This window comes from Rattus norvegicus, chromosome 12, assembly GCF_021556685.1.
Source record: "Rattus norvegicus strain SHRSP/BbbUtx chromosome 12, alternate assembly SHRSP_T2T, whole genome shotgun sequence".
In the NCBI taxonomy this organism is placed as follows: domain Eukaryota; kingdom Metazoa; phylum Chordata; class Mammalia; order Rodentia; family Muridae; genus Rattus; species Rattus norvegicus.
The window spans coordinates 45599267-45659379 of record NC_141545.1 but is presented as its reverse complement, the minus strand read 5'-3'; the positions used below and the strand labels follow the sequence as shown (position 1 = coordinate 45659379).

Here is a 60113-nt window from a genome sequence, read left to right as displayed (position 1 = left end):
TAGTTCCGGGGGCTGGAGAGATGGCTCAGCGGTTAAGAGCACCCGACTACTCTTCCAGAAGTCCTGAGTTCAATTCCCAGCAACCACATGGTGGCTCACAACCATCTGTAATGGGATCTGATGCCTTCTTCTGGTGTATCTGAGACAGCTACAGTGTACTTATATATAATAAATGAATAATTCTTTAAAAAAAATATTAGTTCCAGGCTGGAGAGATGGCTCAGTGGTTAAGAACACTGACTGCTCTTCCAGAGGTCCTGAGTTCAAGTTCCAGCAACTATGTGGTGGCTCACAACCATCTGTAATGAGATCTGATGCCCTCTTCTGGTGTGTCTGGAGACAGCTACAGTGTACTTATTTATAATAAATAAATAAATAAATAAATCTTAAAAAAAGTAGTTCCATTACACTTCACTATAGAATCAACCTAAGGAAGGAAAGGTTGGTTCGGCTTGTAGTTGGGGAGTACTGTCTATCATGGCAGCAGGAGGCAGCTGGTGACATTGGAACCAGAGAGTGGCTCTAAGCATGCTGCCTTGTTTTTATTCAGGAAGGGATCCTAGTCCACAGGATGGTGCTCCCCACATTTAGGGTGGGTCTTTATGTCTCAAAAAAACAAAACAAAAAACAAAACCATAATCTAGTTAAGCCCTCCCATATGTTTCCAGAGGTGTGTTTCCATGGTGACCTGAAACCCCATCAGATGGAGTACTGAGATTAACCCTTCACTCCTTCACTTCTAGAGTCGGTACCCATTATCCTTCCTGTCAGTCCCGGTCTCTTGGCCGTATGTTCTCTATGCATATATTAACCTGGCTTCTCTGCCTTTGTGTATTAGTTACCTCTTGCCACTGAAATGCTGAGTAACAAAATCTCCTCCTCAGCAGCCACACCATTGCAACAAGGGTTGGAGAGTGAGGCTCTGAACCCAGTGTGGTGCAAGACTAAACTCCAAACCAAACTGTCACCATTTCCAGGAGTTTAGGTGGACCTGCTCATGAAAGATGGTTCCAGCTGACCTTCCTTCATACAGGGAGGAGATGGGGAGGGTCATAACACCCTCACCTGAGTATCCGCCCAGCCTTCCAACCAGTTGTAGGCCATTCTGCCCTACTGGGAAACAGCCTGAGTCTGGGGAGGGGCTAGAGTATATAGGTAGAGAAGGAGTCGAGTCGGACGAGGGTGTCCATCTATTGCAGCCACTATGGATGGCTTCGTCGTCTCCGTTGGATGCCAGGTGCAAACACTGGTCCTGCATCTCCTCACCTATTGATCTGTGAGTCAGCCCCAAACACCCTGGGTCTCCAGTGGAGTCGGAAGTTTGGTTTGTCATTCCAACCCTGGGAAAGGAGGCAGAGGTTATTTAGTTCCCCACTCCCGGAGAGAAAATTTCTGACAGACAGGGCTGGGGGAGTTCTCTACGCGCTGGGAAAGTCAGGGAGCTCTTATCCCACCATCCCAGGAGGAGCGTGGCTTATCGGCACCCATTTTTCCGTCCCATAAGACTTACTAGGGGACTCTGGCTTCCAGAGCTGATAAGCGCTTTGCGGGAGATTTTTGTTTCTTTTTTTGTTTCTCTTTGAGATAAATTCTTTAAAGCGCAGCCCTGGACCAGGCTGGCCTTGGACCCAAAAAGATCCTCTTGCCTCTACCTCCTGGGGGCTGGGATTCAAGGTGTGCCCCACCCCCACCCCAAGACCTGATACATTGTTTTGTTTTAAGCCTGTTTGTTGACGTTGATTCCCTAAAGCCGCCTTAGAGAGCTAAAACAAATGTATCTCAGAGGGAGAGTAGAGTGCTTTGGCCAGTATGCATAAGGCCCTGGGTTCCACAGTTAGACCATAAAGAAAATGGAGGGGGTGGGGGGAAGGAAGAGAGAGGAGGAGGGAGAACTGGGTGAGTTTGTTGTTGTTTAAGTGTTTCCTTGCTTTCTCTGGCTTCTGGAAGCTTCGTAAATTCCTTGGCCCACAGCCAGCTTCACTCAAGCCAGCGTTTCTCAACCGGAGCTTTTCTCTGACCTTTTCCCTCCTGCCACTCCTCCTGGAGGACTGTGTGATGACACTGGCCCCGGGCCACTCAGCTTAATGTCTGTCTAAATCTTCCTGCCTTGCTCACACCTGAGAGGTCTCTTTCACCGTTACAAGAGCAGACTATTCATCAGTTGCCAGGGCTCATCCATGGTGTTTAGAACCATTGTCCTGATGTCACGGCTCAATCCTGACCCTCCAAGACTCTAGTTCTCCTCGGGTGCAATAACATAATCCAACTGGTCATTTGTGGGATTCTTATCCTCTCGGTCAGAATCTAGTGAGGAGACTCTGGCCAGCAAGGCTCATCTTTCAGGGGAAGGAAGGCAAAACCAATGGAGAAGACCTGCAGGGAGGTTAAATAGGATGGTGGGACGATGCCAACCATAAGGTGACTTCAGGGACACAAGAGGAAGGTGAGAGGGGTCAGACCAGTCAGGAAGGAAAAGTCGGGCTAGCTGGACCAGCCCTGTAGCTCTCTAGATCCAGAGAGGCCCTCGAAAACCTCAGCAGAACATTTGACCAACTTTTAAGAGGATTGTCATTTTAATTTTGTGTGTACTTGTGTCTCATACAGGGCTATTCTGGAAGCCAAGCTGCAGCCATCTTCAGGAGTTCAGCTGTACGGTATCACCAAGAATCCTGCCAGCTGGGGTTCGGGATTTAGCTCAGCAGTAGAGCGCTTGCCTAGCGAGCACAAGGCCCTGGGTTCGGTCCCCAGCTCTGGAAAAAAAAAAGAAAAGAAAAAAAGAAAAAAAAGAATCCTGCCAGCTGCCCTTGTTGACTGTTCCCTTGTATGAGGAGCGGGGAGGAGACAGGGAGGTCTGGGACCAGCACTTGCAGCCACACTTTCCAACCACGTGTATCCAATTCTGCCCTAAGTGTAGGTGGCCCAAGCCTGGAAGAATATACAAGGAAGGGAGACCTAGAAAGGGGTTTCATCATCCACGCTGGGCACACGCCCATCCAGTGTGGCTGCTTAACACTCACCTGTCTCACTTCATAAGAAAGGCCCATAAACCTGCCCCTTCCCCATCTGGTGCGATCGTGACTCAGTTTGCCCTCGGGCACTTAGGAGAAGGAATGCAAGGTGTTTATGTTTTCCCCAGGGAAAGGATTTGAAGTGTACTGCCCCCAGAGACCAGAAGAGAGCATCAGACCCCCCTCCCCTCCCCCCCCCCCCCCAGTACTGTGACCCATGTGCCGTGGAGGCTGGGAATCAAACTCCTTTGCCAGAGCAGGTGATGTTCTTAACCTCTGAGACGTCTCTCCAGGCTCTCAAGTGATTTTTTTTTTTTTTTTTTTTTTTGACGAAACACACAGCCATGTGCACCCTGGGCAAGCACACTCTAACACTGAGTCACACACCTAGCCTCTGATTTGCTGTTTGTTGGTTGTGGTGGTATTATGTGCAAGTAGTGTGTGTGTGTGTGTGTGTGTGTGTGTGTGTGTGTGTCACACACACAGTTCTCATTCCTCAGGGACTATGCACCTTATTTTTTAAGACATGGTTTTTTACTAACCTGGAGTACACCGATTCCTTTCCGCTGGCCTGAAAATCCCAGGGAACCGCCCCTGTCTGCCTCCACCTTCCTGGACTCCCAAACCCTCAACACCACATCTGACTTTTCTTTCCTTCTTTTTTTTTAATTTAAAAAATACTTTGTTTTTTATTTTTATTCATGTGTATGTCTATGCCACATGCTTGCAAATGCCAGAAGGAGTTGTCAGATCTCATGGGGCTGGAATCACAGGCAGCCCATAGCTACCTGGTGTGGATTCTGGGAACTGCTCTCCGGTGCTCTGGAAGAACAGAATATGCTCTTCACTGCTGAGCCATCTCCCCAGGCTCTCCTCTCATTTCTTTTTTTTTTTTTTTTTTTTTTTCAGAGCTGGGGACCGAACCCAGGGCCTTGTGCTTGCTAGGCAAGCACTCTACCACTGAGCTAAATCCCCAACCCCTCTCCTCTCATTTCTAACATGGATTCTGGGGATGGATTTGGGTCCTAATGCTTGTAAGCAGTTTATTTACTGAGCTATCTCCCCAGCCCCCTTAGCTTCCCCCCCCCTTTTTTTTAAATAGAATATCACTAGTTAGCCCAGGCTGGCTTCAAACTTGCAAACCTCCTTTCTCAGCCTCCAAACTTCTCAGCCTCCAAACTCCTGGGATTACAGGGGTGCCCACACCTGGCTTCAGTAGCTAGCTGAGCCTAGCTGGATGATAGCCCTGCTTTCCTTGGCTTCACTATCTCCTAGGAAGGGATATCAGCACCATGGAGCTAATAAGGACTGTAACAGGAATTTCTCCCCCTTGGGAAGCACTGACACCTCCTATGTAAGTATTCCCTTTCTTAGATAAGATCGCCAAACAGGGTATGTCCCAGCCCTTCAAAGCCTGGGGTCTGCCTGTGCAAGAGGGAGAGGTCAGCAGTCACAGTCCATTGTTCTGTCTGGTCCAGAGATTGGTCTGTGGCAGCCATGACTTGGGCTTTTATTTTATGTATTCAGGCCTTTTGTCTGCATGTAAACCTGCACACCTGAAGAAGTCATTGGAGCCCATAGGACTATAGGTATAGACAGCTGTGAGCCTAAATATGGGTGCTGGGAATTGAACCAGGTCCTCTGGAAGAGCAGCCAGTGCTCATGACTACTGAGCCATCTCTCCAGCAAAGATCGGTTGATTGGTTGGGTTGGTTGGTTGACTGATTGGTTGGTTGATTGGTTGGTTGATAAGTTGGTTGGTTGGTTGATTGGTTGGGTTGGTTGGTTGGTTGGTTGGTTTATTACTGTATGTATAAGGGCATTGATTTGGGTTTTGAATGAGTATGTTGATTGGTTAGACAGCAAGCCACAATAAAAAAAATAAAGCAAGAGTGTGAACAAAATATTATCAGATGAGGCACTCAAAACATCCACCCAATGTTAACTGAGGAAACTGAGGCTTCCAGCCAGAGCTCCTGTTGGAGCTGTGTGTGCATAGCTGAGCTTCCAGCTTGTCTCTCCACTGAAGGCATTTTCCTAGCCTGGGCTAATGGATGGTAACCTCAGTGCAAAATGCTTTGCTCCAAGGACACAGCACTCTTGCTCTTGGCCTCGTTTACTATTCTGTTCCCTCTGGATCACAGAGTTAGGGAGGGGGAGCCCATCCCTAAGGGGCCTCACAGGACACTGGGCAAAGCCACACTTGAAGCAGATCAGACCCTGCTTCCGGGGCCAGCTTCTCAGTGAGCTCATGATGCACGCTGTAGCTTATCAACCAACATAACATACATTACATGGCCACGTAGGTGTCTGAAGCAGGGGAAAGGCAGAGGCCTGTGGGTAGAAAGGCTCATTAGGTCTGAGATCATGGGACGTGTGTTCTTGCACTCTGAGCAGGTTCTGCAGGGAAGTGGAATTGTAGGCAAAGGTCCCGGGCAGGAAGAGGAGCTGGACCCAGCCAAAAGAAAAAGAAAGAGAAAACGTGTTTGCAGTTGCCTGTCAGTATGGAGGAAGGGGTGGCAGGGGAGGTTCCCTGAGACACCCCAAATCTATGGTTTCTCATGAAGCAGAGGAAACACCCGGATATGCCCCCAAGCTCTGTGTGCTGTGAAGTCACTTGCCTTTAGTTAGCTGTGGGGTCAGAGGTCACACAGCTGAGCTACATATCTTTAGCCTCCCCCACTGACTTCTCACCATAACAGCTCAGATAACAGTTGTTTCGTTGACTTTTCAAAGACGGGAAGGCTACTGTTCTCAAAACTTCGGACTCCTGTTTGGGGGCCAAGCTCTCAGAAATCACATATTCTCCCCATTTTGGCCAGTTATGAATCCCCCCGACTTTGACTGCCTGTCCCACTCTGCCAAAAGAGACTCTTCGGACCAAGGCCAGAGGCTGTACTAGTCTGTGACATAAACATAAATATTTAGAAGGCAGTTTTAACAACATGTCCGTTCGACAAAACATTCGTGGTAGATTCCCCCACTCCTAGGGCCTCCCCGGATATAGGGAGCTTTATGTGGCATCAGAAATGGATTCCCTCCCCATGGAGCAGGCTTCAAATGCAGCTGGGAACCGAGGCTTGGGAGGAGTGCACGGATACTGACTACTGAGTGTGATCCTGAGAACATGGCGACTGTGATGGCGGCAGCTGTGGGTAGAACCTAGGGCAGCGGTTCTGAACCTGTGGATCCTGACCATCAGCAAACCCATTATTTCCAGTGGTCTTAGGAAACAAGATACCACCACTTGCTCAGTAGCAGTTATGGAGTAATAACGGAAATAAATTTATGGTTAGGGGTGGGGTTTCCTAAAACCATTGAAAATAATGTGTTTTTTAAAGGTCACAACCCAAAAGTTGAAAACCGCTGATCACGCACACTAGGCAAGTGCTCTCTACCCACCGGGCCACATTTCAAACCCATCTGTGGTTGGTATTACTATTTTTAAATGAGTTCTAGCTATATAGCCAGACTAACCTCAGTGTCTCAGGCCCCCATGGGTTTCTGGGATTACTCACCCCCTCCACCCCCTGTTTTGCTGGTTGGTTGAATCCGCAGTGTAGAGCCCACCAAGGGCCGACTGCATCTATCCTGAGAATGAGGCGTTCTGGTGAATCCCAAGCCTCCCTCTGCCTGGATTGTGGAGATTGTGTGCAAGATAGGCACCCATTCAGTCCAATGACCCCTAAGGCAATGCTGGAGAACTGACGTGATCGATCCAAGGTTGATTAAAGGTTAGTCTCTACGTGCACGTCTGTGTCTGGATGTGTGTACGAGGGTAGAGGGTAATGGAGCTAGAGTTACAGGCCGCTGTGAACGGCCCACATATAGGCAAGAGGTGTCTATATCTGAGCAGTCTGGGTCAAGATGTGATCCAACCTGTCCCCACAAGGGGTCTGTTAGGCTCTCTGAACTGTGTGAAATCCCTTTCTGGGAGGGATTTGGTTCCTTCTATGGATGGATCCAGGGCTTCAGCCTGTTCCTTCCCCGGCAAGAGGGAGGTCACTTAAATTAACTGAGGCCTGTTTTTTCCAAGGCATACAAGTGGAGGGAATTCGACAAGTGTCCTTTTTTAGAACATCCCCTCTCCCACTGGGATGATTAAAGCTCAGGAAACAGTCATGGATCTGGGCAGTTTAGCTGGAGCACAAGTATGTGGCATTTATTGATTGGCTGATTGATGATTAATTAATCGGTTGATCGGTTGGGACAGGCACTTTCTATGTAGTCCTGACCTTGCAAGAGGTCAATATGTAGATGAAGCTGGCCTCAAACTCCAAGATCTTCCTGTCTCTTGCCTCCCTAGTTCTGGGCTTAAAGAGGTATGCCACTATGTCTGTATGAGAGACAGACAGGTAGACAGACAGACAAGGCATCACTTCTCTTTTTTTTTTTTAATCCCTGTTGTTGGGATGAAGCCAAGGACCTCTCATATGCTGAACAAGTACCCTACAATAGCTTCCCTTCTTCAAGCATTGCCCTGTGAAATGTGTCTACACATACAGTCTCTGTCCCTTTTGACACGTAAAGTTTGTGTGTGTGCTTTGTTCTTTTATCATGGGAAAGTAAGCCGACAATTCCATGTACCTTAAACACTGCCACTGCAGAACAGGAGCCTTAAAAACACACCCCAACCCCCGGCCTGAATTTCGTCACCGCAGTCAGAAAAATCAGCGTTCATTAAGAAGTAACCCATGGGTCAGGAGAGACGGCTCAGCAGCTAAGAGCACTGGCTGCTCTTCTGGAGGTCCTGAGTTCAAGTCCCCTTACCTACCTTAGAGCTTACAGTCACCTCAAACTCCAGTTCCAGGAGCACCAGACACACACATGGTGGTGGACAGACATACGTGCATACATGTAGACAGTCAAAACATCCACCTATATATATATAATATATATAATACAATTTTAATCTTTAACAAAACAGCTGGGGGGCATGGGCCTTTAATACCAGCACTCAAAAGGCAGAGGCTGGGGGTTGGGGATTTAGCTCAGTGGTAGAGCGCTTGCCTAGCAAGAGCAAGGCCCTGGGTTCGGTCCCCAGCTCTGAAAAAAAAAAAAAAAAGAAAAAGAAAAAAAAAAAGGCAGAGGCTGGTGGATCTCTGTGAGTTCAAGATCAGCCTTTTCTACACCCCCCACAAAAAAGTAACCCCTATGTTCCTCCTTCCCCTTGACCTTAATACCCTCAAACCTACATTCGGTCGGATTCCTGAAAGTTTCCTGCAAGGGAGGTCATGTTGAATTTGCCCTCTTGTGTCTGTTTTCTGGGGACATACCTCCCTCCGGGTTCACCCATGAGGTAGTAGCACCAGCAGTAGAATTCCCCTTTTTACTTGTGGTTAGGAGGCATTCTGTCCACCTTCTCTTCGAAGCCTAAACAAGTTTCTGGCCGGGCGGTGTCATTAGCCAGGAATGTTTTTCTTCGAGGCCTGGGAAACATCTCTTTGAAACCGTAAATACCGAAGGAGACAGCATCCCTGCCTCCCTGTTACCAGGGGGAGTTGAGCGGGGACTCTTTGTTCCTAACTGTAACCACCTGTGCGATAGAGATTTGAAAAGTTTCATTATCTCCTGAGGCGAAGGGCAGCTGGCCAGCTTGGGGGCTTCCCAGAAGACATGGCCAGATTAGGATGAAGGAGGATAGGTCTCAAGGAGGAAGGCCTGCCTTCTGCCCAAGGAGCCATGGGAATAGGACAAGGAAGCCCGTACTCTGTGAAGAGGAGGGACACGGGGATAGAGCTTCCTGTGTACACAGAGTGGGGTCTCGCCTGCCGTCAATCCACCTGCCACTCTTTGTCCGCAAAACCACTTTCTTCATTCATAAAGGGCGTTTTTGGGGCTGGAGAAATGGCTCAGCAGTTAAGAGCACCAGCTGCTCTTCAGAGATCCTGAGTTCAGATGCCAGCAACCACACGGTGGCTCACAACCATCTGTAATGGGATCTGATGCTCTCCTCTGGTGTGTCTGAAGACAGCTACGGTGTACTCACATACATAAATAAATAAATCTTAAAAAGGGGGGGAGGATCATTTTGGCTGACAAATTTTTTTCTTTCTCCCTGTCACCCCAATCATCGTCTCTGATAATCTCTTGTCTTCTGTGATCAGGCGGCAGGCTGCACGAGGAAAAGACCATCCCTCCTGATAAGAACATTGATCAGCTCCCTGGCTGCACGAAGAATGGCTAGAAATGGTTTCTCTGGATCTGAGCACCACCCATGGTGGTGGTGGTGGTGGTGGTGGTGATTAACCACAGTTTAGGATCAGGGCCAAAGCTAGAGGAGCAGTCCAGGGCCACAGAGAGGACCAGGCAGCAACTGAGGGCAGAGAGATGCCATCTTTGGAGGCCAGGCCTTGAGAGTCTGGGCTGAAACAGAGTCTCCCCAGATCTAAGTGCACTATGATTATAAAGATGGCTTCTCTTCCACCAGAGTGGGTCCTGAAGTGAGTCTCTCTGTCCTACCTCAAATACAGGCACCCACAGCCACAGTCCCTCTTGGCTTGATGCAGTACTGCACAAGCCACGTGAATCTATTCACCCAACACCCCTACTGCCCCAGGAGGAAGGTAGACATTCTGCCCATTTTACAGATGGGGAAAAAGTGAGCTGCTTCTAGCCCAACAGCTGGTTAGACCTGTAGAGGCTGTAACAGTCTCATGTCTGTAGCTTTGATAAAATACCGTGAGGAAAAGCAACTGAGGGGTGAAAGGGTTCTTTGGAGCTAACAGTTCCAGGTTACGCTCCACCACAGGGAAGTCAAAGCCGGGAGAAGCTAAGACAGTTCCAGCACATCCATCGTCAAGAGCAGAGAGAATGCCTATCTGCTTGTGTTCAGCCAGATTTCTCTCTCCACTCTTGCACAGTTCAGGACCCCCAAGCCTAGGGATAATGCTGCCCATAGTGGGCTGGGTCTTCTCATACCAGTTAACTAATTAAGCCAAACCCTCCCCCATCCAAGACATACCACAGGCCAACCTACCTTAGGCAAATCTTTATGGAGACTCTCCTCACTAATGAATCTGGGTTGTGATTACTTTGACAGTAAAAGCTATCACACAGTCCAGGGGTGATAATTACAAAGAATTTGCCACATGCAAGGTCCCTGACAAGGAAGTAAGAGACTTTTCTGGTCCTGAAGGGGCTTCAGACCAGAAGGGTAAGACACATGCTGAATGAATGGTGGTAAATCAAGCAAGGAGGGCTGGAGAGATGGTTCAGAGGTTAAGAGTACTGACTGCTGGGGTTGGGGATTTAGCTCAGTGGTAGAGCGCTTGCCTAGCAAGCACAAGGCCCTGGGTTCGGTCCCCAGCTCCGAAAAAAAAGAAAAAAGAAAAAAAAAGAGCACTGACTGCTCTTTCAGAGGTCCTGAGTTCAAACCCTACAGCCACACGGTGGCTCACAACCATCTGTAATGGGATCTGATGCCCTCTTCTGGTGTGCTTGAAGACAGCTACAGTGTACTTTTATATAATAAAGAAATAAATCCTTAAAAAATAAATAAATGAAGCAAGGGATTATAGCATTGAAAACACAGGGAAAGAGGAAAGGCAGCAATCAGAAGTCAGGCCAAGCCCTGGAAGAAGAGGGTCAACAAACAGAAACAGGAGGCTTGGCTGAATGTGGATCCTGGGCGATGGGATACACCCAGGAGGGTACAAGTGGGAGGAAGGAGACAGGGGCTATCTGAGACCCACTTGGGCTGGAGGAGGAGAGAATGGCCGAAGCCACGATGGGTGACGGCTGTCCCTTTGTAACAATGTTAAAGATTTCAGATTTATTTCCAAGGGCAATAGAGAGCCACAGATTGCTTGGCAGGGATCCACTAAGATGTTTCACCAGGTTCCGACTCAGAGCGTCTGAGTTGAGGGGAGCTCTTTACTGTGCCCTTTGTATACCAGCCGGTCTTTCTAACCCTAGTCAGAAATCACACGGTTGAGATTCAAGGACTACTCTGACTTTATGGGATCTCTGTTCCACGGCTTAGGACCTGATGAACTGAATTTGGGTTTGTTTGCTTGTCTTTCTTAGAGGGAGGATGAGGAGGGCGGAGCAGGCAAAGGTACTTGATCCCAAGTCTGGTGACCTGAGTTCCTTCCCTGGGCCCCATGTGATGGAAGCCGAGGACAGACTCCTGCAAGTTGCCCTCTGACGTCCGTATACACACACCACCCACGCACACATGAGCACGCATAATAAAATGTAAACAAAAGCATTACTAAAGATGAGACCCGAGGCCTCTCCTCTGGCTTTCACTCACATGCATGCACACACGCACATGTGCACACACATGCGTGCACACACACATGCATTAAGAAAGTAAAGCAGAGGCAAGCACTGAACATACACACTCCCATCTGCTTTAGGGGATCAAATCCAGATTTTTGTTCCCTGTGATTCAAACAGGGACTCGGTTTTCTTACCTATGGACTGGGTATGCATATAGTAATTATTATTCTGCCAGTGATGGCATCTATGTCCCCAAATGATGGATGGTTGAGTGGATGACGATTAAAAACAGACACCGTAGGAGTTGGGGATTTAGCTCAGTGGTAGAGCGCTTGCCTAGCAAGCACAAGGCCCTGGGTTCGGTCCCCAGCTCCGGAAAAAAAAGAAAAAAGAAAGAAAAAAAAAAAAAAAAACAGACACCGTGAACACCTCTAGGCAGAGTCAAAAGGATCAGTGGCTTGAAGGGACCCAGTCACATACAGGAGAGCACCTCACCATCCTTTGATTTGCCTAAAATCGGGACATAGATTCAGGGGTTGCTATTATTCCCTAATACCATCAAAGGGCTAGAAATAGGGGTCCCCCCAAAACAAATCGTATGCTTGACCCAGCACCCGCTGGAGAATGAGTTATTCTTAGAGAAGGCCAAATCACTTCCAGGAAGTGCTTGGCATAAGAGAGGAGACAGCCATTTTCAACAACTTAGTTTTGGGATAAGAGAGGAAAATTGCATGCCTAAACTACACAAAGTCCTGGGTTCTGCCCCCGCAGCACCACGTCGGAAGTACATCTTGTTACATCTTGATGGTGTGTATGTCTGTAATACAAGCTCTTGGGAGGTAGAGGAAGGGGGAACCAGAAATTCAAGGTCCAGCTCCAATTCGTAATTCAAGACCAGTGCTGACTAACTACATCAGACTCAAATTGCTTTTGAGATCGGATCTTAATATAGATAGCCCAACTTTTGCTCTGCATGCCTCAGGCTCCTGAGAGCTGGGATTACAAAGTAAGCCACGATGGTCAGCTTTAACTTTTTGTTATTGCATGTGTGGATTCATGTCACATCCATAAGGTGGAGGTCAAAAGGCAACTTGCTTGAGACTGGAACTCTCTGGTCACCAGGCTTCCCTGCTGAGACATCTCACCAGCTCCTCACTCCCACTTTATTTTAATTTTTTTCGAGACAGGGTTTCTCTGTGTATCCCTGGATGTCCTGGAACTCGCTCTGTAGCCGAGGTTGGCCTCGAACTCTTGAGATCTGCCTGCCTCCACTTCCCAAATGCTGGGTATAAGGCCCGCACCACCGTCTCCCTGAATTTGCGTGTCATCCTAGGCACGGCAGCCATACTGATCTCTGCACCGTTCCGGTTTTAGTTTCTGCGCTGCCGAAACAAGCACCCAGCTTTAATGTTTAAAATGACGCCGGGATAGTCAAGACCGAAAAGACCATCTCCGCCACGGCCAGGGCGCTCGCCCCTAGCTCTTCCCAAAGCTCCAGGACAAGTGGGCGGGACCTGGTGTGGGCGGGGGGGCGCTCCCGGGCCACGCCCCTTGAGGGCGTGGCGTGGCTTCTTAGGCTCCTATCGCGCGCGCGCTCGCGCAGCGGCCCCTCAGGTACGCGGACAAGATGGCGGCGGTAGCGGGGGACAGCGCTATGGAGGTGGTCCCGGCGCTGGCTGAAGAGGCCGCGGCCGAGGCGTCGGGCCCCAGCTGCCTGGTGCAACTGCCAGGCGAGGTGCTGGAGTACATCCTGTGCAGCGGCTCGCTCACGGCGCTCGACATCGGCCGCGTGTCCAGCACCTGCCGCCGCCTGCGCGAGGTGTGCCAGAGCAGCGGGCAGGTGTGGAAGGAGCAGTTCCGGGTGAGGTGAGCATTCCGCTCCGTTCCCGCAGCCCCTCAGCCGGGGCCTGGCGTGGGCCCCACCCCGCCACCCTCCCACCGGCGCGCGGCCGGCTTCCCGCGGCCGCAGACAAAGGCCTGGGCCGGGGCCTCCGGAGCTCCGATGGGGTCGGGTCAGCCGCCCGCGGCCAGGCCTCCCGCTCGGCCCCGGGGCTGCGGCCTCAAGCGCCTCCGGGCTGCGGGAGGACGCGCATCTTTTGTGGCCCACTCGGTGCAGGATGTTTACGTGCAGGCAGCGTTGCGTGCATTCCTGGTTCGTTAGGATGCCGGCATCGGACCTGCCATTCCAGCTCATGACCTTGGGGGTGGAGGGGGGTGATGTCCACCTCTCTTCTCCACAGCCTGGGTCTCCCGTTCCGTGAGAAGACCCCCTTTTTTTGCAGAGTGGGGAGTCCAATGAGATGCGGCCCTGGTGGCAGGGCCTGGCGCTGAGGAGGCGCGCCATCAATGCGAACCGTTAGCATCGCCGTGATTGTGGCCACCACAGAGATTGGAAGGGGGGGGGCGGCGGCGGTGGTAGAAACACTGCCTTCATGTCGCCACGCCAAGGTCACTGCATCTGAGTAGTGAGGGAATGCATGCATTACCTCTGGATTTTATAACTAGAGCCTCCGCCAGGTCCCGTCCCCCCTCCACCACCACCCCCCCGCACTCCCCACCCCGTGCTTGCCCGCAGACTCCTCCGTGATTTTTGCGGTCTCTGCGGAGCTGAGAAGGGTGTTCTCTCCTCCTTTTAGGTGGCCCTCTCTGATGAAGCACTACAGTCCCACTGACTACGTCAATTGGTTAGAGGAATATAAAGTTCGGCAGAAAGCTGGGTTAGAAGCCCGGAAGATTGTAGCCTCCTTCTCCAAACGGTTCTTTTCAGAGCACGTAAGCATCTGTTCTGTGGCTCAGGCTTGGTCATGCTCGTGTGTGTGTGTGTGTGTGTGTGTGTGTGTGTGTGTGTGTACTCGCGTGCAAGCAAGCAAGCTGGTTCTTGTGCGCCTGCCTTAGCATCTCAGCTCTTATTCCTAGTTCCTTTTCAATGCTCACACAATCCCTCAGTTATGAGAGTCATTGTGTCCTCTCCCCTCCAGAACAACAACACGGTGCCATTTGTCCCTGCTAGTCCTACTTTTCTAAAGCCAGAGGGCGTGGGGTGTTGAGCAGGGAGGGACAGAGGGCGGTGTCCACTAGGTCCTGATAAATCTTATTTCTCTTCAAGACTGCTATATGCTTCAGGCAGCCGATGTGTGATTTTGAGAGCCATCAGCGTTTGAACACTGTCAAGTTATTGAGCTGGTTTTCCCAGGAAGGCAGCAGAAGTAAATGGCTCAGCAGTGAACTATGTTATTTGTTAAGGAACCAAGGTTAAAAGCTGCCCGTAGGTCAGTTCCATCCCCCCAGCCCCCAAGAAAACTGCCTGGCAACCGTTGTTCCTGGCAGTTTGGCATTTTTGTTATCACTGTGGCTCTTTGTTCTGTGAGAAGACTTGCGCTGTGTATCCCAGGCTGGCCTTAAACTCCCGTCCAGCCTCCTCTGAGGGCTGTGGTTCCAAGTAGGCATCCTCAGGCCAGGCTCAAGTGGTGTGTCGCTTTTCTGTAATGGCTGAAAGGTGTGTTTCTTTTCTGGTTTGGAGTTAGTCGTTGTCGCTCCCTTGTCCAGAATGTCCTGTGGACATCGGTGTCTGTTCCACCCTCTACTTTTTTCTAGAGCTAGGAAATCTCCCCCTCTCGTATTTCCAGACCCTGCAGACCACGCGTCGACCAGTGTTACCTGTTTCATTCTTCTAGGTTATTTTCTGAAGGTTTTTGATTCTCCACTGCTGTTAGTGGAGTTGATAAGCAATGTTTTCAAGGTGTTTCCAGTCTTGAAAAGACAGATCTGAGCCTTGAATACATTTTAACTCAGTCCCCTATGGGAACTACAGATCGACATTATTCCCCATTTTGTTTATAGACGTGCGTATTGACGGCAGAAGGAACCAAGGTTTTGTTCAGTCCGGAACAGTGCCCTAGGCAGCCTGTAATCTTAGGTGTTCGGGCCTGGCTTAAATGCACACACACAGGTGTTTTGGTGCAGGGCATGCAGGACACAGTAGCCACAGGCCACGTTCACAGGCCCTTCTTACGATCCACCTGTGCTTGTGTGCACTTTTATCTAAATGACGGATCAGTGAACTTTCCCCTCTTTCCCCGTGTCACTACTTACTTAACGAGAATGCGTGGTGGACTTTGAACGCAGCAGGGGCATACTTAGGGGTGGCTTCATAGATGGGTGATCAGTTTGGCTCAGCATACTGGTGTTCTTGTTTTCCCCACGTGTACGCAAGTCAACCTGAAGCACTGGCTGCTTTCAAGAGGAAGACTGGGGACAGTCATCCCAGGACTTTAACCCGAGAGTCCCACTGCACCACCGCCTCTCAGCACATGTACCACCACATGTGTCTCCACCTAACAGCCATTCGCCGTTTACTTCAGCATACGTGTGCCTCCATCCCAACACACATGCACCACGGCTTCTGCATATACGTACCATCGCCTCTACGTGCAGAGCAGATACACATGCAGGAGCCTCAGAGGCACCTCTGCCTTAGGCTTATGCCTCTGGCCCCTCCTTGTTGTGTGTAGCAGACACCTTGGGAGATTGGGGTCCTGCAGCCCCCAGCCTGTGTCCACACATGAGGGATCAGAAACTCAGAGTGTGTGAGTGGGAAGCTGGAGCCGCGGGTGCCAAGGTCTGAATGTGCCATGGCTGCCATGTTGGTTTCTGCCCTGGAGGCCCTAGGAGGCAATGTGTAAGAGCTACCGCCACTCTCTCCATGTGTGGCCTCCCTCACTTGGGACTGCCAGGGTCAGCCATGCTAACTCATGATTGAGGCCTCCTGTGTGTGTCTTCCCCATAGGTTCCTTGTAACGGCTTCAGTGACATTGAGAACCTTGAGGGCCCAGAGATCTTTTTTGAGGATGAACTGGTGTGCATCCTAAACATGGAAGGAAGGTAAGCCACGGCTTTCTTGGGAGTGCCGCCATAATAACCGAAGAGGGACTTGCTGTAGTGTGTGTGGAAGAACCGTGGTGTCTACAGATACTTTATATTATATCACAGTTAGGTTTTGAAAAGCCCGTGTATGCGTGATCTCAGTGTGAACAGCTGACTCACTGTCAGCCCCTGTAGCCACGAGTTCCTCATCCGTGGGCTCAATCAACCTTGCCTCAGAAATACCCAGGAAGCCATGCACAGGTTCACACCTGAAATCCCAGCCATGCAGGGGTCACATCTGAAATCCCAGTACTCAGGAGGTCAGGCCGGGAGAAGCAGCAGCTTTGAAAGCTGCATAGGGAGTTTCAGAACACCCTGGGGTACAGAGTGAGACCTGGTCTCAATAAAGTCTTAAAAAAAAAAGTTGGGGGCTTTAGCTCAGTGATAGAGCGCTTGCCTAGCAAGCGCAAGGCCCTGGGTTCAGTCTTCAGCTCCGAAAAAAAGAAAAAAAAAAAAGTCAAGAGCAGGGGAGATGGTCAGTGAGGACCCAGATTCGAGCCCCCTCCCAAGCCCCCCAGTGTCATGCCTTGGCTGTCCTAGTGCTAGCCTTGGTGACCTCAAGCTTAAACACATGGAGAGCACCAAACTCCAGGGAGAGAGTGTCTCTAAAGCTAATGTGTATGACACCTGAGGAATGACACCTTCAATTGACCTCGAACCTCCGTGTGGTTTCACTGAGCACGCGCAGACCCCTTTTCTTGTCGCCGTCTAAATAGTAACTACCTACCTGCGTGTAGTGATGGGGGCCGCTTTAAGATGCAGGGCGGGCGAGCCTGCATTCTCCACAGACACACTCCCAATTAAGAAGAGCCCCTTTCAGACTAGAGGGACAGGTGGCTCAGTATGAACTGCTTTGCTTGTACGGAGGACCTGACTTCAGTTCCCAGCACCACATTGGGTGACTCCCAGTTACCTATAACGTCAGTGCCACAGGATCTGAACCCTCTTTTGACCTTCTCCGCAACTATAGACACACGACTTAAAATAAAAATGACCCCTTGTTCTTCCTGTTGTTAGAATGAATGTTTTATATTTTCTGCTGGGAAGCTTAATCCCCAGCGCACCGGTGACTTGCAGCCTATCCCTGCTGCCCTAAAAGTTTGAAAGAAAGATGTGTGGAGAAACGTCTGGACAGGGGACAGAGTTTCATGGGGGTTTGTGGGAAGAGGTGCCCCTGACCCCTGACCTGTCTGAGTGTAGGTTTTGTGTGTGCTGGAGTGTGCATTGACAGAATTGTGTGGCCTGGTGACAGTTGGTAGGCACAGCGTGTGTGCGGTGCGTCTTATTGGCTTTAGTGTGGGGGAGGTGAACTTCTTTCTTATGTGTACTCTTTGCCTGTCCTTCCTGCTCTTAGGTTGGAAGAGTTTTTGCTGACTCCAGCCCTGGGCCTTGCCTTTGCACTGTTGAATGTTATACCAGGGCCAAGTGATTATCTGCCCCTGAGCTCTCCACCTGGCCTGCATGGTTGGTTGTTTAATGTGCATTGGCATTTTGCCCGTGTGCATGTGTGTCAGATCCCCTGGAACTGGAGTTACAGAGTTTCCATGTGGTGCTGGGAATTGAATCCAGGTCCTCGGGAAGAGCAGCCAGTGCTCCTAACCGCTGAGCCATCTGTCCAGACATCTGTGTGGTTTTTGATGGTGACCTACTTTGGCTTGTTGTGTCCTAACTATGTGACAAGGTGGAGAGGGGTCGTTGTTTGACAAAATTAGGGCTGTGTGAGAGACAGACCCTTCTCTACTTTTCTCAGAGTTACCCAAGAGGTCTGTCCCAGCTGACTGCTAATGGAGGAGTTCCCTTAGGTAACAGCTAGCCCCTCTCCATCTTCCTGGGTCTCCCTAGCTGGTGGACGGTCACTTGCTGTGCTGCAGGCAGTGTCTACTGTCTAGGCTTCAGTTCTTGGCCATGTGCCTTCTTGGGAATAAGTTTCCTAGGTTGGAGTGCTGCAGTATGTTGAAAATGTGCAAAAACTTATCACAGAGATGTTAGTTTTCCTCAAATTAGTGCCCAATGCAGTGGTGCTGCAGAAGACAAATAGGCAAGTGAAGTCTGAGGGTGAGTTCTTTACTGTGTTTAGTTGTCTTTCCAACCAGATAATGCTGTCCTAAGTAAGTAAGTTCTTGTCTGCAGTAAGAGCCGGGAAAGGCTGTTTGGGAAGCGTGCACTGCAGTTAGTGGGGCAGACTGTGAGGGAGCTTGTGATCTCAGCAGAGCTCTGTGGAAACAGCCGTAGACAGAGGAGCCCAGGAAGGGAGGGAACAAACTGTGGAGTAGGGAGTACTGCCTGGAACTGGATACACAGCTGGAATCCAGCAAATCAGCCTGCCTTCCACTCCAAGCTACTGTGGAGAGCGAGCAGCTGACAATATAACATGACTGCAGGGCCAGGCTTGGAAGCCGGCAGTGTTCTTCAGAGGCTGCCATGACAGGAAAAGGGAGGCAGGCAGCACTTTTAAGGAGAGTGACCGCCTGGCCTATTGACCATCATGGGGAACATCTTAGAGTTCACTCTCCCGAGGAATGTTAAAATCTAGGGGAAAGGCTGTGTTCTCACACTAGTCAGGTCCTCAGAAAAACTGATGTTGGGTAGCCGAGAAAAGTATGCATTAGTAGTTGTGTTCAAAACAAGGTTGTAACAACATTGCCGTTGGTAGGATACAATTTAAAGGCAGGGAATGCCGTGCCTCTTAGAAGGTTTGCATGCCATTTCTGCCAGTCTGCACAGTGACCCTGTTTGCATCCATTCCTGCTGTGGAGAGCACTGCCGGGAGTGAGCAGTTTCTGTAGATCCTCAAGGGCCCTTCTCTGAGTTTGTGATGACTGCACCCATGCAGTTTTGTGAGGTCTGCAGAAAGCACAGTCTGCAGGAACAGTTTACCACAGTGCATTAAAGAATTTGTGTTACGCCCAAGAAAGTGGCTTGAGTGGCCAGTGCCCAGTGAGACTCTTGTAAGAACTTTTTAGATTTTAGATTTCTGGGTTTTAGAATCAGAAAGGGCCTTTGGGTATCCAGGCAAAATAGATGAAGTTACTTCTATGCAAAAGAATGACTATGTCCTCAGACTTCAACACCAGCACTTACTGCCAGAGGAAAAAGGTATTCCAAGATGTAAAGAAAATGCCAGCCAACGATTTTTATATCCAGCTGAATTGACTTCCAAGTCTAAAGGCTAAAGACAAACTTGTCAACTTGGAAGAAAGCAGGCTTTGGGCTCTTTCTGACACGTCTGCTAGAAATGGAGTTTGAAACTCAAAACCACAGAGACAGTGTGACTCAAGCCTACTGGGGAGCGAGCACTAGATGTGTTTAACGTGGTCTCCTGACTCCTGCAACCTGTCTAGGAGACAGACAGTGCTATGTGTGCGGTTAGGGCAGGAGCCCTGACTGGTCCCTGGCTGGAAGAGCACTGAGCTGGTTCAACACAAAGATGCTCGCTGCCCAGCCTGATGGCCTGGAATCCATCCCTGGGACCCACACAGGAGACCCTGCAAGTTGTCTTCTACCACACAGGCTTCATGGTGTGCATTCACCTGCACATGGACGGACACACACGCGTGCTCACACACTTGTTCACACAATGACAAACCTAAACTTTTTTTAATAAGAAAAGAAATTGAGCGGTGACCATGCAAAGATCACGTGCAGAATACCCAGCGGCTTTCATACTCAGGCCGGTGTGGAAGATGAAAATGCGTGGGAAAGCTGTGAATGGCCATCCTCTTATCTCTTATGTTACGAGGGTGGAATTGTTCAGGAGTACGGATACGCAGACAGCAGAAAGTCCAAGCTGTGTGCCTCTGAATCTGAATCAACAGTGTCAGTGTGACCTCATGACCAGCCAAGTAGACATGGCGTCCCCCAGTGCATGCCAGGGCCACAGAGAAATGATTGTTTCTCAGGCCTGTGTCAGAAATGTACAAGATGAGCCCAGAGCTTCTAGGCACCTGAGAGCCAAGTCAGCAAGAGTGCCACCAGCCCCTCATTTCAGGTTGGGGCAGCTAGGGCAGTAGCCTGACGGAGGCAGCAGCCTGGCAGAGGTGGGCAGGATCCAGCAGACAGTTTTCAAGACTTGGTCTTTGAAGGAGAATCAGGAATTGTCATTTGAAAAACTGAGTAAAAGGCATAGTCTGAGCTCTTACCTGTTTCTGTGGCATCTCATACCATCAGGAAACTAAAGAGTGGAGGAGCTCGCTCACAAACAGTCTCTCGAGTCAATTGGGAAGGGCTGGCTCAGTTAGATACTCCTCTAAGGAGTTAGACCTAGGCAGTGAGCAGCGGTTGCCACTGGTCTCACAAAAGGGCACAGCCAGGACTTGTCATCACCTCCATCCGACCTTTTATCTTTTTTCTTAAGGCAGTCTCCCGGTGTAGTCCAGGCTGGCCTTGCTTGCGGCCCCTCCCCGCCTCTCCTCCTGAGAGGATCATAGACACAGGTCCTTTTTGTCTTGTGGTACTGGGTTAGAAGGCTGGAGAAACATTCGTCTCCCACGGTTCAGAGTCCACAGGTGGCTTTTGATGGAAGACTGCACCTCCTTTATGGGTAGCAGCCATGTACCTGGCCTCTGAGTCTCATGGAGCCTGTCCAGCCAGTTCCTAGTGTATTTGTGTTACTGTTGTCTTGTTCGTCAGGGTGCGCTCGGGCACTCTGCGCGTGGTGGTCAAAGAACAGCTTGTAGCAATTGGCCTCCTTTTTACCAGTGTGGATTGTGGCAATCAAAACCCAGGCTCGCCAGTTTCTCTGTCCGCTTTCTAATAAGAAATTCAGAGCAAGTTAGAGCTCATGTGAACGTATTCAGATAATGGGAAGCAGAGAGAGGGACCCCTGTAGATGACAAGGCAGTGGTTCTCAACCTATGGGTGATGACCCCTTTGGGTGTCAAACGACCCTTTCATAGGGGTCCAATATCGGGTAACCTGCATATCAGATATTTACATTGTGATTCCTAACAGTGGCAAGATTATGGTTATGAAGTAAAAACGGAAATAGTTTTACGGCTGGGGTCACCACACCATGAGGAACTGCATTAAACAGTCGCAGCCTTGGGAAGGGTGAGAATCGCTGCTCCAGAGAGATGCAGGGAATGGCCACAGAGGCATGAAGTGTGACTGTGGAGTGACGTCCCAGAGTTGTGTGTCTTGATCTGAGCAGTAGATGTGGTATTTACATCTTTTGTTTGTTAAAGAAGACATTCTACAACAGAGGTTAAAGAGCAGGTTGAACAGACAACCGTGGACTGTCATTGACCCCCTCAGTAGATGGAGAGGATTTTACTGCTTCTTAGAGGCTAACACATGTTAATCCTGCCTCCCACTTAAGGAACTGTGTGTTTGGGATGCCTGACGTGCTTCGTGCATGGGTTTCTGCTTGTCCACAGTGCACCGGTGTTACTGTGGGCACTAGAGATACAACCGTGAACAGCCCCAAATCTCTGCCTTCACAAGCTCAGAGATAGCAATCAAAACAGCTGAGCTGTTTATGCTGGCAGGAAGTGGGCCACCCAAGGGGAAATGCTGTGTGAAGTACAGCATGAAGGTTGGGGGGCACCTTTAAGGTAGGATGGGGGAGGCCTGACTCAGCCTGTGTGAACAGGGAGCCCAGAGAAGGTACGAGAATGGACTTCAGGTACCCAGGCAAGAACATTCCACTGAGAAATAGAAGTACCAGGTGACACAGCCAGGCACAGGGCTAGAGCAAGAGCAGTTGAAACTGAGATTCAGAGGTGGGGAGGTGGATGGAGGAGGGACTTACGCTCTGACTAGAGGTGGGCTTTAGTGTGAGGAGGTAGCAGCAGTGGAGGACTGGAGCAGAGCCATGCCCTTGTGGATGATGCATTCCTGGGACCCTGGACGGCTGCCGCATCAGAGGGGAGAAAGAGAGCATGGAGGTAGGGTAGGGGAGGGGAGTGCGACTCAGGCTCACTCCACACAGGCTGGGCCAGCTTGTCAGGTTAGTGACGGATGCTCATGAGAGGGTGTTGGGAGAGGGGCCAGAGGCCTGACCCTTGTGGGCTGATAGCTCGCCGTGTCTCAGGAGAGGTGACTGAGAAAGAAAAAGGCGTGGGATGCCCCAGCTACCCAGGTAGTGCAGAGTAACAGTTGAGGGTGCAGGTTTGAGGTCTTCAGAAAACCTCTTCTGGAAGTAAATTTTAGAATGGTGGTCAGTGTGGATGCATGTGAACCACGCAGCTGGAAGGATCCCTGAGGCCACCAAGCACAGAAGGAGCAGGCCCTGGGGACCAGCACAGTGCACTCACTTCCTAGGATACTGTTCAGAGCCTTCATCCAGAGATAGAGGGTGTGAGTGTCTGAGTACCAGTGAGCTTGTCAGTCGGGTGCAGGTGTGTGCCCGGTGTGCTTGTCCGGTAAAGGGCCGTGTGGGGCTCGATGGGGAAGCAGTGTGGGACGCGGTGGGAATGCTGCAGTCCTTACTGACTTGTCCGATTGCTTTCAGGAAAGCTCTGACCTGGAAGTACTACGCTAAGAAGATTCTCTACTACCTGCGGCAGCAGAAAATCCTCAACAACCTCAAGGCTTTCCTGCAGCAGCCAGATGACTACGAGTCCTATCTTGAAGGTGGGTCTGTCTGTACCTGCGGACAGGACTCTTCAGCCTTTAAGAGTCCACAGTGACTGTCCCTCCAGATAGAGGGGAAAGAAAGCCACGCCAATGGGCTTCAAAAGAGGCGGACAGTACTCAGACTTGCAGCAAAGATTCTGAATACAGCTTCCCTGTCAGCTCAGGTGTTCCAGTGTCTAGAAAGTCACCGCTGGCTTAGTGACAGTGAGGGCTGGACGCTCATAGGGAAAGTGCTTGCCACACAGGTCTGAGGAAGTGAGTTCAGTCCCTAGGTCCAGTGCAGAAAGCCAGAGTTGGTGCATACTTGTAACCTCAGCACTGGAGAGAGGGAGAGCGGGGACTCTTGTAGTTCCCTGCCAGTGATCTCGGCAAACCAAGGTGAACTGCCTCCAAGAATGACACTGAGGGTGACCTCTGACCTCAACACACAAGCACGTGTAGGCCTGCAGATTGACCCTTGGCTAGTAAGGTCAGTTCTTTGTGTTCAGAGTTGTAACTTCAGAAGTCAGCCTGCCATGTTTACCTGTGTCCCCTGGGGACTCCTGAGGATTGGCAGCTGCTGTGCAAGGTGTGGTTTGAAGGAGAGGTCATTGAGGGGGCCCCCACCCTGTGACAGGAGGGACTGGGTTCTTAGGGGAACAGTAAGAAAATGTGACTTGGGTTTTTAAACACTGTTTTAATTCTTGGGTAGGAAGCCTCCTATTCTGTGATTGTGAGGTGTGTACTTATGTACCCTCCCTGCTCCTGGGGTCACCAAATGGGTGACTTTCCCCCACTGACGTTCTAGGTCACTTCCTACCCATTACAGTTCTCCAGTCTCTCAGCCGGACTGAGGAATCCTGGCTGTCCCTGGGCATCACTGCCTGCTGCCCTCCAGTCAGCCAGGCTGCCTGACCTGCTTAGTCCTCGTCACTGTGGGTCCTGCCTGCCTGCCATGTGTTCTCTGAATGGCTGCTTGGTTCCCAGGCCTCCCCTAACTTCATACCTCTCTGCAGTGTGCTAGAGTCCTGCTCTTGCGTCCAGGCCTTTGCTGACTGCTGCGTAGAGATGGGTGCTTGGCTTGGCTTCCTCCTGGTGACAGCCTTCCTCCTGCAGTCCCCTCAGCCCTTAGCTTAGGGTTCATGTCTGTGAGTTTCAGCTGACCCCTGCAGAGCCCACTGGCCTCAGCAGTCCCAGGGGCTGTCATAGTAGCTGTCACAGGGGCTGTCACACCCCGTCGGTGTTAAGAGTATTCATTGTATTTCTTTGCTTTTTCTTTTATTTTTTTAGACACAGAGCACAGCCTAGCCGTCAGCTTTCCTTCTTAGGAGTGCTAGGTGTGTCCAGCCTTGTAAGTAGGGTTATGTTTCAGGCCCTGGAGTGAAGATCACCACAGCTCACGGTGCCTAGTGGAGATAAGTGCTAGGTGTGCGAGGCTCTGTTATTCTCTCAAAGGAGGTGAAACATCTTGTAGTGAAATGAAAAAAGTCATGGCCATCCTCCTGTCTGCATTTACACTTGCTAGAGCTGGGAAGTGTTTGTTGTTACTTTCTTTTGTTTGAGGCAGAGTAGCCTTGTCTGGCTGTGTTGACTGAAGATCCTCTGCCCCTGCTTGCTAGGATTAAAGATGTGCACCGTTCCACCAGCCTTCAGCTTGTTTAAGATCCAGAATAGTGAAACAGTCTTCATTTTCTAGGTTATATATGAAAGGTACATAATTGTTACACATTTTCAAATACAAGATTACAGGTCACAGTCCACCCAAGTAACTAGGTAGGCAGTAGAAGCCATTGAGTGGCCGGCAGCAGCTGGTGGGGGTGCTGGCTCCAGAGCCTCAGCCCTAACTAGACCCCTGCGGCCAGCCACTGAGGAAGCCAGGGCAGGTGACAGAGTGGCTGAGCTCCAGATGAGCACTCCCACACTCGGGCAGCACAAGCCCTGTAGCCTCGTCCGCGCCTCCTGTTGCCCTCAACTGCCTCCAGCTTCTTGGAGGGTCGGTAGAAGCAGCAAGAGGCTGGGCTCGCCTAAAGTCTCTCGAGTATAAAAGTAACTAGAAGGCTTTCAAATAAAAATGCATTGCAACCAAATGACAGCTTAGGCATGGTGTGAGGTCGGCTGAGGCCAGCGATGAATCTGCCCTGCTCTGTGGGGCTAACAGGGCTCCTTCTCTTTCCGAAAGAGGCGTGGTCTCTAGAGTCTCCTCTTCAGCCAGGTGAGGTGTGGTTAGTTGGAATGGTCTGTCTGTCATTCGTGCTTTCAGTTTTGCTGTTGAGAGAAATGCCTTGCAGTGTCTTCCTGTGGTTGGGTTGAACTCGGGAGTGAGGCGAGAGATGGAGTGAGGAGAGAGGTGGCCTGAGGGTGTTCTTGTGGCCTCTGGCTCTCCTTGTAATAGGATGTGGGAACGTGGGTTCTGCTGTCTGAATCACGACCTCCAGAAGTGGTTTGTTTTGTTTTCTTAAGTGATGTATGAAGTGCTTTGTGGTGAAGGTGTTTGATCCTCCCCCTCACTGTGTTGGCACGATGCTTGACATCCATAGTGTGTGCAGTGTGAGAAGTCACAGCCACAGGAGCTGGGGACAGTAACACCCTGCTCTCCGTCAGGTAGAGAGGAACGCTGACTCTGCCCTTCTTACCACAGGTGCCGTTTACATCGACCAGTACTGCAACCCGCTCTCCGACATCAGCCTCAGAGACATCCAGGCCCAGATCCACAGCATCGTGGAGCTTGTGTGCAAAACCCTCCGTGGCATCAACAGTCGTCACCCGAGCCTGACCTTCAGGGCAGGTGTGGAATGTTTGAGATGGGCTGGGCTGCAGCGGCTTTGGGGGTGGTCAGTTACCTGAAGTGTGCGGAGCACTAACCCACGCTGGCTCCATCTGCAGCTTGGCAGCACTTGACTGCCAGGACCTTGTCAGTCACTGCCTGCGCCTTGCTTATGTCTGGGGTGTGAGTGTTTGGGGTGCTTGCTCATGTGTGTGACCTAGAGAGAGATCTCTGTGCTGCAGGCGAGTCCTCTATGATAATGGAGATAGAACTCCAGAGCCAAGTGCTGGACGCCATCAACTATGTCCTGTACGACCAGCTCAAGTTCAAAGGGAACCGCATGGACTACTACAATGCCTTGAACCTCTACATGCACCAGGTGGGTGTGGCTGCAGTGGGGGAAGGCATGAAGTCCCCCATAGCCGTAGAATCTGCAGCGTTCGCTGCGTGCTAATCACGTAGACGCCCTCCACTGCCTAACCCTGCAAGTGCGCGCGCACACGGGATCAGATAGTGTTGGGGACAGTGTGTGACCTAACGTTGGGAAAGGGTGGGGCCTGTAGGTTCTGTGCCCTCGCCTACCCACCTGCAGATATTGATTGGTGCCCTGGGAGGCTGTGCTCCTGCTCCCCTGCAGGTAGACAAAGGCGACTGACTGTGTGCACAGGCGTACAGCCTTTGGGCTCATCTCTGATGGGATGGACTTTCCTTTTCTTGCTGGCAGACACTGCTGTTGTCTCTTCTGTGTTTCAGTGAAGTCCGTTTTTCCTCTACTGCAGGATAGTATTGTGGGTTAGGTCTGCTAAAGGATGACTTTTGGAAGCAAACCCTGCACCAAGAAATGGGCATCTCTGTAGCCCAGTTTGCTCAGTCCATGATGGTGAATGCTGAACTGTGCAAACCTGCCTCTGTTGGCCTGGAATCTTCTGGTCCAGCCACATCAGCCACACACCTTTGATGTCCATTTTCTTGTCTGTCCTGTTCTCTGTAACTTACAGTTTCTGTTGTCATCTCTTATACTTTTTTACACGCTTGCTTTCTGGTGGGAAGAAGCTGGCAGGCTGCCTGTAAATGCCTGTCAGTGAGTCAGTCCATGTTCTCAAGCAGGCAGTGTGGTCCGTGTGCTTAGTACTGTCTCACTGGGTGAAAGGGCACAGGCAGTTGGAGTTTTGAAGGTGGCTGTCCACTCCTTGCCAGCTTCATTTCCTATTTTGAGATAGGCTCTCACTCAGTAGCCCAGGCTGATCTTGGACTCTGTCCTCCTACCTCAGACTCCCAAGTACTGGGATTATATACATGGACCACAGAAGACCTGGCTTCTGTGATTTTAATGTCACAAGAGAGTATTGTTTTTTAAATATTTTAAAAGCTTGAAGATTCATGTGTGTGGGGTTGCTAAGCGGTAGAATGCTTCCCCAGTGTACACGGAGCTCCAGCTCCCATGCCTGGCCCTGCAAACATAAAAGGCAAAAGCAAGAAATTGGAGGTGTGTGGGGAGCAGAGGCTTAGGGGGCAGAGTGGAGAATTTGATGCCAGTCTGGGCTTTGTAAGGAGACCCTGTCTCGAGGCTAGGGGGCCAAACAGTTTTCTGGCTGTGAGAAAAAGCCAACGGCCTAGATATGGTCCCTGATCTAAATAGAGACCTGGAAGCCAGCATGGGATGCCAGCCCCTGACCCTCCTGAACCTGCAACTTCCCTCCCTCAGGTATTGACTCGCAGAACGGGAATCCCCATCAGCATGTCTCTGCTCTACCTGACCATCGCCCGGCAGCTGGGCGTCCCTCTGGAGCCTGTCAACTTCCCAAGCCACTTCCTGCTGAGGTGGTGCCAAGGCGCAGAAGGGTGAGCTAACTGCGATGTTTAACGGGTGCTGAGGAACCAGGTTCTGGCATTAAGTTGGGCGTGACCAAGCAGGTGTCTGCTTCTGAGGATTGAGTTATACAGTGGTGCTGTGCTGTGGTTACGCTGGGCCCTGTGTGGCAGGTGACGAGCACTACTCCGGATCTTTCTGTATTTCTCACGAAGGCATGTGAGTCTGCAGTTGTCTCAAGCCAAAGGTCTCGTGGCTCTCAAGGTCCCATAGTTTGAACATCTATCCGATCAAAGGATTCTTTCTTTTTCACTCAGCCATAAAACATCTCCCTCCTCCCACACTTGTGCCTCAGCTTGGGAGAGAGGAGCAGGATGGGCAGCCTACAGCCTGGCCAGATGGGGCTGCTTGTGGGGTCTGTTTCAGGTTGGGTCCCCTTGTTCCCCAGGTCCCCTAAGGGGTGTCGTCCCTAGGGAGAACAGCTGGTCTCCATGTAGGGAGAAAACTCGTCCCCAGTATCCTGTCCGGGAGAGTGGGATGTGCAGTCCCTGAGTTTCAATACCAGATAGGACTCAAACCTTTGTAAATGCTGGCAGGGAGAGTTCAAGGCCAACCTCCAGTGTGCATGTGTGACACACATGCACACACACACACACTTAAACTCTATAGTCTTTCTCTTGCTTTATGGAAAAGAAGTACAGCCAACTGCATCTGCCCTTCCAGTTTAAGAAGAAAGGTGTTCCTTAAGAAAAGTTATTTTCAGCCCAGCCTCCCTCCCCTCCTTGTGTGTCTGTAAGACACCCACCCATGTGACATCCACTAAGGGTCCTGCATAATCTGAGCATTTTTGGCTCTTTTCACTTCTAACATAAGGTCTATGCTACCCAGGCTGTCCTCGAACTTGGAATCCTCCTGCTTGAGCCCCGTGTCCTGAGCACTATTGTTATAGGGCTGAGCACTACCCAGGCCCAAACAGTGCAGTAACCTGTTAGTACAGCGAGGCAGCCCGCAGTCAGGGGGAGCCCTTTACTCCCGAATTCAGGCCGGTGGCAGAAACAAACCCAGAGAATTAGAAAAGACTGGGGCACCAGGGACCATGCTGGCATGCATACAGGCCATATTAGCAGTGACATGCACCATGCGCACAGGCCTTCCCAGCAGCTGGACTCCACCCTCCTGTCTGTGCTGTACTCTGCACCCTCACCCCGGCCACTCAAGACCCCCCATCCAGATCCTCAGCCTGCTTTCACTGTTCTCAGCTTTTGCTCCTCCATACAGAGTGAGAGCCAGTTTATCTGTTCCTTACAGTCCTGTGTGGGAGGCACTGGGAGGTTGAGGCAAGAGTTTGTGGCCAGCCTGGGCTACGTCTAACCTTGTATCAAACATGAAGACAAAAATTCTGCTTGGATACTGCCTGGCGCTAGAAGCTGCTCTGGCTGGTTCTGGGGTCTTCTGGCACTGGTGTAAAGATCTGCAGCCTCCTGTCTATGACAGCCTGGGAGTCCAGCAGGAACTTGTTCACCCATACACATGGCCTGCTAAGGTTATTCTGAGCTACCAAGCCTTTTGTCCCTAGCTGCGACTGGTACGTATGTATAGGCCTGGCTGTCAGCACCAGGAGGACGGGTCTTGAGTGCGATGGTTTGGAGCTCTGTGCTCAGAGTCTGGACAGTGCTGTTTTGTCTTTTCTAGCTTATTATGTTGGCTTCGTACTCTGTTGACTGCAAAGCAGAAACAGAAAGCAGATCCTTTTGCCTGGAATGGTTTTTGTTTTTTAACTGTGTGTGTGTGTGTGTGTGTGTGTGTGTGTGTGTGTGTGTGTGTGTACACAGAAGTCAGAGGACAGCTGGTGTAAGAGTCAGTTTTTTCCTTCTATTGTTTGGGTCCCTGGGACCCCACTTGGGGCCTTGGACCTGGCAGTCAGCACCTTTACCCCTGAGACCCCGGCTTCTCCAGTTCACCCTTAAGCTTGCTGTGCGGGGTGACACCTTGCGTTGGTGTCATGAAAACCATGGTCTGCATTTCTAACTTTGTGAAGTGAGAGTTTATTTGGGGTTTGGATTTTTGGATATTGAGACAGGCCTCACTCTACAGCCCTAGGTGACCTGGAACTTGCAGTATAAGTCAAACAGGCCCCCAAATCACAGTGACCTGTCTGCCTCTGCCTCTGCCTCTGCACTGTGATTCAAGTCCATGCTACTAAGCTCAGCTACTTCTGCTAAGTTGTATTTACATGTAGGCAGTAGAATTTGTTTTTTCCAAAAATATATTGTTTATTATCTGTCCCTGGATTTTCACTTTTACTGTCTATGTAGGATCAGCTGTTTGGGTCTTGTTTGTGGGACTTGAGTTTTTTTGGTTTTTTGGGTTTTTTTAAAGATTTATTTATTATATGTAAGTACACTGTAGCTGTCTTCAGACACACCAGAAGAGGGCATCAGATCCCATTACAGATGGTTGTGAGCCACCATGTGGTTGCTGGGAATTGAACTCAGGACCTCTGGAAGAGCAGTCAGTGCTCTTAACCACTGAGCCATCTCTCCAGCCCTGGGACTTGAGTTTTTTATGTGTGCTGCAGATTGAACTCTGCCTTACTGCTAAGGTTCACCCATCCCCAGAATTGATCTTACGTGTTCATCTCTATGTTCTTGGGGCACAGACAGTCTGGGCATGTTTTAAAAACATCCTGGCACTTGGCCACGTGCTCATTTTGTCTATGTTTTATATTTGATGATTTCTTGTAGGAAGTTCTGGCCTCACAGCAAATGCCGTCAAGTCCCGTGCTCTTTTAGAACATTTATGTAAGTCTCAGGTCTTTGCCAAAAGTGCGCTATGAACGAGACTCAGGAAAGAAATCCGGCTGAGACAGTTAGCAGCCAAAGACAAAATGTTGTGTGATTGCAGTGGGCACCGGACCAGGATTGCTCAAAAGAAGCTGTCCCCACACAGCCACCCACCCATTCATGAGCCCTCAAGACCACTTGGCCACGCTGTGAGAATGTGTGAGCAGATCTGGGGTCATTGATCTCTAGGAGGCCAGCCTGGTGCTGTGTGTGCACAAAGGAGCTGTTGCACCATATGTTTTTCTAGGTCCTCCTAGGTCCAGGGCCCCATACAGGCAGCTGCTTAAGGCTCTGTTGTTCGAAGCCACCTTGGTCACTCCCCGTATCTTCCTGTCGGCGTCCTGGCTCAGGGCTGCAGGGCTCCAAGCAGCTGTCAGGCAGTGCGCTTCACTGCTGCCCTTGTTTGTTGATTAGGATGTGTGTGTCACAGCCTGTGTGTAGCATCAAGGACAGCTCGCTGCAGTCTGTTCTCTCCTCCCACACGGGTCCCAGGGATCAAAGTATCATCAGGCTGGACAGCAAGCACTTTTATCCACCGAGCTGTCTCTCTTGCCTTTCTGTTTAATACCAGTGCACCATGGTCACCACAGCCAGCCAAGGCTGTGTTAAGAATTGGGGTTGGAACTGGCAGAGGCCTGGATGATATTGGTGAAAACAGTTCAGTGCTCTGCCCTCCACCTCTGCCTGGAGCACCTCCTCCAGGGATCCTAACTGACTTACTGACTCTTCTTGGGCAGGGCAACCCTGGACATCTTCGACTACATCTACATAGATGCTTTTGGGAAGGGCAAGCAACTGACAGTGAAAGAGTGTGAGTACTTGATTGGCCAGCACGTGACGGCAGCTCTCTATGGCGTGGTGAACGTGAAGAAGGTGCTGCAGCGGATGGTGGGCAACCTGCTGAGCCTGGGCAAGAGGTGAGGCCCCAACTCCCACTGCTCCCCACAGCACGGACCGGGGTTCCGGGCCTCAACAAGAAGCGTGTGTCATGAGCTGGCCTGTGGTGACTGCTTCTGTGACACCTCTGTGCGTTCGTGCATGCCGAGCAGCCACCCCCAGTGATTGCAGTGGACTTCACTCAGCTTAAACCCTGGAGTCCCTCTTTGGAAGTCAGACTGTCTTAGAGTGGCAGATGGTGTCCTCCTGTCCAGGTCTTTGACCTCGGACCTTACCGTCCCGTAAGAGAACATGGTCTGAGGGTAACTTCACTCTATAGTGAAGGAAGTTAGACCTGGGAGATCAGTGGGGGTGGTGTGTAGCCTCCCCCATGCCTAACAAACAGCACCGTCGAGAACAGTCGGCAATTGGTGGCAGAATTGAGCAGACTGCAGAGGGGGTCACCTTCTGTCTGCATGTGTGTGCAGTTTGTCCACTCCCAAACCCCCAACTCCAGAACAGACACCTACTGCAAGTCCTGACCCCTGATCGACAGATCTACCACACTCGCTCTTACTGCGCAGTCCCTGTGAGTTTGGACACGCGTCCATCATTCCCACTCTGGGGAGCTTGGCTCCCCTTACAGCCTCCGCTTTGCTCCTCAGACATCTGTCTGTGCTGCTGAGGTGACTGCTCAGTGCGGGCAGGTGGGCCTTACATTCAGTGTGGATTCTCTTGAGAGCTTCACAGGGTTGAACAGGGGAGTCTGGGAATCAGAAACCTTGGGGTCTGCATCAGTTGCTTGTAGACTTCCGCTGGGAAGGCCACAGCCTGAGGCGAGGTTATTGGTTGTCCCCAGGGAAGGCATTGACCAGTCCTACCAGCTCCTCAGAGACTCCTTGGACCTGTACCTGGCGATGTACCCGGACCAGGTGCAGCTCCTGCTCCTGCAAGCCAGGCTCTACTTCCACCTGGGCATCTGGCCAGAGAAGGTAATTATCTTACTTTGCTGCTGGGCCCTGCCTAGAGAGGAGGCGCAGCTTGCACCAAGGCTCTTACCAGGTCGTCCTCCTGGTAACCAGGGCGTAAGTTCCGATCCGCTCCGTCTCCCAGCCCTGACCCACTAATTAAATGTTTCTCTGTCTTCTAAGAAGCATTGGCTCTACCACCAGGAGTGACTGTCGGTTCTGTGCCTCATCTCTGGGCACAAGACACAGCCTTTGTGCTGCTCACCCACTGCCACCCCACCATGCCCTCCTGGTCACCTGACTTGGCAAGGGGCGGCAGGACAGGTGCTCAGTGCTGGCTCTGCTGCAGCCGATGGACATGGGAAGATCTGGCTAAGGCCAGCCAGGCAGCTTTCTGTTCCACTTGAGGGTTCTGGATTTGCTAATGCCATAACCCTGTGACTGGCAGCAAGTGCTGTGGGGAGGGCACCCGTGGAACCCAGAACTGGCCTTGGGCACACTGAGTGCAGTTTCATGTTCGTGTGCAGGAGTTGTAACCCATTCCCCTCCTGTCCTGGGTCTGGAAAAAGGCCAGCAGTCATTTTGTTTAGAGCAGTCTGCAGAGGGCATTTGACTCTGAGCCTTGGCTGAGACATTTCCCAAAGAATGTGCAGTCTTTATATAGAAAGTAAATGCTCTGGGGGGGCTGCAGAGATGACCCAGCGGTTTCTCACTTGTAGAAGACTTGGGGCTCAGTTCTAGGGTGCATGTGACAGCTGTCAACCACCTGTAACTCCAGCTCCAGGGGATCCAATACCCCCCATATATACATAATTTAAAAATAAAATCTTTTAAAATGTATTTTAAAAAACAAAGTAAATGCTCTCATAAGTGATCAGTTACGGCCTAAGGATGTGCAGTACCACACAACATGGCAGTCCTGTATCCTCGGCCAAACAGACACACGCTCTGGAGTATGTGCCCTGGGAGCTGCCACCTGTCCAGCAGCCCAGGATTTAATCTCCGACTTCGCTCAGCCGGTCGTGTTTGTTGAGGGATTTCAGGATCATTCGGAAGGAGAGAGCAAAGGCCCCTTCACTGAGTTGTCCCAGTCAGAGTCTACAACTGAAGTACACCGTCTTGCTGCAGGGTCTCCTAGCTGTCCCCTTGCAGTCACCTTCCCAGTGTCACTCAAACCAGTACAAGTTTTCTTCTGCTGTGTGCTGCCTGCTGGGTGGACACAGGCCTTTTGTTCTGAGCTAGGACCCCTCCTCTAAGTTCTCAGTGGCCAGCTTAGGGATCAGCACCCTAGGATCACGAAAGTACTGCTTAGGGGTGCACATCATCACTACCTGGGCCTGCTCTCCAGAGGACGGCTGCTGGAGGTCAGAGGGTGAGCCATCCCAGAGAGCAGGGTGGGACCGCAGGCAGGCAGGCAGGCAGGCAGGCAGGCAGGCAGGCAGGCAGGCAGGCAGGCAGGAGGCCTCCCTCCCTCCCTCCTCCCTCCCTCGGGGAGGGTGTGCATGGGATGAGAGGAAGGTGATAACAGCTTGTGGGGGTGGAATGGGCCTTGTTTGTTAAAAGATCTGTTTCTGAGCAGAAACCTGCAGGTGCCTCACTTTCTGCTTTCTCTCTCTTGAGTTGGGAGACCTGGAAAGCCCAGGCCTCTTGGTCACTGTGACTGTGGTGGCCATGCTTATGAAAGTTCCTGCCTTTGCTGAAAACTCCCCTGTGTCCTCTCAGCTGCCCTGTGGCACTGTACTGTTGTTGCCAGTTTCCAAGTGCTGAAAGGCAAGAAGTTGCCTCTGCTCTAAGCCTACCCCAGGTATCGCCCTGAGGGTCACCGTGACTAACCATGACTAAGGAGAAAGCATGCTGTCAGAGCCAGGGTGGACTGTGACCCTTCTGCTTTCTCTGCAGTGTGGGAAACACCCCTCCCCCTCTCTGAAATGAGACTTAGCAGTCCTTAGCCCTATTGGGCTTGCCTGTGGCCACCACCTTAGCTACTCCCTGCCTGCACCTCACACTTTATCCACTGTGTAGACTGCCCACCTCCTGTCTTTGCTCCTGTATACTCCCCAAAGCATGAGCTCTTACTCCCAGCCCCCACCACCAACACCGCCCCTCCCCACTCTGGGCCCTGTTCTGGCCAGCAGCCTTTCTGTCGCTGTTGTAAGACCAGGAGGTGGCCTTGCCCTTTTCCCTCCTGCTTCTCTGCTGCTCCACCTGCCTCCTGGCCACCATTCCCAGGCTCCTTCCGACCCCTTTTCTAGAGTCTCCCTGCCAGACTTTACACATGGTTGCTCTTCAAGACTGCTCTACCCATGTATGGTCCCAAGGGCTACCTTCCTTCAGTGCCCCTGTTACACCTGAGCAGGGCAGGGGAAGACATGGCCCACTGACCTCTGCAGCCAGGATCTCACCAGGATAGACTGGTCCCTGAGTGCCTGCTGCCTTTGGATGCTTTTCTCCCTGGTCTCTGTGATCCTGTCCCTCCTGCCTGACCTTCCGTGTCCTACATCTGTCCCTGGTGCTCTACCACACTCGTGTGCCTCCCGTGCTCATGCAGCGCCTCTGCCGACCTCGAAGCTCCATTGCTGCTCCAGCCTCCTTCCACTCTGGGCCACATTCTACAGCCGGGGATATACTGTGCTCCCCACTAGTCGTTCTCTCTCTCACAGCACTGGTCTTAGCTTGTGGCAGCTGCTCAGAGATATCTGTGGGGAATGGTTGGGATACTGTAGTTCCTTTGGATGTAAGTGAAGGAGACTTCCAGCATTTACAGATTTCCTAACATGGGACCAACCAACATACTACTCTAGAAGTGGATGTTTAAGGCTTAGGCTACAGGCGCTGGGAGGAAGGCAGCGTATGTAGAGCTGGCCTATGACCACCCATCGAAGGCATCATTCTGTGACCTGTGTCAAGAGCTCCTGGCATGTCCAACTGGAGCCCCAGCAGAAAAACCAGCAGACAAATAAGCAAGGGGAGCCAAGAGCGCAGAGTGAGGCTTAGTGGTCAGGCAGGACTCGTGCACACAGGCTAGCGGACTGGCGAGCTTGGAGCTGCCTGCTGCAGGGGCCTGGCCACAGCCATCTGTGCTGCTGTATGGTCAGAGGACTGGCAAGCGGGCCTCCTTCAGCTCTCTCCCTGAGTGTGGGTTTATTTTGTTGTCATTGTTTTTATTTGGGTGGAACGTGGTTTGTTATTTTTTGTTTTTGAGGCCTGGTTATAGTATATAGCCCACACTGGCTCTTGGGATCCTACTTCCCAGTGTTGAGATTTAAGATGTAAGTCATTACATCTGGACAAGGCCTGCAGTGTTGGTTGGGGTCACGATGCCCACTGTCAGCACTCTCTTTGTAAATACACCAGGTCCAGGTCACATTTCCTTCTCCATGTCCCCTCGCCCTCAACCTCACACATCCATGCAATGGACCAGTACCTTCTGTCTAATAGTCTGATTATGGGCCACCATTGTGCCCTGAGGAGTTCATGTCTGGCTGTGTCGCTGTCCTGTTGGGTGGCTCTGGGAAAGATGAGGGCTGTATGCACAGTGGCAGAGGGGTCTCACTGGCAAGCACACACAAGGACAGCCATTGTTTCCGGCAGATCCATAGAGGCCCTCTGTCAAACAGGATGCTCTCAGCTACCAGGACAAATGCATGAGCATCCCCACCTTAGGGGATGTGGCTGGGGAGTGGCTCCTGATTTCTGTTGAAGCTGGCTTTGGAATATTTTTTGAGGTCCTGGCACTCTGCCTATTGTTCTTTATGTTAAGTTGCATCACAGTAATTAAGATGCTTCTATGGCGTTCTCCTACCACAGTGGTGGTTGGAACCATGGGCTGAGGGCATACCCAGGGCCACATCTTCGTTAATCCTCTGACCTCAGGCAGCATTTAAATTTTCTGAGCCAAATCCGTAGTGGCTGTCCCATGGCCAATAGAGAGAGACCTCTAATTCATCCCCAGGAAGCACCAGGGGCTGAGTCTACCGCTCTGGAAGGCAAGATCGGCTTCAGAAAAACTACGAAGGCTTTGTGGATCTGTTGTCCGTGAGACAGGAAGTAACTGAATCGTGAAGCAGCTGGAAGGCGAGCGGGGCTGCACGTAGATTGAGGTTGTCCGTCTTACTAAGCAGGTGCAACTCGGGGCTCAGCAGACTGGAGGCCAGGCTTGTCAGAGACTAGGGTGTGCTCCTGCATCTCAGTGTGTAGGTTCCAGGGTATACGTGTGCACACGCGCACACACACACACACACACACATACATACACACACACACTTTGCATGATGCCTGACGCTTGAGTAGCACTGCTGTGCACAGCAGACAGGTGGTGTGGGGTCAGCCCTGCTGCTAGCCTCAGCTCTGCACAGGTGATGCCTTCTAGAAGCTAAGCCAGGCCTCTCCCTCCAGTGACGTCAGCTTAGGAGAAGCCCATCCAGTTCCAGGACAGTTCTGCCAAGCGTCTGTTTGCCTTGGCTAAGGGGTCTCGGAATTTTCCCCTCTTAAAGCAAGAATGGCAGGATAGAATGGTTTCTGTACTTAAAAAAAAAAAAAAAAAGAAAGAAAGAAAAAAGAAAAATAGAAATTGGCCTTCTCGGCTCCTGTACCAACCAAGAATGATTGGCCCATTAAGAATCCTGGTCCGGGGCTGGAGAGATGGCTCAGCGGTTAAGAGCACCCGACTGCTCTTCCAGAGGTCATGAGTTCAATTCCCAGCAACCACATGGTGGCTCACAACCATCTGTAAAGAGATTTGATGCCCCCTTCTGGTGTATCTGAAGACAGCTACAGTGTACTTATATATATAATAAATAAAATAAATCTTTAAAAAAAAAAAAAAAAAGAATCCTGGTCCGTAAATGGCATGCTGTTGCCGGTCTTTGTCAGGCTATGTGGGTAGGTGTCGATCCACGCTTCGGAAAAGAAAAGGCCTGGCGAAAATATTATCTCCTAGTCTTTCTGTCTTGTCTTGAAGGTGCTTGACATCCTCCAGCACATCCAGACCCTCGACCCCGGGCAGCACGGGGCGGTGGGGTATCTAGTGCAGCACACGCTAGAGCACATTGAGCGCAAGAAGGAGGAGGTGGGCGTGGAGGTGAAGCTGCGCTCCGAGGAGAAGCACAGGGATGTCTGCTACTCCATCGGGCTCGTTATGAAGCACAAGAGGTGAGTACCTGCTCTTAGGCCTCCACGGCTAGCCTCAGACTACAGGCATGTGCCAGGGCCACGGCCACACCGCAGAGGAAAAATGGTCCCAGAGCCACACCCTGGTAACTCAGGTCATTTCACCGAGCACCCACCACGGGTGACACAGCAAGCTGGACCCGACCTGCACCCTGCTTCTGACTGAAGGGTCATGTCTCTCGTGGGCTCTAACTGCTCTGAAAGTTAGTGTAGGGTGCTGGGCTCAAGCCTAGGGACAGAGCGTGCTAGAAAAGCTCACTGAAGTGCAGCCGCAGGCCCTCCCCTCTCTCTCCCTTCCTCCCCTCCACCTCCAGTCAGGGTTGTCAGAGCTGCCCTGACCTATAGTTGTATACACATCTGTTCATCATTGCATGGTCTAACCCCAGAGCGGCGCTGTGGGTTCACGTCCCGCTGTCCCCACAGCATGCCCTGGAATGCACAGGCAGCCACAGGTGGCACTTGGTCTTAAGGGCTCCCTCACTGGCAAGGATGCTGCTCTGTCTCACCACACAGGCTTCCTCGCTGATGTGTGGCTGCTCCCCACCCCCGCCCCTGCATTGTCTGTGAGGCTATGCTGTCAGTGATTCCGTTAGGAGCTGTAGCCTCTGTTCATTTAGTGAACTCTCTTAACCCTTACGGAAATTGCCAAACCTATGTAAGTGAAAAGGAGAGGCCATGAGGCAGCTGAAGCTCCTAGTATCCCAGAACACCACGCCCTCTTCCTTCACCACCGCCTCCTCCTCTCCTTCCCCTCCTCCCTCTCCTCCCCCTCCTTCTCCTCCCCCTCCTCCCTATCTAGTGCTGCACACATTCACTGTAGCCACTCTGCAGGTCTTTCTGACGGAGAGGGAGGTCGTCACCACTCACTCTTGTACCCACATCTGACCACATGCAGTAAGCAGTTGCCTGGCTTCCTCCAAACCTGGGTGGGTCATGGAGGTTTTTGTGTGGTAGTTTGCTTAGGGTCCTTTGTTCACTTGGCTTTTTGTCATCTGATTCTTTCTGTCTTGGACCTCAAGTCACACAATGTTTAGTCAGATGCTGTGCCTCTGGGAGTCTGTTTTACTCTGAGATGACTGGGAGCATGGTCGGTCGCCTTTGACACTGGCCAACACTACTGTGTGTGTCTCACTCTGCTCAGAAGTTTCTTAAGCCAAGCATGGTAGTGCATAGCTTTTATCCAGTATTCAAGGGTCAGGCAGGCTAAGCTCTGAGTTTGAGGCTAGCCTGATCTACATAGTTCCAGGACAGTCAGAGCTCCACAGTGAAGACCGTCTCTACAAAATCAAACAACAACAACAGGTTATTCTTTTCCAGTGAAGTGCTCTGTTGACAGGGAGAGTTTGTGAGCTGGACAGGGTGTCTGAGGGATGACCGGACACAGGGTAAAAGCAGGTAATGGACAGAGGGTGTGAGAGCCCCAGCCAGTCTCCTGATGCCACTACTACTCTAAGGCTCCCTGGGAACTCACCGGCCATCTCCCCCGCCCACAGGTACGGCTACAACTGTGTGATCTACGGCTGGGACCCCACGTGCATGATGGGGCACGAGTGGATCCGAAACATGAATGTGCACAGTCTGCCTCACGGCCACCATCAGCCCTTCTACAATGTGCTGGTGGAGGACGGCTCCTGCAGATACGCAGCTCAAGGTAAAGTCCTGGCTGGCCATGCTGTGGGCAGAGCTCACCAGTGTGTTCTGAGGTGGCAGCTGTCCATGGGAGGTCACACGTAGGTACATAAACATATTCTTGTTCTAGAGCTGCTCCTGACTCTCAGCTTGTCACTGTCCACACCAGTGGACTCCTGACTTCTGTCTCCCGGGCCTGGCTTCTAGCAGTACTGGCCTGAAGTCGCCCTCATGTGGCCACAAGTGGAAACTGCAACCCCCAGCACAATCCTTGTATGTTTGGTGATTGGGAAGTCCTAAGCTGGGGATAGGTGGAGCTGACAGCAAAGACTACTTAGTGGGCCTGCCTCTTCTTTGTCTGTGTCCCTTACAGCTTTTATCAGTACAGGGAATGTGAGCACTGGCATGATGGACAGGTGTACTCTTGTGGGCACCAAGTCTGCTCGGAACCCAGGCTCAGCCTCACACATATGCAAAGCCTGGAGCTGCAGAAGCCACCTCTACTTTGCTCTGCCTAAGAGGGTCTGAAGCGGGAGCTTGCTGATGGGCTGTGGCCTTAAGTGTCAGGCTTGCTCTGCCCCACGACAGAGAGAAAAATACCTAGGGTGGCTCAGGTGTCACGGTTTCAGAAGGCAGAAATAGTTCCCACATTCATGATCTTCCCATCTGAGGCCAAGAGGACCCATGCTGTCACCTCACCTCTGTGTGTTTCTGGGTAAGGGGAAAGTGCCGCCATGCTCCCTGGATGCTCAAGGGTCTCCCACAGCACAGTCTGAATCCAGGGAAATCAAAACTCTGCTTCTGAAGGGCAGGGTGATTAAAATTGCTCTGGGGCCTTGGTAGGTGACAGTGAGGGAGGCTTTCTGTCCTCAGCCACAGCTTACAGGTCCACGTGGCTGTACCAGGTACAGCGGTGGTCCGCCCTATGCTCAGTAGGTGTGAGCATCTTTAAATTCTTAGTTCGTTTGTTTGATGTACTTCAGAAAAGGAGCACTCAAGTTCTGAGTAGCTGGGGCCGGGAGAGTGCAGGGAAAGGAAGTATTTGGCCCGTTGGCCCAGGCACATGGGAAGTGGCTGTAATTATCTTGGCTTTTGCTGGTTTCTGATGGCCTTCCTGTCAGCCCCAGGATCATGAGGAGGGCTGCTGCTGGTGACTGTGTGGGGCAAGGGTGACAAAGGACTCTTCCCATAGCCACCTTCCTGGGCCAGCCTGTGTGACTCTGTGAAGTGTTGGTATGTGCTGGACTTCCAGCCTGGGCTCTCCCCATTGTCTTAGGTGTCCTCACACCCCACCCTGTCTGCTCCTGCAGGCAGACCACTCCACATGGTGCCTGTCTGCTTGGCTTTGTCTTGTCAGTGAATAGAGATGGTGGACTTTTTGCCAGCGTTTGAAGGAGCCTTGCAGGACCCTGCCTCATGGCACACTAGAGCGGCAGCAACACTAAACCACGTGGCTAACAGCTCTTGCTCCATCAGCTTCCTCATCGTCCAGTTGTCCCAGGACAGCCCTCAGCAGTGTGCCAGGCTCAGCCCCGCAGTCCCTGCTGCGGTTCACTCCCTCTGCAGAGCCTGGTGTTGGAGCACAGCTTCTCACTGTCTATTCCACGTCCTGCACCAGGACCTGGATGTTTTTAGGTCCAGGTGTTGGTTGTCCTGGTGGTCTGGCCTTCTAGCTTGGCTCACTGTCCTCGCCTCCACTACCTCTATGACCTGGCACTGCAGTCGCAGGCCTGATTACATGGGCATCGCTGCCCCACAGGCCACCCACCCAGAGCCCCTGGGGATTATGGCCCACTCAGGTGATGCTGAGTTCAGCCCTAGGTAACTTTCTTCAGTAATTATTAGGAAGTCCATGGGGCCACACTGTGTCCTGTGAATGTCGCTCCCCAGAGACCTGTGACACTGCAGTTTGCCCTAGCACTTGATACATGCTGACACAGGAGTGCTGTGCTTGAGGAGTGTCTGCCTCACCCGCTCAGTGACAGGAGATGCTTCTCCCTGTGCCTCCCTCCTCATTCCCACTCCCTGCCTGAGTCCTGATTCTCACTCCAGGGTGCTGTGGTCTCTGAGGACAGTTTGATGCTCACAGCCCATGGGCACAGGATGGAGACTTTGGCAAGCTAGATTTTTAATTTATTTTAGAAAAAATTACTATTATCGTGTGTGTGTGTGTGTGTGTGTGTGTGTGTGTGTGTGTGTGTGTGTGAGAGAGAGAGAGAGAGTGTGTGTGTGTGTGTGTGTGTGTGTGTGTGTGTGTGTGTCCCAAGCATGTGCTGGAGGCTGAGACCCTTTAAGGAGTTGGTTCTCCTCTCCCTTGGTATGGGACCTCTGGTAAGGCTTTATTTTGTGTTGAATTATGTGCATATGTGTGCGGGTGTACGTTGTGTGGATGTTTAGTGCAGTGTTTGCAGAGGCCGGCGACCTTGGTCTGCTGGAGCTGGAGTGATCCTGGCTGTGAGCTGCCCACACAGTTGCTGGAGCCAGACTTGGGTCCTCTGGGCAGTCTCAGGGGCCAACAAGCTATTTTTTTTCTTTTTTTAAAGATTTATTTATTTATTTTATTTTTTTATTTTTTTTTATTTTTTTATTTTTTGGAGCTGGGGACCGAACCCAGGGCCTTGTGCTTGCTAGGCAAGCGCTCTACCACTGAGCTAAATCCCCAACCCCTATTTATTTATTTTATGTACAGCATTCTGCCGGCATATGTGACTGCAGGCCAGAAGAGGGCACCAGATCCCATTACAGATGGTTGTGAGCCACCATGTGGTTGCTGGGAATTGAACTCAGGACCTCTGGAAGAGCAGTCAGTGCTCTTAACTGCTGAGCCATCTCTCCAGCCTAACAAGCTACATTTTTAAATGACTCCCTTAGGTTTCCCTTTGAGCATCTCTGGGTTAAGTTGTTTGTATTGTTTGTTTTACTTCAGATCTTATCCCTGAGTAGTGGCCATCAATAATGACTTTCTAGTCCTTAGCCCTCCAAAACATTTGTGGCATCTTTGACCCTCAGAATTGCGTGTGACACCTGCTCCCACCAGGGGGAGCACTGCACAGCACTCTGTTGGCTGCTGTCCCTTTGGGGCTGCTGCTGAGGTGACAGGGAGGTGTACAGGGAATGTTCCTCTGGGCGCCGGAGCCTGAGCCGTGCAGCAGTCCCCTTCCGTGACTCCTGTCACAGCCTATGCTGCTCTCCGCCGCAGCCCCACACCATCTGCTCTGCTGGCACATATGGTGCCAGGGTGAGGCTCCCCCGCAGTGTGGGTGGGGGATATAAAGTGGCAGTTGGTCATTTCAGGGGCCATGCGGCCTTCTCTTGTTTGGGTTCTGTGTGGTGAGGTGGGTGTTGACTGGCATGCAGGACGAGATGAGGGCCAGCTTGTGGTAGTCAGTTCTCCCCCCCAAGCTGAGGTCTTCAGTGCGGCTGGCAGCCAGTGTCTTTGCGCACTGACTCAGTTCAGTGGCCCAGCAGGCTTCAGTGGTAAGATCTCGAGCCTGCATTCTTCCGGGGGCCCCACCCCACAGTCCTATGACTAGAGACATCCACACTTGGACCAAGAGGTCTCCTCTGTTCAAACAGTGGAGAATGCAGGTAAATGCTCAGTGCACATTTGGTGTAGAGAGTGACAGAGATGAGCACCATATTCCAGGGACTTGTGTGCAGAATGTGCCTCTGTCCCCCAAAGTCGGGAGTGCCAGGCTAGGCGCCCACAGAGGACCCCAGGGGGTATCTCCCAGTGTGTGTCCACAGACTTTGAGGAAGCTACCAACGATATTAAATAGAAACCATGTTCCCCGGGTTGGGGATTTAGCTCAGTGGTAGAGCGCTTGCCTAGCAAACGCAAGGCCCTGGGTTCGGTCCCCAGCTCTGAAAAAAAGAAAAAAAAAGAAAAAAAAAGAAAAAAAAACAAAACCAAAAAACGAACACCATGTTCCCCTGAGAGCTGCAGTGCTGTGCTTCTTAGAGTACATTACTTCAGAGACATCAGGTGGCACATTCCCTCCAGATGCACGGCCCCTGGCCTCTTTATTCTCTTCTCTAGGCTCTGCTTAAGGGGAACAGCGGCGATCCCCACACGTGGGAGGCGGGAGAAGCGTTAGTTAGAATCCGGCTGGGGTACAGCCTGAGTGCAGCAAGCGCAGGCCTTGGGTTCAGTTCCCCAACACCACAGAGCAGACCTTACGTTCTCCTCTTTTGCCGCCCGAGGGCCAGCAGGCCAGCGTGCTGAGTCCAGCTAGAGAGGGGCCCAGGCAGCCAGACCCAGAGCGTGTACTGTCAGCTACCAGGTTCTGCCCACTGTTCTGCCTCTGCTTTCCAGAGCAGCCTCTTGTTAGAAACCGTATTCAGAAGCCTGCAGTAGCCATCTTTGTCGTCCCCACAAAGCTGTTTCCCCCTCCCCTTCCCCCAGGCATGCAGAGGCCACTGTTAGCACCTAGAGAGAGCATTATGGAGAGGGGGGATGAGCTGTGCAGGTACAGGGGTTCCTGTAAAGCAGTGTATCTCGCCTGAACAAGTGAATAGTGGGCAAGTAACTCCCTGTGGTGGGACCTGTACGCTGGGGTGCTCAGCACTACCCCTGAACCCCCCACTGCAGTCCAGAGCAGCTCCCAGAGCTACCACCAGAGATGCCTTCAGACTTTGGGGGTGTTAGCTTCCCTTGACCCCCCTGCACTAAACACATCAGCCTCAAAGCGGGGATCAAATTCCCATTAGAACTGAACTGGTTTCCTCACCTGTCCTGCCTACAGTTTGAGAGCAAGGGCCTTCTCTTGGAGGGCCTTAGAGGTCCACGCTCTCTTCTCTCCTGGTGGTTTCTGTGAGGTGAGGAGACTGGTGTGGCTGTGGGCAGGGTGGGCAGCTGGTGTAGGCCATTAAGCCCCTCCGTGCACACATATGTCCCCTCAGCTCTACACTGACTGGGTCTGACCCTCCTGTGAGTTGGGGCCAAGATGGCAGTGCACTGAGGCTGCCACTGGGCCTGGCCAGAGTTAGCCCCAGACCCAAAAGTACCCTGCAGCCTAGAATTGCTAGGGTTCCTGGTGTTTTCTCAGGTAGACACTGTCCCTGACCATGTGCCTCCCTCCTCCTCTGCAGTCAGGCCCCTGCCTCCACACTAATGTCTTGGTGAGCTGATGAATTCCTAACAGTGTGACTCCTCACAGGGGGCGTGTCCCTAACCCATTCTGAAGATGCTGTCCCAACAGTTTCCCCAGATCCTCCAGATTTGTGGTTAAAGGGGAAACGGTGGTTGGGACACACTACCTCACGTAGACAAGCGTCAGGGACAGCCTTAGCTCTAGGCCTCTGTGTGTCTGGGCTATCCTGTGTGCTGCTTCTGACAAGCCTTGCTCAGGGACCCACTTAAAAGTATTTCAGAGCAAGGTTGTGCCTGTGTCCCAGCCTGGGAACAAGTCCTGGGGATTCTGTGTGGTCAGCCACTCTCTTGGTAGGACCACAGCAATGGGGCCTTGTGGTCCCTTGTCCTCTGAGGCTGGGTCTTTTCTGTGTGTTAGCTAGGTCTGTCCCTTTCTCCATTGGCAAAGTCAACATAAGGAAGGACACAACCAGGCTCTCCTAGGGACCGAGCAGGGTGTGGGTGCAGCTGCAGTCACCAGCTAACCCAGGAGGTGTGGCCCAAGGGAGGACTGAGTTGGAGAACGGTTGTGTGGCAGGGGCTCCTCTGTGCACAGGGTGGCAGGTTTGAGACTCAAGACAAAGTGGTAGAGTGGCTCTGACACCTGTGCGATGGCGGGAGGTGTGGGTGAGGATTGTCTACCCTGTGTCCAGCTATCTGCGAAGCCAGACGAGGGGTGCGGAGAATGCTCCAGAAGTGCCACTGGGAGTCTTGGAGCCAAGCACCTCTCTGAAAATAGGAAGATATGTCTTCTGAGCAGAGCCACAGGGAAGGGGACCTGTGCCACCACTGTTGCCACCTCCCCATAGCTGCCACCTCTGCCTTTTCCTTCTTGAGTAATCACCTGTAACACCAGGACATCGCTGCTGGTAACTTTCTCTCTGTTTCAAAAGCTCCCCCGGAAGGGGCTGAGGAGAGCCACTGTGGGAGGCGAAATGCTAACAGCAGTGTCTGCTGCCTCTTTGCCAACAGAAAACCTGGAATACAACGTGGAGCCTCAGGAAATCTCGCACCCAGATGTGGGGCGCTACTTCTCGGAGTTCACGGGCACACACTACATCCCAAATGCAGAGCTGGAGATCCGGTACCCCGAGGACCTGGAGTTTGTGTATGAGACAGTGCAGAACATTTACAGTGCAAAGGAGGACACAGCCGAGTAGACTCAGGGGCTGTCACATGTGTGCTGCTGCTGCTGCCGCTGCCGCTGCCGCTGCCGCTGCCGCCTTCTGGGGAACAGACTCCTGAAGGACGCGTGCTGCCCCCCGGAGTCAGCACAGGACAGCCACTTCACCAGCAGCCCTGGCTGCCTCCCCGGTTTAGACGGTGTGTGTTCCTCCAGCCGCAGACAGCGCTGCTCTCCGCTACACTAGTGAATCAGTTGAAAGGCACCGTGTCCAGTGGCATGGCTCGTCTGCTTGTCCCGTGGTGACAGTGTGTGACATTCTGTCTTCATGAGGTCTCACCATCCACACTCTGTTCTCTCACCCCCTTCCCATCCCCGTCTCATCTACCTTGTGTCAGCGTCTCTTCCGATAGACGGTTGGGGGCCATGTTTCCTCATGTCTGGAACACAGGCCGCTGGGTCAGGGCCACCGCCCTCCACCTTATGTTAGGTTGTGCTCAGAGGAAGGCCTGGAGATGGTGTCGTCAGAGTGGTCAGTCCATGGTTTTTTTTTGCTAATACAGAAACACAGATTTCAAGTGTTCCTTTTTTTTTTTTTTTTTTTTTAATTTAAATTGAGAGGACAGTGTCTCCTTCCTTTCTCCCCCACTGGGTCTGTGCACATCTCTGCCTGTTGTGAGCTTCTGTCTCGTACATTGGTTCTCCGAGCAAATGTACAGCAATGGCCTTTCCGAGGGAAGTCCTCCACGTCCGAGTGCTGCTCCTTTTAGATGACTACTCCCTGTTTAACCCTAGGAATCTACTCCAGTATCATGAGTGGATCTTAAGGCGGTCATGGGTCCGCTTCAGCAGTGAGGCCTGCAGATCGAATGAAAATTCCTCTTAAAACTTGTACCTCCTGGTCCCCAAACCAAGAAAACAGGTCTCTTCCTCTGATCAGGAAAATGAACTGAAGAAGCCTAACCGGGAAGACAGACTTCCTGTTCCCTGTCACTCCTTTGAGTCACGGCCAGACCCTCCATTTTGAGAGTGTTGGGCTTATCGGAAGAGGAGTGCATGCTTTGGGCTTCAAGCTGCCAGTCTGAAGGCTCCAGGACACTGACTCCTGGATGAGGTCTAGCCTCAGGTCACCCCTGGCTTCTGCCTGATGCTGTCCATGAGTGTGAAAGGACCAAACCTTTACCAGACCCTAGTGGGTCCTCAGACAAGCGGTCCCATAGGTAATTACCCATTGGGCCAATGGCACTTCTGCCCTGCGTTTAAAATGCCATCATTCTAGTGAGTGGAGCTTTAGGGTCTGCCTGCCGGCCTCGCCTGCCTGCCTTCCGCATGTGAATCCTCATCCGGTCCAAGTGAGCACTCCCTCCATTGTCCTTCAGCAGCCCCAGGATGGCCGAGGGAGACCATCACTTAGGCAGTCTCTAGAAGGACAGGACGCTCGAGGCTTTTGCAGCTGCAGAGGTTCCTGCCCAGTCTGTGCCTCACCAGTCAGAACCAGTCAGAGGCGGGCTCGAACTTGCATTTGGAAATTTAACTACTCTGAGCATCTGCCTGAGGTTGGGGGATTTACACCTACTCATTGAAAGATGAGAGAACCAGCCCAGAGGACTCAGACCCTTGCATCCCAGTTGTAAGCAGCCGCGGAGCATGCTGGAAGTTTCCATTGCTGGGTTTCTGCTTTGGTTTCCTTTTTCCGTAGAGAGCCATCAAAGCTGAGCAGGATGGCTTCCCTCCCTGACCTGACTGTAAATAATGTACGTAGACTGTTTTTAAATGTGTTTCTTCACGAAGGCTTCGTTTGGCTGAGGGAGCCTCTATCACCCGTGTAAGTTGGCATTTGGGCACTTTCTATTTTTCTAAAAATGTGTTTTGGATCCTGTACTCTAATAAATCATAAGTTTCTTTTTAAAAATTTTTCCAAAAGTTTTCTCCATTTTCAAAAACCCTGTTATAAAAGTAGAACTTTCACAATGTTAAAATACTAAATATTTGGTTATAGCAACTTCTCTCCTAATGAATGCCAAGGGTCTTTTTTTTTTTTTTTTTTTTTTTGTACAACTAATAAACGTACTTACCGAGAGAAACCATGCCAGTGACCTGCCCGCTTCATTCAGCAGCAAGGGAGGACAAGGAAGGCAGGGTCTCTCTCCTGGACGAGGGGGAAGAAATAAAATAGCTGACCCTAGTTTCCTCTCAACACTGGACAAGTGTCTTACTGAGTGCAGACTTTCTGGACCCTGAGGACGACAGGAAGTGGAGGGACAGCCAGGACAGTGGGCTCTGTCGTCACTGGCAGTATGCTACCTGCGCTCCACTCCGTTCAGGCTGTGAGCACAGCCAGGTGACTCGGAATAAGCCCTCTGCACACCTGCAGCAGGAGAGGCCAGTCAGCCGGACATGCCGCCCTCAGTCAAGCCTGGAACTCGCCCAGCACACGCACGCACTCACATGCACACTGGAGAATGGCACCCCAAGTCCAGTGTCTGCAGCCACACTCAGAGGAAGCGATCCAAAGCTACTCCATCCCCGTCTCCCTAGTTAGCAAGGGCCTTGTTTTCGACCTCAGTACCATCTCACAGACTGTTGCACCGGCTGCCTCTGCTCTCCTTCGGAAGTTTTCCATCATTCCTGCCATATAAATGGAGCCAGGCCAGCGGCAGGCCCCTTCCCATAAAGACAGCTGTACGTTTGCGTTAGTCCTGACAAGAAGTGGGGGATTGGATGGCCGAGTCTTCATTTAAAAACATCTGTGGATGTCATCGTCCAGATGTAGCCTATGCTATCTCTGTTTATCTGACTTTGTCTGCATGGAAAGAGGAAGGAAGGAAAGACAGACAGACGGAAGGAAGATGCACAGAGGCAAAAGTCGAGAGTCAGGCACTGGGCTCTTCACTGGAGGATGCTGATGCTTGTCATGGATGTGCTGCTTTCCAGAAGGCACCAGCCTAAACAGCCTCCTGCTCAAGGGGCTGGCAGACCCAGATCACCAAATGCCTGGCCAGCACTGGGTAACGCTTGCTTGCCTTTGGTTTAAAAGGCATGATGGCCCCACTCAAGGTTGCCTGGAGGCAGGCTGCTGCTGTATTAGGCCCTGGTGAGAGTAAGATCCTGTGGGTAAACCTGGGCCCGGCTGTTAGTGTGTGTGGGTGGGCACTTGAATAGGAAAGCCACCACTGAGTCCAGCTGTGTTATGGACCCAGCTACCTCACTGCACCCCCCAACCCCCGTTCTGAGCATCCCAAAGTCTGGGGGGGTTCGAGAACCTTCCCTTCCATGGGTAAAAACTGTGCGGTTAGAGCATCTGTGTGCAGCAGCCTCGTTTTGACAATGAGGCTAACAGTGCTTCTGTAGTAAATAGACCCAAAAAGCGCTGTGCCCCCCACCCCCACCCCCCCAGCACTACAGAACGTTTGTTAGAGGTTCCCATGAGTGTATCAGGACCTGCCTGCAGCATGTGAGGGGACTGCATGGTGGCTGCCACAAGTCACCCTCTTCGAGTCCCACTAGGGCAGCTAGCACTAAAGATGGCCAGCATGGGGACCATGCCACCACTACATGCTGTCACTCTTTCCAAGTGGCACTCTGAGATTGCTAATTGCTCATCAAATAACCCACATAAATGGCACCTGGAGATCTCTTCCAGGATGTCCCAGCCTCCTCTTTGGCCTTGTGCTGCACTCTCTGTGTGATGTAATGGTTTCCCCTTCAGCTGATAGCAGCCAGAGTAAAATGAACCCCTTGAACCATGTTTCCCAGCCATTGCAGCTCAGAGATTTCCTTGCCCCCTCCAGGACTGAACAGTGTGCTGTCTTGACTATACCTCCTTCATCTGCTGCTCTGTTGACAAACACCAAGCTGGTTCCCTGTTTCAGCACAGAGTATGTGACCCAAAGCCACTACTCCTAACCACTCTCCTCAAGATGGTGCCTTTCCCCCTCCTCAACCCTCACTGCTGCTCTCTGTTCCCATGGATCTGTCTCCTGTGGACACTTAGTCTGTGGAGTGCTGGCCATTGAGGCTTTCTGTATCTGGCCTCTTTCACTCAGCATTCATGTGATCACAGCCAGGGAAGGGCTGCATTTATGACAAGCGACACCGTTCTTCCACTTGCCAGTAGATGGATACTTGTTCCCACCTTAGCCACAGGGACCAGAATGCCACGAGTCTCTGTGAAACTTCCGCATGTACAAGCACAGCCATGATCTCTGTCAGAAATGGTTCCTGCTGGGAATCTTCTTGAGAACATTTCACCCTGCTGAGGGTGCTCCTGTCACATTGGGAATGTGACCTCTGTCTGCAGGTGCCAAGGGACAGTCCATGTCCTTAGTCGATATTGAAAAATTTAAGGGCCATTGAGTGCTTAGCCCTAAGGGATCTGATACCAATCCCAGAGACCTGAGTTCCACTTGACGTACATGGTGGAAGAAGAGATACTCACAGGTTGTTCTCTGACGCACGCACGCACGCACGCAAGCAAGTACTCCCTTATGTCTCTCCCATATGCACACACACATGCTCCTACACACATACACCTGTATTCACAAATGCATTCACAGATAAATAAATATACAAATAAATATACCTTAAAATGTTTCTCAAGAGAAAAAAGTAATAAATGTGGCTGGAGTGAAGCCCAGTCACAGACCACACAGTCAGTACATAGAGGGCCTCAGGTTCTGTACCGGCTGGTTTTGTGTGCCAACTTGACACAAGCTGGAGTTATCACAGAGAAAGGAGCCTCACCTGAGGAAATGCCTCCATGAAACCGAGCTGTAAGGCATTTTCGAAACTAGTGATCAAGGGTGGGAGGGCCCAGCCCACTGTGTGTGGTGCCATCCCTGGGCTGGTGGTCTTGGGTTCTATAAGAGAGCAGGCTGAGGGGTTGGGGATTTAACTCAGTGGTAGAGCGCTTGCCTAGCAAGGGCAAGGCCCTGGGTTCGGTCCCCAGCTCCGAAAAAGAAAAAAAAAAAAAGAAGAAAGGAAGAAAGAAAGAAAGAAAGAGAAAGAAAGAAAGAAAGGAAGGAAGAAAGAAAGAAAGAAAGAAAGGCTGAGCAAGCTATGGGAAGCAAACCAGTATGCAGCACCCCTCCATGGCCTCTGCATCAGGTCCTGCCTCCTGACCTGCTTGAGCTCCTGTCCTGACTTCCTTTGGTGGTGAACAGCAGTGTGGAAGTGTGAGCTGAATAAACCCTTTCCTCCCCAACTTGCTTCTTGGTCATGATGTTTGTGCAGGAATAGAAACCCTGCCTAAGACAGGTTCTGTCTCTAAACTCCACAAACCAAACACTGACAACAGTCCAAGACCCGACCCCTCAGTCACTCCCCACCCCCGGCTCCCCCATCCCACTTCTGCTGCTCCTCTTTGGGCTCTCAGCACCTGCGCTGTTTGTTCCCTGAGACACTGGAAACTTGCAGTCCTTCTGCCTGATACCCAGCCGGCTGGCATTTGCACAGGGTCAGACCCCATCACCCCTGCAGACAGGAAATGCTGGAAAAGGGATCTCATGCTGCAGATGGTACTCCGAAGTGCTGTGGTCTCACCAAGAGGCCTAACCTTTCCCCTTCCGACGCAGGCACCCTTCAGTCCCCAGCTGGAGTGCATGGGGTCGGGGACATCACCCCAGATGATGCCTTATCGGCATGCATTCAGTCAGTGCTGCAGGCCAGGTGAGGCTCCAGAACGTTTTTTGTTGTTGGTGGTGGTGGCCCTCCACCTCTCTGCGGGGAAACGTCACCCTTGAAGGACTGGAAAATAACACTTCCCAAGCACATGCTAAGTGCTCAGACCCTGTCTCTTCCCAGCTGGAGACCTGGCCTCCACTGAGTCACAGAGCTGCTCTGGACAAGGTGCTAGGTAGCATGGTCACTCACAAAGGTCTGTGGTTTCCCCTGAACTTCTTTTTTTTAATTAGTTCCTCCCCCTGTGTCCCCTACTAGCTTTTTTAAAAAGAAGCATTTATTTACTTTATGTGAGTTTACTGTCGCTGTCTTCAGACACACCAAAAGAGGGCGCCAGACCTCATTACAGATGGTCGTGAGCCACCATGTGGTTGCTGGGAGTTGAACTCAGGACCTCTGGAAGAGCAGTCAGTGCTCTTAACCGCTAAGCCATCTCTCCTAGAATGTTCTATAAAGTCACTTTTTCATCCGTGACTGGACGCTGGCAGGAAGCATGTGGGCCCTGTGTTATGGCAGTGGTCAACATGGATGGATGTACTCGGAGATCTTCCAGGTCACAGGAAAGGCTTGGAGAGGCAGAGGAACTTAGCTGGGGTGGCACAGGCTCAGGAGAGACAAGGTTCAGGGCTCGGGCCAGCTCTGCGTGGTGCCCGTGCCAGCTGCTGCTCACCACTCTCCTGGTCACGTCTTTTTGAACACCCCATAGCTAAGATCAAGCCATCCTTCCCACAAAGGCGCCTGCTGTTCTGTGACAGCTGTAGCCGGGACAAGTTGGGTGGTTAGTGAAACACCTGTGTGTGTACGACACCGTCTTACCTTTCCAGGGATCAGACGCTGCCAACCCAAGGTGCTCAGAGGCTGACCTGTCGAGTCCTTGGTCTCTCAGGGTGACACCCATGGGCAAGGGTATTGCTTGTGGAGACTTTCCTCTGGTGAGCTCTCCCCACTCACTAAAAAGCTCCAGGTAAGTACCATTTGTCTGGGCATCTCCTCTGCTCAGAGCTGGGGAGGGCTCGAGGCCGCTGAGCAGTGCATTCCTGGCTCTCAGATGACCAGGGCGGGACTGTGAGGTAGGGACAGCATCCCGGAGTGAGCCGCCTAGACCAGGCAGCACTACATGCAGGGTACTAGAGACAACCACGTGGTTTGAGGGCGAGAGCACACAGGTAGGTCGCTCTCCGAGTGAGAGACTCCTCAGTACCATCCAGGCATCCTGGCAAACAAAGGCCAACAAACGACATCATCGGCCCCGAGGAGCTCATTAAGCCCAGTGCCTGGTGACCTGCCTATAGGAGGCCATCGAGCCAGGAACACAGCCAGGAAGGAGCCAGAGTGCAAGATGAGCCAGGCACCCTGCCAACTGGTGGCATGACCAGGGCTCTGCTGTACCCTCCAGGGAACCCAAGTTCCTCTGCGGGGATGAGAATGCGGGGGCGAGGTAAGTTTCCACATCCTCTCCTGGTGACTCCAGGGAAGCCTGGGTTGGCGCTGTGTCTCTCCTGTGCCCGCACAGCACAGGTGGAAGGCAGAGAGAATGGGTACCTGCCCACCTCTCGTGGACAGCGTCCTTCTCCTCTAAGGCCTTGAAGCTGCCAGAAGCATGAATTTATCTGGGGATGCCATTGCTGTCATTTAAAAGTGAAACACTGCTGTGTCTACCTCCAAAGGCTGATCACTGTGCACATCCCTGAGGCCAGCAGTGTCGGGGGCATTGTATGGGGGCTCAGCAGGGGCCAAGGAGACTCAGGAGCCAGCTATGAGCTCAGCAATCCTGTCTTAGGGCTGTGAGTACCTCCTCTTAGGATTGAGTGATGTAGAAAAGCAGAAATGGCGGCCCTCATCCACCCTGTGACCAGATCGTGGAGCCTCTTAGTTGTTGCCAGCAACATGGCCATCGCACTCCCGGAGGACGATGACCCCAGGAGAAGGCAGAGGGCCTTGGAGTGGGGACCTGCACATGGCTCACCCAGCTGGGCAGGTGCTGTACAAGATGATGGCTGCCGAGAGCAGATGGGGCCTGGTGGTTCAGGCTGGTCACCCTAGTACTCGGGAGGCTGAAGCAAGAAGATCGCAAGTTTGGGCCAGCCTGACCACATAGAGATACTAAATTTAAAATAATATTAATATATTGTTATTCATTATCATTGTTAATATTATTAATATAATTATTATTGTTATTATAAATGCACTCTTCTGGGCCAGGGCATAGTCTTCTGGTAAAGCCATGTACAACACAAGTCAGGTCCACTTTCAGCTACCAGCACATAAAGATATTCCACACCAGGCCTGGGGGACATGCCTGTGATCTCTAAGTACTGGGGAGGCTTAGGCAGGAGGATTTCCACAAGTTCGAGGCCAGCCTGTGCTTACATAGCGAGACCCTGAGTGTAATAATCTACACACTGACATACAAATAGAAATTCCTGAGTCGGTTGCTCTAAGACGGCTTGGTATTTTACAAGTGTCAGTAAGCATCTAGATAACCCCCCTGGAGCATTGCATGTACTAACAGATACGCTCGCTTCATACCCACTGTAGTCACGGCAAAGTGGAGGGGCGTAACCAGGGTGGGCTGTTTACAAACTCTCTCTTGAAACTCTCAAAGTAGAAACGTCTGACACTGCAGCCTGGGTACCCAGCATCCCTGAACCAGGCACTTAAAAATGGCTACCTATCTTGATGGTCACACCAGCCTGGGAACCTGGAGTTCCATCCCACATAAAGGTGGGAGGAGAGAACCAACTCCATGAAGTTGTGTGTGTTCTGATCACCCTGCACACGCTGTGGCACACACACCCACATGTACACGCAGTATTAGAGCTTTTTCAAAGAAATTAAACGACTCGGCAGGGCATACACCTGTAACCCCAGCATAGAGAAGGTGGAGCCAGGAGGATGAGCAGTTTGAGGTATCTTTGGCTACATAGTAAGTTTGAGGCCAGCCTGGGCTACAGTGGGATCTGCCCCCAAATTCTTCCGTAGGAGAAGTATTGAGCCTTATTCCACGTAAGCTCAGGGTACCTCCTTGGACAGTGCCTCATGTTTCCTCCCCAGCATCCAGTGCTGTCTGCTCCTCATGTGTCTCCGCTCTGCTTGGCCCAGCAGCTCAGGACCTGTCTTGGGGGCAGATGTAGGGACCCCAAATCCCTGGGGTTACTCCAGGAAGCCTCAGAGGTGCCCTGGCCTGCACATCTGTGAGGAGTCAGCAGGCAGCTGTAGGCACCCATGGGTGTTACACAGGGAGGGTGACACTCTGACCCCTGTCCACGAAGCCAGGAGGAAGGATGTGGCCACCCACCGCAGCCGCCTTCTTCATATACCTCAGGCATCCTCGAGCACTCCCAGCTCCGGTTATTTATAAGAACCCTGAAGACTTGTGCCAGGCAGAGATGTGCTCCACAGTCTGAGAATAGCAGGCAGGGGCTGCTTGCCCGTGACATCATCTGGGAACAGCCACCAGGGATGTACCACCTTCACACCAGCAGTACAACACACACACACACACACACACACACACACACACACACACACACCAGCCACAGCTGCTCTGGAGGCTGCCTGTCCCTCCCTTGCAGAGGCTGAGCAGAGCCTGGGGGCCTGGGGCATCTCATCAGTTGGAAGAAGGGATTGGAAGCCACAGGTATGCTACCTAGGGCTGTGGAGCTAAGTTCCATCCCCCCCCCCCCAGTCCTGATTGGCTGGCCACCTGGCCCAGCAGTAGGAGAAACAAGAGGCGGGGGTTAGCCCAATGGAGCCCGGATCAGCTTCCTCCAGTTCACTGCAAGCATTTTTGCTCAGCCAGCCCTGACTCCAGGCTGTCCCCTGTCTTCAAACCAGATGCTCTGGGGTCCCCGTGCCTGCTAGAGCCTTGGCATCCAGAGTAGCCACTGCAACTGGGAATGTGCTCAAAGCCCACTAGGGGCCCACAAGATGGGTAAAGGTGCTTGCTGCAAAACCTGACAACCCGAGTTCAATCCCTGGAACCCATATGATGGAAAAGACCACAAATCCTGCAGGTTGTCCTCTGACCTCCACATCTGCACTTTGGCATGAGTGTGTACCTACAGAACCACGTGCATGCGTGCATACACACACACACACACACACACGCACACACACACACACACACACATACACACAGAGCACCAACTGAATTTGACTTTTCACCTGCAACTCTCTAATGTGTGTGTATGCATGTATATGCGCACATGTATGTCCATGTGAGCATGTGAAGGCCAGAGAACATTTAATGGGACTCAGTTCTCTCCTTCCATGTGGGTTATCAGGCTTGGTGGCTGAAGCTAGACATATTGGAGTCACTTTAGGGGACACCCTCCTGTCCTCCTCTATCCCATGTCTCATTTAGGAAAGGTACAGGCATAGCTGAGCCAAGGTCTTAACCACTCCTAGGAGCAGAGGCTAATGAACAACCTTATTGGAACAGGCTTGGGGTCCTGCTCATTTTGGTGAGGGGTCTCATGGCCTAGTAGACAGGGACTGCCCACAAGTTCTCATGAGGAGGCCTCAGCACCCATAGCTGCTTCTAAATTTGTGTGTGTGGAGAAGTCTATGGACTCCTGCTAGCCCAAAAGAATGGGCCCTGGTCTGTGCCCTTTGGTTGGTGTAGGGGAAATCCTGTGAGTGAAATAGGGGCTCTCCATTTACCGTGCCACCGTGTGGGGGCCTTTGCTGTAACCCCAGGGCCATCTCACCTGCATGCTGTCCATCGCTGCCTACCTCTTAGACTGAGGTCCCCTCAGGACAATTTATGCCTTCTGTGCGTGCACTCTGCTGCTCCCTGGGGAGCAACTCGGTTCCTTTGGGAAGTGGGAGGGTGGAGTACCGTCTCCTCCCCCACCCCTGATCCCCCCACCACCTCTATGACCCTCACATAGCTGGGACCCCCAGCTTAGCCCACGTTGGGTCCCCGAGTGAAACTGACCCACATCCTACACCTCCCTCTGGCTGATGAAGGAGTGGAGTTTGCTTCTTTATGTTAGTGCAACTCTGCAGGGTTTTGGTGCCAGCGGGAGTGGGCAGCTGGGAGCCAGTTCCCCTCTCCTGCCCCTGCCTAGTCAGCAGCCAGCAACGGCTTGGGTTCTGCTGAGTCAACGTGGCCAGGCCTGGCCGTTGGCTCTGCAGCACCTGCCTGGGCTGGTCCCCTGATGGAAGCTCTCTCTGCTCAGCTTCAAATTTTACCCTGTGTAATGCTGCAACCACCCTGTGTTTATCAGCCCCGAGTCTCTGTGCAGCCGTGGGTGCAGGTGCTCAGAAGGGAGGAGGGGGGAGGAGAACCCTCTGCAGGGCTCCCCTCACCTCCACTGCTCCAGGCTGGGAAGGAAGTGACAGGCTCAGCCCACACTGCTGGCTTCACCCTGCAGGATTGCACTGGGCCTCTAGATATAGCCTCAGCCCCCCACACTGATGGAGGTTGGGAGCCTAGCTGAAGGACAGACAGGGACAATCATCCCAGAAACTGTCCCTGGTCTTGCTACTCCCTGCCACCCTCCCTGCTCCGGATGTGTGTGATCTGTGACTATGAAGCTAGGAGGAAAATGCACTTGGACCCAAGGGGCCAGCACTCTGTAATGTACCAGGACACAGCACACTGTGTCCCTGAGGGGAATCTCAGGTAAGTGCATCAGACCCCATTTATGCCCAGCAGTCCAGGGTTTGTCCCTGGCTACATCAGAACCAATGGAGACCTGGACAGGGGTGTGGCTCTGCTAGGAGAGAGCCCAGCCTTCTAGGAGTGGGAGCGTCATCTCCAGTTATAAAAACTGGGCTCGGGGGCTGGAGAGATGGCTCAGTGGTTAAGAGCACCCGACTGCTCTTCCAGAGGTCATGAGTTCAATTCCCAGCAACCACATGGTGGCTCACAACCATCTGTAAAGATATCCGATGCCCTCTTCTGGTGTATCTGAAGACAGCTACAGTGTACTTATATATAATAAATAAATAAATCTTAAAAAAAAAAAACTGGGCTCGGGCTCAGTGGTTAGAGCACCAACTGCTCTTCCAGAGGTCCTGAGTTCAAATCCCAGCAACCACAGGGTGGCTCACAACCATCTGTAATAGGATCCGATGCTCGCTTCTAGTGTGTCTGAAGACAGCTACAGTGTACTCATATACAAAATAAGTAAATAAATCTTTTAAAAAATCTTTAAATAAAAACTGGGCTCTGTGGCACAGGCCACGTATAACCAAGCTGGGTCACCCTGGTGGCTGGAGACACCTCTAAGAAGTGTCAGCAGTCATGGGCTAGTGACTGGGACCCAGGATGGCTCAGTCACCTGCTCACTAGGTGAACTCCAGCCCCTTTGAGTCTCAGTTTCCATATCTCCAACATGGGATGGTAAAGGGGGGTGTCTTCTCATTGGCCATGCTAGCAGAGATGGTTGAAGGAAAGCCACTGACATGTGGAGACCCTCCTTGTCTAGTATCCTCACACACCCCAACTCCTGTGGCCACATTTGTGGCTCTGGCTTTGGAAGTAAATGCATAGAAAAGGAAGAGTGTCCCCACCACTGTGTTCTTGTATCTCCACCCCAAATGTTCATGACAGCATGAGTCACAGCAGCCAAAAGACAGAGCCCACTGAGTGTCCATCTTATGAAGAATGAATAAACAAAACAAACAAAGAAACAAATGTCCCGATTGTGGAATAGTACTCAGCCACGAAGAGGAAAGGAACACGAAGACACTGTGAGGAATCAGATGTGAAAGGCCACCGGATGCACAATTCTGTTTACACGAAAGAAAGATCCGGAGTTGGTGAGTTCCTGGAGGCTGGGGGATTGCAGGATCACAGCTGAAAGTGTGAGAACGAAAAAGATACTGTAAAGGTGACTGCAGTCATGGTCACACAGTCCGGGTTATGCGTTTTAGTCAGGGAAATCCGTGGACATATCGAATACAGCCACAGCCGGTCGGCTTCAGAGCCTCCCAGAGTTGTGATGTGAAATGTCCTCATCCCAACCTTGGCACTTGACTGCAGCTTCTGGACCCAGGACTCAGACTTTTAAAAAAAAGAACCGGAGGCAGTGCGCGCGCATGCGCACACAAACTAAGCAAACCGCCCCACCCTGTCCCCACCGTGTTGGGTTGTCTTAACGCGCTCAGACTCTGTCTCTGCTCAGTTTTTGTTTGGTTGGTTTCGCTTTGTTTTTGTGGCTTAGAAGAATAAAGGCGGTTATCTTCTGGTTCTGGGAGCTGGAGGTCTCGCTGGGCCACCAGCAAGGTGCAGATAGTATCTCTCTAGCAGCCTCGGGGAGCGGGGCTGTTTGGTGCAGTTTTCAGCTTTTAGAGGCTACATCCCTTGCTCTCCTAGGTCCCTTCTTCCCTCTTCAAAGCCAGCCATGACTGGCTGGGCCAGTGTCCCATCTCCCTCGGTCCCTGTATATGCTGTGTTTGCTCAGGATCCGTCTGGTCAGCACGAGCAGCCTCAAGTCCTTCCCCCAGGTCCACGACCCAACAGTCCCAGGTTCGAGGCAGGGATCGGACAGCTCCCTTGGGCCGCCTGCTGTGATGGAGGAGGTGGCTCCTCAGGGCCCCCTACAGACTGGGTACAGCGGGCTGTGAGGAGAACTACATTCACCCACCGGTGTGCGCTGCTCCTGAGAGCTCCGGGCCTTTACTCTCCCACCCCGAAGCTCCATACAAGGCACAGTGGATTCGAAATGGATTCTGGGCTCCGGCCACCTCTCTCTGCCGCTCCACTCCAATGCAGATTTGAAGCCCATCCAGGGACAAGCTTCCATTTGCCCCTGTCTTCGCCAGTGATTGGTCACTATTTTTAATTGTGTAAATAATGGAGAAGCGCACTCAAGCCGCCCTCCCCAAGGAGACCTAGCCTCCTATTTTTAGGCCCCCCCTGGCCCATGGACCTGCATCCCTCTGGGGTCCGGCCGGAAACTGAAAAAGAGATCCTGGGGGCTCAGTAGTCCTGTAACCTGGAAGAGGTTGGGGTTGGGAATGAGAGGTCCGAGGTCAGTACCCACGGGGACCCTCACCCAGGCTGGTGGGGGACTGGAGGGGGGGTTGTCTCAAGGTCCCTGAGGATGATGGGAGGGACTCCTAAGGTCCTGACTTAAGAAGGGGCTAGTAAAAGGTGGAGTTTGAGATTCCATTATTCATTGAACTGTACTCAAGAGACATAGGGAGTTCATCATGGGGTCTCCCTCCCTTGTTTGAGAACAAGGCTGGGAGCCCAGGCTGGCCCTGAACTCTGCATAGCCAAGGATGGTCTTGAATCCCTGACACTCCACTTGCCAAGTTCTGGGATTACAGGTGTTCCACCATGTCTGGTGGATGCAGTGTTGGGGGATGGAACCCAGGCCTTCCTGCATGCCAGGTTAATGTGGTACCAACTAAGCCACAGCCTTAGCCCCTTCCTTTTCAGAGATAGGCTCACACTGTGTATCCTGGATGGGCTAAAGAGTTCCCAGCAGGGGCTGGGGATTTAGCTCAGTGGTAGAGCCCTTACCTAGGAAGCGCAAGGCCCTGGGTTCAGTCCCCAGCTCCGAAAAAAAGAACCAAAAAAAAAAAAAAAAAAAAAAGAGTTCCCAGCAATCCTCCTGCCTCAGCTTCCCAGGTCTGGGGTCACAGGCCTGAATCAGAACAGCTGTGCCCTTGGAAGGAATTGGCTGATGGGCTTCTGTTTGATGTGGTCTGTCTATCCAGCTGGCTGGCACCTAGAGCCCCTTCTAATTTCCTGGAGTCTTTATAAGTCACGAAAATTATCCAGTATTTCCGTGGTATTCCAAAACCCGGGGGGAATCACCCCACACTTACAGGATCCTAGAAATGGCTGTTCAGAGTTCAAATCCATTGGGGGGGAGAGACCACTGGGGTCTCCGACCAATAAAACAGGGGAGCGTCTGGTGTCCCTCCAGGCCCCTGCAGCAGTATCTGGCTCCCCATATCTGTTTGCAGACTGGGGTCCGTCCGTCTATAGGGCCACCCATGTTCCTGGCCAATGCATGAATGTCATACAAACAGGTAAGGCTCCACCATGGACTGAGCTTGTGCAGAATCTTGTAAAATAGGAGGACCCTGAAAGCTCCTTACTGAGTTACTGTAGGGAGCGGCTAAAGATGGCGCCGACATCCGGTGGTCGTTTGTGGTAAACACCTACAGCGCATGTGTTGGCAGACCCCCCAGTACCTACAAGGCCAGGGTGATATTCATGCTAAATAGGTATTTCATGCTCCACCAATCCCCAGTGGACAAATTTACAGCCACAGCCTGTTTTGTATTTAAGGCGAGTGCCTTTGTTCCCCGGGGTCCCTGTATCATCAATAAGGTGTTCCTGCAATAAAGGCTGATTGAGAAGGATCCAACGGTGTTGCGTCTTCCTTGCCGGTCGAGGTGGGCGCGACAAGTTACTGCTGGCTTGAGTCGGCCATTT

At 51.8% G+C, this 60113-nt stretch overlaps 1 protein-coding gene across 2 annotated transcripts; it reads left to right on the top strand.

Annotated features, from left to right (window-relative positions):
* Positions 1 to 12819: 12819 nt before the first annotated feature.
* On the top strand, positions 12820 to 46937 carry Fbxo21 (F-box protein 21). Of its 2 annotated transcripts, none has more exons than NM_001108338.3 (12): positions 12820 to 13100; positions 13871 to 14006; positions 16021 to 16115; positions 22609 to 22730; positions 25351 to 25497; positions 25719 to 25855; positions 27182 to 27318; positions 30867 to 31046; positions 31865 to 31997; positions 36934 to 37124; positions 38636 to 38793; positions 44875 to 46937. In NM_001108338.3, the coding sequence occupies exons 1-12, from the start codon at positions 12862 to 12864 to the stop codon at positions 45060 to 45062; spliced, it is 1863 nt and encodes a 620-aa protein (NP_001101808.2). In that variant the 5' UTR covers positions 12820 to 12861; the 3' UTR covers positions 45063 to 46937. The 2 variants fall into 2 exon arrangements, with proteins under 2 accessions (NP_001101808.2, XP_087435101.1); XM_087578975.1 differs by having other exon boundaries at positions 12847 to 13100; positions 36913 to 37124.
* The last annotated feature ends 13176 nt before the right edge of the window (positions 46938 to 60113 follow it).

Bases quoted from the DNA above. Each gene is read 5' to 3' on its own strand.
- Fbxo21 (XM_087578975.1), top strand. From the start codon at position 12,862: ATGGCGGCGGTAGCGGGGGACAGCGCTATGGAGGTGGTCCCGGCGCTG. The intron at 14,007-16,020 runs GTAAGCATCTGT...TCTTCCCCATAG, and splicing joins AACGGTTCTTTTCAGAGCAC to GTTCCTTGTAACGGCTTCAG. The intron at 22,731-25,350 runs GTGGGTCTGTCT...TTCTTACCACAG, and splicing joins CTACGAGTCCTATCTTGAAG to GTGCCGTTTACATCGACCAG.